Raw genomic sequence first — 72,089 nt, 5'->3', positions numbered from 1 at the left:
TAGTAGAAAATAAAATTGACACAATAAACTATATGTAACTATACTTGTTAAGTCTTGACAAGCATGTACATGTCTGAAACCATTGCCGCAATTAAGCTGGAGACCATCATGTCCTCTCAAGACTCACCAATCTGTTTTATGTCATGTAGATTAGTTTTTCTTTCTAGAATTTTGTACCAATAGAGTGGTACAGAGTTAACTCCTTTTGGACCACCTTTTTTTTTCAAAAAAAAAATAATAGTCTGTCTGTCTGTCTTTTCAAATTCCATATAACATATTTTGATCATATTCTCCCCTCTAACTCCTCCCAGACCCTACTGCTCTGCCATCCAACTAAATGTCCTTTTTTAAATTATTATTAAAAAACCCCACTATGTTCCATTTATGCTGCACAAATACTCTTGGGTGTGGGGTCATCCCTGCAGTGTGATCAACCCACTAGTTGAATCAGTTTTTTATACTCAACATGATTATTTAGAGAGTCATTAATGTGGCTGCATCTATTGGTGATTCATGTTTTTATTTTACTTTTACTACTAAATAGCATTTTATTGTATGGATCTATTTATTTGTCCATTTGTGATATGCGGTCTATTCATTTCTAGTTTTAGACTATTATAAAACTAGAATATCTATATACAAGTGTCTGTATAGATACATTTACTTGGGAGTGGACTTGTTTATCAGATGTTTGGTATATTTCACCTTTTTTTGTTTTGTTTTGTATTTTTTTGGTTTTCTGAGACAGGGTTTCTCTGTGTAGCTTTGGAGCCTGTCCTGGCCTCAAACTCACAGAGATCCATCTGCCTCTGCCTCCCGAGTGCTGGGATTAAAGGCGTTCGCCACCAACACCCGGCTTATATTTCACCTTTTTAAGAAACTTGAAATGGCTTTCAAAAGCAGCTTGTGGTCCTTATTTGGGGACAGTAAATGAGAGTTTCAGTTAACTGCACATTCTTGTCAAAGTTTGATTCTTCTTTCAACCTTGGCCATTATAGGATGTCTGTAGTGGTGTGTTGTGGGTTAGGTTGAATTAACTAAGCCTGATCAAGCCATCAAACCCTCTTGTTCTACTTGCCAACTATCTAGGTGAAGAGTGATTCAAAATTTAGCTCATCTTTTAGTAAGTCATAATGTTTTCTTTCTATTGAGTTTTTGGTTTTGTTGGTTTCTCTGTAAAACAGCTCCGAAACATTGAATTTAAGAGTCATTTATCAGCTATATGTGGCTGGAAGATCTCTTCTATCAATTTCTTCCTTCTTTTCATTTTGGAGTGGACTGTATTTGTTTTAAATTAGTTAATTACAAGGGAACATAATTTAAACCATGTTTGGGGTCATTCTAAGAGCACTCATAGAGGGATGTGTGAAACAGCAGGGATTTCAGACAACAACAACTGAAGCAGAGTGTGTTGAATGGAGAGAGCTGTTTGGTGGGAACCAGTTTCTGGAGTACTCTTCATCAAATCAATTAATGAGTTAATTAGCTTGATCCTATTAATTAGGAGTAAGCTGTATGGCACTTCTAGTCCAGCACGGGTGTTTGCTTAAAACTATTAATTCTAGGGGATTTAAGATAGTTAAGCCAATGTTTTAAAAACAACATGGAGAATGAAAGGATTCAGGAAAGAGTTTGTTTTGTGGGTCAATGAGCATTGTAACAGATTTAGGGAAAGTGTCTGATGGGCAACCGAGTAGCTCTGACCTACTCTGAACTGCTAGCCACCTCTGCATTTCTCACATCAGAGAGCAAAGACAGTAACCCCAAATGGTTAAGGCTTTGTCATCTGCCCCAGGCAAACCTCCCTTGCTTCACACAGAGATGCAGCTAAGATGAGAAAGGGAAGTGACCACAGCAGGCCCTCATGGTGGAGTTGGCTACTTCACATTCCTTTCTAGCCTGATCCATCCAAAGTCTCCAAGCATGTCTTCACCATCTCCATGTACTTATTTGGTTCTCATGTGTCTTATTTGATGGAGGCACCGTTTACATACATTATCCATTTTATTGGTCTGTTTTCTAACTATTGTATTTTCAGAGTATTTAATAATATACACGGATACAATATTCTTTCAGATAAGTTATTGGCAAATATTTTCTATCAGTCCATGGCACACTCCTCATTTTTCTTAAAGCTTTTTATGAGCAAATCCACAATCCGTTGTTATCTGGGTACCTGGAAGGGCTTAATGCCACTTAGATATCTAAATATCATAATTTTTTGTTAACTATAGGAAAGGCAATACAAATGTGTGCTTAGGCAACACTATATCTACATGCCTACACTGCCCATGTGTCTAGGCAACACTTCTATACTTATATGTAGCCTATTGCTTCTGAAGATCCCTATGACACTCAAGAGCTTGAGAAGGCTGCCCTGCTAATCCACATCTGTAGAAACAATGTCTTCATGCTGTACTTGGAGGCCTGAGGTAGCAGAAAGCAAAGGGAGGACCTGTGTTCTGTCATCGCTCAGTCTTGTCTGATCACCCCACAATGGTCTTTCCCCCATACTATTTAAGACATGGACCTGGGCACTTTCTGTGGTTCATACATTGAAATTCTGCACACACTGGGCTTTGAGAGTAGTTTTGTTTTGAGACAGGGTCTCACAATATCACTCTGGCTGGCCACCAGGCCCAGCTTGAAGACAGCAGAGAATGTCCTGACATCAGTATATACAACGTCAAGTTTCGAGTGAGACTGGCTGTTCTGAAGAGTCTGCTTTGTCTCCATCAGGAAGTTGTCTAACTTACTCCAGAGAGCATCACATGTCCAGGCAATTTGTGGGGTTGTTTCCTCTGTCTCTCTTCTCAGAACAAATCAACACTCCTAAACATGTTATCTCAAACCATCTTATGTTTCTGTCACTTAATCCCCAAGAGTGACTAATTTCTAAATAATAGAGGGTTCTTTTGGCTCCCAGCCCTGGAGGATGGGCAGCTTTTGATCAGGCAGCCATGTCTCAGACTTGAGTTTCATAATGGAAAGCAGAAGAGGGGAAGAAAAGAGAGGTGTGCACATGAGCAGACGGTTCTGAGCTTCCATCAGACCTGACCCATGCCTCAAAAAACACATTAATTCACACATGGGGCTCTGCACCTATGAGGCAAACAACACTTCCTACCTGTTAACACAGCTGCCCTGAGGAACTGCAGTCCCATTGCCATCGACACAAATGTGCTGAGGACACTTCAACAGCACCACACAGATGCTTTCCTGTCTTTTACCCCCTGTCTGTTTGTTACTATACTTAACACTTCCAGATCTACTCTTCTATAGGAAGTCTCTGGAGGTATTTCCCTAGGACATTATCCTTAGTAGTGTTCTGATGATATTACCTTAACACAGCTTCCATGCACACTTGCCTGCTTAGCATATGCAGAAGCCACCCTTTAGTTTAGGGTTCTTTTGGGGATTTTCACCGATTCTGTATGCAGTCAATATATTTTATTACCATTGGTTAATAAAGAAGCTGCTTTGGCCCATAGCAAGGCAGGATAGAGCCAGGTGGGAATCCAAGCAGAGACATAGATGGAAGAAGGGTGGAGTCAGGGGCAGCGAGCAGCTGGAGCAACAAGATGTTCTAGAGAACCAGGAATGCCACAAAGCCAAGAGGCAAAATATAGATTAATAGAAATGGGTTCATTAGCTGGGCGGTGGTGGTGCACACCTTTAATCCCAGTGCTTGGGAAGCAGAGGCAGGTGGATCTCAGTGAGTTCAAGGCCAGCCTGTTCTACAAAGCAAGTTCCAGGACAGCCAGGACTGTTACACAGAGAAACCCTATCTCAAAAAAAAAAAAAAAAAAAGAAAGAAAGAAAGGAAGAAAGAAAGGAAAAGAAAAGCCAAAGTGTGTGTGTGTGGGGGGGGGAGGGGGTTAATTTAAGTTGTAAGAGCTAGTTAGTAATAAGTCTGAGCAATAGGCCAAAATGTTTGTAATTAATATTAAACCTCTGAGTTATCATTTTGGGACTGGGCATCTGAGAAATGAAAGCCCCACCTCTGTTTACAGTGGTGGACATACTCTTGGCAGCTAGTAAGCTCAGCCAGAACTGTATTTTAAATTATGCAGAAATAGCTTTTTCCCAGTTTATCTGTATGCTGCAGAGAATACAGCAAATACACCCATTACTGAGCTGTTTGCATCATTTTCTCGGCTGCTCTAGACACTGATTGACTTATGCATTTCCATATACTGAGTTTGTACTTGACTCCCCGGTAGAAGGGAGCCTTGCTGAAGAACTAGAGCTTCTGGGAGGGCTGGGGTGGGACATTGCAGGAAGTAAGAACTGTGTTTTCAGGGCATTTCAGTGTTTGGGGCCCATGCGTGCAGGCTCATTGTGACTATCCTGCTTGGTTTCACACTTTGAGTCAGAAAGGGGAGCCCTGTGCTGTCAACACAGTAGTAGCTTGTTCCTGGACAGAGTTCTTCTATTGAAAGCTCACTCCTTCGGACGAAACTCTTAAGAGTTTTGTAATGCTCTCAGAGAAAATGCCTCAATCCAGTAATAACTTCCATGATGCTTTATATTGTACTGCCTATGGAAAAACCCTCCACTTATTCTCAATAGGAACTTGGAGCAGTTACCAGACCTTTTTGAGACTTAGTTTTCTGCCTGGCCTGGAACATAAAGTAACAGAATTATTTCTACCCAAGGGGCATATGTGAAAGGAATCAAATCGATTGTGTCCATAGGTACTCTACACAGTACCTATTTCATCAGGACCTCTCAAGACATAGCTGCTGCGTGTGGTACTAAGAGTCATAAAAACCCAAGTTCTCAAGGGCTGGGTACAGGCACAAAACCCTAGCCAGTTACATGTTGGAAAGGTATCACAGGAATTCCTTAAATGCTTGGTTTTTCTCAGGATAGTTGAGAAATTGGTGTCCCTCATCTCCCCTGAATGCCCCTTTCTTGCATACTTTCTCTTTTCCCACTTAGAGACCAGACTTGATTTGATCCATCCATCTTGGATTTGGCCCTGAGAGTATGCCACTTTAGATTGCTGAGAAAAGGAAAACCAGAAGGACAGATGCAGGATTCTTTGTGAGCAAAGCTGAGGGGCTAGGAGCATATAATTCTGAAAGGTAAATGAAGGACAAGACTTCTCAAGTTTTTAGGGCCAAGTAGGGTCTTCTCCATCTTTGGCATCTCTTCTTGTAAAGAGAGACTATTGCTTCCATGAGGAATTACGAGGAGCAAGGTAAATATCAGGGGGTGTTTGGGGCTTCTCAGTCATAGGCTTGGAGAAACACACATTTTATAATCTGCTAGAGTAGATCATCACTATGATAGCAAAAGGTTTTGGGTAAATACAATAGCTGATATGTTCCTCTGGCTACTCCAGGGTCCAGCCAGGTTCTAACTTTATAAGCATAGAGCCCCAAGAATAGAGTAGAAGCATAGGACATTCCGGGTTCTGACTCCAGAACCAACTGCTTGCCACTGCCTTTTTCAATCCCATAGCGGGTGATATCACAATCATTTCCCTAGAAGCTTTAGGTCCCCCCATTATCTCTTACCTTGTGTAATGCATGTGTATTCCTTTGATTTTAAATTCCTCAAAAGTAGGAGTCAGAAACTATACTTGTTTTTTAGCAGTGCTTTACAAAGAACACTTTGTAAAGGATGTCCAGCAATTATTGACATAGATGGCTATATAAATCAGAAGAAATTATATTCAATATTGACTTTTGTGTCATAAATATTTTTATTTTCCTAGGTTAAAATTTTAAATAAAGAGTAGAAAATAATTTAAATTATAAATTAATAAAATTTCCAAGGCTCCCTTTGACATTTCAAATACAGTCTGCTCACTGCCAGTCACAGAGCAAGCCTCTGATTCTTAAAGATCGCCTGCAACCATTGTCCAGTCTCAGAGGCGTCAGCTGACAGGTCTTCAGTTCTAGAAGATCCTAGTGAGCCTTTTGATGAACATAAAGTTCCTTAAGACTTCTGCTTGGGTCACCATCCAGGCGCAGCTGCTGTGCCCGTTGTCTTCAAGGTACCTTTGCATCCTCTCGTAATAGCTCTTCAAGCGTGGAATAGTTGAGTCCCTTGTAGTCAAACTTTCATTCTTTGGCATTTCCTTTAGGATTTTCTTCAGAAAGTCTATCTGCTTATAAAGCTTATCCAAGAAGCTTTCAACGATGGTCTTATTCCAACCAGTGCTTGAGTAATTGCTGTTGAAGACAATAAAGATATTCTGGAGCATCTCTTCGATGATCAAGGCAACGTTTCTCTTCTCCATCTGTCCTGGGTGCTTCACCTCCATAGGGATCTTGAAGTCCATTCTGTGGTTGAGGCAGAGCGGTCCATGCAGCTGTCTCAGGACCTCCAGACACTCTGAGTTGCACTTCCTTTGCTTGAGCTCAAGCTCCTTGTAGTTGATGGACAGGGCTATGGGGAGAAACCACAGCAGAAATGCAGCTTGGAGGATCCACCTGTTGATCATGATGGAAGCTGGGTTGGTGCTGACTGCTACCTGCCAGATGAGACAGAGGCTGCCAAAGGCTGCAAGTGAGAATGTTCTTCCTCCATGGTCTGAGCTATTTATAAGGGATGGTCCTCTCTGCTTCAGAGGAAATTCCCACTTTCAGTTCTCCCTTTCAGTTTTCCTATGTCATTTTTTTCTTGTTTTAACAGCTTCTAATATTCATTTTATTTAAGCCCCTGCTGATTTAATATACTATACATCGGGTTAAAATATATGCAAACTGTAAGCTTTTCTAAAACTTTGTAAAGTTTCACTAATTGATGAAGCAAAGGAAGAGAAATGCCCAGAAGAGAACCAAGGAGAGCAGACAGCCCTGAAGACAAAAGAACTCTCAAATAGTCAAGGTGTCAACAGAAAAGCCAGGCAGTGTAGCAGCTCACTCCGGATGGGATGACTTCTCCCCATTGACATAGTGGGCTCGTGGGAGAGGGCCTCAGTGAGCTCCAAGGGGGCTTACGGTAGTGTACCACAGGACACAGGTAGTGTACAACAAGCCATAGCTCCCCTTTTGGAAATGACCCCACATCCTGGAAAAAAGATGCTCAAAGTGGAATCCAATTTGAGCAGTGTAAAAACAAAAAAAAGACCAGGGAAAGGAAGTGTATTGGGTGGACAACTGAGAGAGGTGGCCACATTGCCCAGCGCTTCCCCAAAGCAACAGAAGAGGGAGCTCTGGGAATTGAGAAAAACCAGCCAGGACCTTTTCTAAAGGGGAGGGTGGAGGGTGAGCTGTCACAGCTGAGACAGTACCGAGATAAGATCAAATAGCACAGTGTCTCTAGAATAAGGAAAGTATTCCAGAATCGTATGCACAACACGGATCACAGCTGCGGTGCTCTCATCGAAGAGCTCGGTGTATGGAATGACATGAACCAGAATGAGAAGCTCTAGGAATGAAGTAAGTAGAAATAAAATAAAATAAAAAATAGGTTTGGTTGACTTAGATACAGTCCCAAAGATGAGTTTTTGGGAGAAACCTCCACTGGATAAAAACCTTGAATGTTTTGAATGTTTGGATATGTTATTATCCAACAATACATAAACAATATTATATATTGACTAGAGAGAACATGAAGTTTGTCTAATATTATAAGACACATAAAATATATGAAGTGGATTAGAAGGTCAATGACCAAATTCCAGGGGAGAAAAATAAGGAATATGAAAAATGACATTGGAACAAGGGTGATCTATTGCATCACTATGTCAATCCCAAGGCATGAAGGAAAATACTCATAATGTGACTGTAGGCACATTATACATTTCAGTGTACCAAAGCCACCCAGAAACTCAGAGGAAGAGTAGGGCCAGAACCATACTCACGATGTATAATGAAATGCATCATTTTTCTTCCCTCTCCAAAAGGTCCCCAACAGAAAAATTTATAAGTAGCCAGATACCAGGAAAAGAAACCTGAGGGATTAATAATGATGATATCTGTTCAATGTTACTGGGTTTTAAAACATGTAAATTAAACAAGAAATGAGGTAGTCATTTTTATTTTTTTAATTTTTAAATGTACACTTATTTGGTGGGGGCGGAAATGTGGGATGGTGAGAGTGCCACAGTAAGCAGATGGGAAATCAGAGGACAACTTGGAGAAGTCGGTTCTCTCCTTCTATCATGTAGGTTCCTGGAACCAAAATCAAGACTCCGGATTTAGTGCTAATTCCTTTACCTACTGAACCATCTCACTGGCCAAGGTAACTGTTTTCAGTAACTGTATTTTCAAGGGGCACAGAACAGTGAAGCTATCAACTCAAAAGTTATAAATTTATTCTAATATTTTAAATACAGATTTTGTTTTTCAAAACCGGCTGGAACAGGGTCTCTATTCTACATGACTTTAGGTTCCCCCATAGAAAGGTCTGTGTCTCCTCTTGGGTCTGGGCAGATTTTTTTGTTTAAGAACTAATGATGATTTTGGAGGGTAGTTCAGGAAGGTAAATATAAACTTCCACTTTGTTATCTGGTATTCTTGTTCTTGAGGTTTTCAGCCACTTAATATAAACTGTTAATAAAGCCTGAACAAGGCTGCCATAAAGGCACAGGTCTATATAGTCTCAGCACCTGAGAGGTCAAGACAGGAGGATTGCAAGATCAAGGACAGTCTGGGCTACACAGTGATTCTGAGGCCAGCTGTGCTGACTAATTTTATGTCAACTTGACACAAGCTAGAATTATGTGAGAGATGGGAACCTCAATTGAGAAAATGCCTCCATAAGATCCAGCTGTAAGGTATTTTCGTAGTTAAGGTTGATGTGGGGAGGGTCCAGCCCATTGTGGGTGGGGCTATCCCTGGAATGGAGGTCTAAAGTTCTATAAGAAAAAAGGGTGAGAAAGCCACGAGGAGCAAGACAGTAAGCAGCGCTCTCTCATGACCTCTGCATTAGCTTGTCACTCCAGGTTCCTACCTTTCTTGAGTTCCTGTCCTGACATCCTTTGATGATGAGCTGTGATGTGGAAGCATAAACTGAATAAACCCTTTCCTTCCCAACATGCCTTAGTCATGGTGTTTCATCATAACAATAGTAACTCTAACTAAGACCAGCCAACGCTACATGTGGAGACCTTGTTTCAAACAAACAAACAAACAAACAAATGCCAAAATAAGATCACTAGAGGAAACAGTGTAGAAATTGGGAACTTATTTTTAATTTAACAATTTTAAGAAATGGAATTGTTCCTTTAACATGCTATGCCATGGTTAGGAATTTACCTATGGCTATTTTTGCAGAAGTTTGTGTGTGTGTGTGTGTGTGTGTGTGTGTGTGTGTGTGTGTGTGTGGTGGGGAGAGGGTTATATGTTATACTTCAACAATGATGATAAATTCTTTTTACTAGTTAACTAGTATTTACTAGTTGTTAACTAGTATTTCTCTAGTTAACAAATAAATTTTAATCTTTGGAAACTATATTACAAATGAAATGGAATACTATATAGCCATCTGAATGGGCAATTAGCCATATGGGACAATGTCACAGACATATTTAGTGAAAAAGAACAATGCATATGCTAATGGATATAGTTTTACTTATTTTATAAATTAAGTGAAAGGTATATGTGTAAGTTGGTATATGAATATGATGCTTTTTTTCTGGCAAATACATCCAATCAAATATCAATAGGAGTTATAAAGGGATAATATAAAAAGGATAAAAGGAAACATCTTTCCCTCTTTCCTTTGTACCCATAGAACTATTTGAACATGGGACTTTCTCCATGATAAGAAGAGATCTTGAGGCAGGGTCATAGGCATCTTCATAATTTGATACAATTTGTTTGGGGTAATTTATATGTGCTATTAGGTTTTGAATTTTTCATATTCCCCTTTAAGCATTTTCTATCATGAACACACATGTATCTTTAGATAGCAGAGTTATACAAGAGTCTAGTGTCATATAGTTGCAGCAGAGAGCAATTTACTCTATATTTTATAAAGAGCTAGATGAAAGTCCCAACATGAAGGCATTATACATGTCTAAGAGGTGATATGATAGTTTTGATGTTAAATATTCTCCCAAAGATGCAGTCCATGGAGGGCCCATTGGTATAGTGTTTTGGAGACAAAGCCCAGTAAGAGGTCATTAGATTATTATGGGAAGGGGGTTTGGCTGCCCTTTCCTTGGTTTGCATTCTGGCCATGAGATGAGGTTTTCCAAGACACTCCCTCAGGCCTTGATTGGCTGCATCACAGCCTCAAAGCAACAGAACCAACCAGTAATGGGCCTGGGCAGTAGAAATAAAACTACCCTCTTTGCAAGTTCATTCTCTCAAGTGTGCAAAAGAATGCTAACACAAATGGAATTCTGATTATCTTGTTTTAATTATTACACATTGTGTATAATATGATTTTCACTGTCTACCCCATAAATATGTGCAGATATTGTACATATATCAGTAAGCACCAAACACCCAGTTATACTGAAAATCAAGGCATAAAAAAGTACCCACAATACAGCCATATAAAGATGCAGGGAGGAAAATGAACAAGAGGAGACACACCAGCAGTCCTTTAAAAAAAAATTAGAAACAAGCTTGTTTTACATGTCAATCCCAGTTCCCTCTCCCTCCCCTCCTCCCCTGCTCCTCCACCAACCCCCTTTCCCATCCATTTTCTGCTCCCTAGGGAGGGTGAGGCCTTCAAAATCTGTCATATCATTTGGGGCAGGGCCTAGACCCTCCCCCATGTGTCTAGGCTGAGAGAGTATCCCTCTAGGTAGAGTGGGCTTCCAAAGCCCATTTGTGTACTAGGTATATAAATACTGATCCACTACCAGAGGCCCCATAGATCAACCAGACCTCCGAACTGACATCCTCATTCAGGGGGTCTGGAACAGTCCTATGCTGGTTTCCCAGATATCAGTCTGGGGTCCATGAGCAACCCCTTGTTCAGGCCAGCTGTTTCTGTGGGTTTCTCTAGCCTGGTCTTGACCACTTTGCTCATCACTTCTCCCTCGCTGCAACTGGATTCCAGAGTTCAGCTCAGTGTTAAGCTGTGGGTGTCTGATTCTGCTTCCATCAGCTACTGGATGAAGGCTCTAGGATGGCATATAAGGCAGTCATCAATCTCATTATCAGAGAAGGGCATTTAAGGTAGCCTCTCCACTATTGCTTATATACTAACAGTCCTTTTAACAGTCTTTTTGTTTGGTTTATAAATGGATGAGCTTTTCCTATTTTTGTTCATTGTGCAGTTTCCTAGCTTTTCATTGTTGAATATGTATTCTTCTTAAATAGAATAACTTCCAGCAAAATGGAATCAATGAGCCTTTTTTAAGTTTATTCTGCCCCTCCTATGGGTTGCATTCTCTTTCAGCCTTTTGGCTTTTTCATGCTAGCTCCTAGTAGAACTGCAGCTACTTCATGATATTAGAAAAACTACTCTCTGAATGGGTTTCTAAAACAGTGATTTTTTTTTCAAAACCAAAGCCATCTCTCTACTCTAGTGACATCAGTGATTCCTTAAGCCTTAAGCTAGCTCTTTCCCTTTCTCTTTCTTCTTTTCTTCTCTTCTTCCTCCTTTTCTCTTGTTCCCTCCTCCCCCTCCCAAGCATTTTTCATTAGTCTGGAATATACATGACATAAAGACCAATGCAAGGAGTTTCTGAGGTCATTCAGTATGGTTGCCCTATTTCATTTAGCAAGGAAGAGACTTGAAAGCTCATAGAGAGTTGCCTTTCTCTTGCTACGTGAAGCAGCCTCTGATCTTCCTCACAAAGTGGCACTGGGAGAGCTCACAGTCAGCTGGCACCACAGAAGGAGAGGCAATGGTAGAGGTGGCATATTTGTTTCTATTTGGGGGGCATTCACTATGCAGTATTCTATGAGAAGTTCCATAGTAAATATTTTAGAGTATTTAATAGTCCATATTTTGTTACTATAAAATATCAGAGGCAGGTTAATTTTTTTGTTTGTTTGTTTTTTTTCAAGACAGGGTTTCTCTGTATTGTTTTGGAGCCTGTCCTGGAACTCGCTCTGTAGACCAGGCTGGCCTCGAACTCACTGACTCTGTCTCCCGAGTGCCGGGATTAAAGGCATGTGCCACCACCACTGGGCTGAGGCAGGTTAATTTTTACAAAGAAAAATGCTTGATTTAGTAGAGAGTCAAGGCTCAATGTCCAAAATTGAGTAGTTGTATTGATTTGGCCATAGCATGGATAGAGAGGATAAAACTCTCTAAATGATAGTATGTAGTCAAATTTAGGATACCCTAAGGGTAATGTGTATATCACTTATAGCTACTGTATAAAGAGTAAAATGAAAGTGTTCAAAATGAAACTACAGGTACAAAATCTGTTAATGAAAACATATATAAAAATAACACCGTGGGGCTGAGAGATGGCTCAGCAGTTAAGAGCACTGGCTGCTCTTCCAGAGGATCCAGGTTCAGTTCTCAGCACCAAAATGGTAGCTCCCAACTGTCTCCAACTGTAGTTCCAGGGCATCTGACACCTTCTTCTGGCCTCCACAGGTACTGTATGCACATGGGTCACAGGCAAACATGCAGGTAAAATGCTCATACACATAAATTAAAGATAAAAGCCTTTAAAAAATAAATCAAATAACATAAAATGCAGTGTGCAACTAAATGTGGCAAGTTTTTGCATATGGCTGAACTAAGCTATTCCAAGGTTAAAGTAAATTGTTGTAATTATATTTTATACTGGCTGTGGTGGCACATGCCTCCAATTCCAGCATTTGCAAAGTAAACGTAGGAGGATCAATTGAACCTTAAGATTAAGAGTTCAAGTTATCCTGGGCAAATGTCTAAACAAAACCAAAATCAAATAACCAGAGCAGAGAGATGACTCAGTGGGTTAAGGGGCCTGCCATAAAGCCTGATGACTTGAGCTTCAAAGCCAGGACTTATGTGATAGGGTAGAGAACTGACTTTTGCAAGTTCTCCTCTGACCTTCATGTGTAGCCTGTGATGTAGGTATGGCCCCAAATCATACATACATACATACATACATACATACATACATACATATGCACGCACGCATGCACACACGCACACATACATACATACACACACACATACATACATACATGCATGCATACATACATGCATACACACACATACATACATACATACATACATGCATACATGCATACATACATGCATACACACACATACATACATACATACATAATGCATGCATACATGCATACATACATACACACATACATACATACATGCATGCATACATACATGCATACACACATACATACATACATGCATGCATACATGCATACATACATGCATACACAAACATACATACATACATACATGCATGCATACATACATGCATACACACACATACATACATACATACATGCATACATACATGCATACACACACATACATACATACATACATGCATGCATACATACATACATGCATACACACATACATACATACATACATGCATACACACATACATACATGCATGCATACATACATGCATGCATGCGTGCATGCATACATACATACATACATGCATGCATACATACACATACATACATACATGCATACACACATACATACATGCATGCATACATACACACATACATACATACATGCATGCATACATACATGCATACACACACATACATACATACATACATACATGCATACATGCATACATACATGCATACACACACATACATACATACATACATACATAATGCATGCATACATGCATAATACATACACACATACATGCATGCATACATACATGCATACACACATACATACATACATGCATGCATACATGCATACATACATGCATACACAAACATACATACATACATACATGCATGCATACATACATGCATACACACACATACATACATACATACATGCATACATACATGCATACACACACACATACATACATACATACATGCATGCATACATACATACATGCATACACACATACATACATACATGCATACACACATACATACATGCATGCATACATACATGCATGCATGCGTGCATGCATACATACATACATGCATGCATACATACACATACATACATACATGCATACACACATACATACATGCATGCATACATACATACATGCATACATACATACATGCATACACACATACATACATGCATGCATACATACATACATACATACACACACATACATACATACATACACATACATACATACATACATGCATGCACACACATACATACATGCATGCACACATGCATGCATGCATACATACATACATATATGCATACACACATACATACATACATGCATGCATGCACACATACATACATGCATACATACATACATACACACATACATACATACATGCATGCATGCATACATACATACATACATGCATGCATACATGCATGCATGCATACATACATACATATATGCATACACACATACATACATGCATGCATGCATGCACACATACATACATGCATACATACATACATACATACATACATACATACATACACACATACATACATACATGCATGCAGGCATACATACATACATGCATGCATGCATACATAATACATACATACATACACACACATACATACATACACACACACACACATACATGCATGCATGCATACATACATACATACATACACACATACACACACACACATACATACATACATACACACACACACACACACACACATACATACATACATACATACATTTTAAAAGGAAATAAAGCAAGAAATCATAGCAAAGGTATTGCTTTATGTAATTCCCATGATTACTACAGAGAAAAATCTGTATTATCTAGATAAAATATAAAGATAAAGGAATGAAATACAGCATTGCGGTAAATCATTGAAAAATAGTGATAAGAGGAAGAAAAGAACAAAGAAAAAGTCCTCATCTACCAATATTAATTTTAAAAGGAAATGAACTAAATTCTCCATTAACAAACAAAACAACATGGCTGAAAAGGTTTTCAAAACGTGTCTAAAATGCACATTCACTGAGAGCATCTCAAATGATAAACCTAACTTTAAACTCCAAGGACATAGCAAAGGAAGAACCAGTTAATCCCATGGTTCTAGAGGAATAAAAGATGGCAAAGACTGGAGCATAATACATGTAATAGAAACTCCCAAAACAAGAGGAAAAAGCCAATCCAACTATCGTGTTATTTTGAAAAGATAAACAAGATGGACAACCTATGGGTTGAGAGTCTAAGAAGAAAAAACAAAGCCTCAAAAAAAAAAAGTGAACTTAGAAATAAAAGAGGAGATGTTTCAACTGATAACAGAAGTACAAAGGATCATGAAAGATTGCCATGATGAATGGAATCTGGCAAATAGCCCAAAATGAAGTGGATTACATTTTCCATCAATTTTGTGACTCCAATCACAATCCAAAATCTCCCAGGATGTGGGTGGGGTGGGGGTTCCACAGAGAGTTAGAGTGAACTCGGGACTTGTCAAGCCTTTCCAAATACTGAAGAGAATAGAACACTTTCAATGTATTATGTGAGGCTGAAAGCCATGTCCTGGTTTGCCTCTCCATTGGTGTGGTAAACACCTTAATTAAAAGTAGCTTTGGGGAAGGAAAGCATTTATCTGGTTTATGGTTTGTAGTCCAAGGCAGGAAGTCAAGGCGGGAGCCTGGAGGACTCTAACCACCCACCCCAGTGGACTCTAACCACCCACCCCAGTGGACACTGACCACTCATCTCCAGTGGACTCTGACCACCCATCCACATGGACTCTGACCATTCCATTCCATCTAATAGGGTGGGGTGGAGCTGTTCGTGTAGGTTCAGTCTTGTAGCACAGCTTCTGTATTAGTTAGGGTTCTCTAGAGTCACAGAACTTAAGGAATGAACTCTCTCTCTCTCTCTCTCTCTCTCTCTATATATATATATATATATATATATTATATTGATATATGTATATATTAATTTTTTTCTTTTTGACTGCCTTTTCAAAAACACAGAGAAGCAAATGTGATGTTTTAAGATAAGCAGTTGGGAGATGAGGCAAGAAGGACAAGAAAGTGGGAAAAGCATGAAAGTCAATGCCCTGCATGCTAACAGTGATAGCTTTCCCCAAATCCTGCTCACACTAGAAAATCTGGCTCAGCAACCCAGAGAGCCTGTAAAACAATGGTGCCTTCCCTCTTGTTCTACCTTCTCCCTGAGGGGAGCCTGAAAGTGCTTCTGCCCAGGCTTGGTGGTTTTCTGTAGCCACAAGAGGCTACAGCTGGTAGGGGAGACAATGAAGCTTTCCCTAGCTCCCCCCCTGGCAGGGACTACAGCCAGGGGCCACATGCTGAGGGCTTCAGGTGCTTTTTGTTCTTTTTCCCCACAGTAGGGATGTCTTGTCATAAGCTAGTCTTTGGTTTCCCTCCTGGTCACCACTGAATCCAGCTGTTCATAGGCCGCTTTGTTGTGGGTTCTATCCAACTCTTCTACTGTTGGGGTTCACCATGTGTTACCCCAAAACTATCACAACTTGGCAAAAACACAGAAGAAGGTTCTTTTCTTTTCTGTGTGTGATGACCATCAAAGATATTTCCACTGTCTTCCCTTTAAGGAGTACAGAAGACACTCATGGGAGAGGAGTCCCATGGAGGGAGACATGCAGACCCCGAGAGGAATCTCAACAATGCTTTGCTGAGCCCCTCCTCTCCCAACTGTTTATCATTAGGCCACACTGCCTCCCTTGCCTAATCATAGTGCTACCAAGAACATCAAAACAGTTTCCTGAGTCTTTGAACCTTCTTTTTTGTTTGTTTTGTTTTTGTCAAGGCAAGGTTTCTCTGTAGCCCTGACTGCCAAGTGACTGGCTCTGTAGACCAGGCTAGCCTCACACTTAGAGATCAGCCTGCCTTTAGAGTGTTGGGATCAAAGGTGTGTGCCATCATGTCCAGCTTGAACTTTCTTTTCTAAAGGTTCCCAAGTCACAGGACCTTGCTTAAACTTTGCTTGATCTTTCCTTGTTAGTCCTTGTTAGGGTGTTGGTCACAAACCTTGCAAGGTAAACAAACAAACGTTTTTTCTCTCTTAAATACAAAAAATGACCAGGTGGTCCCCAAGCTTGCACTCCTTCCCACAATTGGAATGTTTCAATCAGTGGGTTAAGGGACCTGAGACACATAGGACTGCTTAGACAGTGTCTTCCCCAAGTGCTTTCAGGACACTTGCTGGCTGCTGGGCCCTTCAGCCTGGTCCTGTCAGATTCCAGTTTGCCTTGAGCCTTGGTTTTCTTTTCCTCTGGAACAGCAGACAGCTCTTTGTACATCACTTGTTTTTCACATTCACTGGTTAGTGATGGCTATAGGCACTTGCAAGTGTCAACTGGACGGGATGACTAAATGGCAAGGTGTAAATTCTAGGTATTCTGTGAAGTGTTTTCAGAGGATGAGTTAGTGAACTGAGTGGGAAGGATCAGAAGAGGCAGCAATCAATTTGGTTCAGGTAGAACAGAAAGGACAAGAGCTGGCCCCTTTCTCTACCCCTGCATTTGGACACGTGTCTTCTTGTGCCTATGAACAACTGCAGCATGTGACTCCAATGGCCTCTGGAGTTCTTAGTCTTTGTCATCTGATAGAATTATATTCCATTTTGTCTAGTTCTGAGGCTTCCAAACTTGGAGGGCTTCCAAACTTGGACTGAGCTATGCTCCTGGCATCCGGGGGTCTTTAGCTTGCAGATGGCTTTCATGTGATCTCTCAGCTGCCACAATCACGTGTAATGATTCCCATAATGAAGCTATCCTCCTCCGCCTTTCTCTTTCCCTCCTGCCCTCCCCGAGTGAACAAGATGCAGTTGAGCAATAGCCAAACAAGAAGCAGCCCCCTTCTCTCTGCTAGCATGCACGCACACTCCATTGTTCTTTTTCTCGGTGGGCTTCCTGTCTCAGTTTCTGGCCTCACACAGAGAAACAGCCCCCGAAGCAATACTCTTTGCATTGTTAAACTTAGAAGTCAGAACTCAATTTACCGATTTCATCACCAAGGGTTGCATAGTGACTAAGTAGCACAAAAATAAGAGGATGACGCAATAGGTGAAAAGGAAACCAAATAAGCGACTTGTCAAATGGGACTTGAAGAATGGGACAAAGATTCCCCTCCAGCCTGACTGAAAGGGGTCTGGCAATCTTCTCAGAGCTGGGGAATTTTTTTTTTCTTGCTGTTGTTTGCTACTCTGGTGGAAACTTTTAACTGACTGAACACAGGAAAATGCTGAATAAGGTGTGGCCCTGTAACCACGAAGAGGGTTGCCAAGATGGATGGCACTATCTGAACTCAGAAATTTTGGCAAAAAAACTTGGTGTAGGCATCTGACAAATGGCTCTCTCTTCCTATTTCTTGTGAGAAATGAAGTCAGCCTTACAAAGTTCCTGACCAGTTCTCTTGGCATGGCTTTGCTTCTGCTCATAAAACTAGAATGTTTTAATTGTTATTGTTAGTTCCAACGGAAGAACCGAGGTACAAGGAACACTTGCTAGCAGCTGTTCTGAGCAAATCATCCAAATAAAACAATTGATTCTCACCACAGTGTATGACATAGCACCATGTAGTCATTTAAAACTTACAGCTAATGAGACTGGCCACACGTAACTCTACCTCCTTCTCCTGTGTTAAGACATTAAATGCAGACCTCCAGTTTTGGTTTCTAACAGGAATATTCAGTACCTAGTGGGCTTCCCATCTTCCACTCATAACCAAAGAAAGAAAATTCTGATTTCATTCTAACCTTTATGTTGTACTCATCTCTCATTTTTATAAAACACCACTTGCCAACTCTCTGACTTATCTCTTGCTTGCATACCCTCAACCCCTCTTTCAGAGGTTAATCTTCCATCAGTTATAACATGATAGTTGCTTGTGGATGTCTCCTCATTTGACTCCCTGTTCCGAGCCTATGGGTCTTTGCAAATGTAATGATTCTGATAGAAAACCCATTGTACTGATCTCTACGTTTCATTGTCTTTTTTCTCCCAGAAGGCCAGACTTTGAGTCTGGACTCCCTGTCATTAGCACAGCAGTCCACCAGAAATGTATGAGGGTTCCTGTTTCTCCACATTTTCATTGACGTGCGTGTTGTGCCCAGATTTTGGACCCCCCAAAGAACCCGCCAACAAGGAGATGACCCACCGAATGCAAGGATAAAGGTTTCTTTATTGATACGAGCTGCAGCAAGGACCCCATGGAGTCCCTCGGAAAATTGTAGGGCTGGAAGCCCCAAGATTACAAAACTTCCGTGGTTACACAGCACAGGACAAACATTGTGTGCTTCAGGCAAGGTGCAATTAAGCAGGATGCTACAGAGGAAATGAGTTTGTTAATTGTCTCCTGGGCTGGGGACTTCTACAATTGATAACTATCTGATCCTTTTTGGACCAGAGGAATGTGGACACCATTCTAGGGTGTGATAACTGGTCTAAGGGCTTGAGTCCTGTGGATCTTTGTTTAATCTTGTCTGCTGGGTTGCCTTTTGGGAACTCAGAGTTTTCTTTTTGGGCTTTGGAGTCTGGGTTTTAGACTTTTATTAATTTTCCCTTTCAGTGTGTTACCTCCTTATTTGGTTCTAGTTTTCTTAGTGGCTCTGAAATGATATCTCACTCTAATTTTGATGACATCTCCCTAGCGATGTTAGTCACATCCAATCCCACCCTATTTAAACTCTCCTATGTGCACCTTTTATGTGTGTCATTCGTCAGGTGCCATTACCCCTTCCCGCCCTCTCCTTCCTTCCCTCTTTCTCTCTTTAGATAAAGTCTCTCACTGACCTGGAACTTCCCAAGCAGGCCAGGCTGTCTGGACTCCAGCCCAGGGGTCTGCCTGTCTCTGTCTTCCTAGAGCTGGGATTAGAAGTGAAGAAGACCACACCAGGCTTTTTAAAATGTGGGATCTTGAGATCAAATAACTCAGATCCTCAAGCTTGTGAGAAATGCTACAGTATAGACTGAGCTATGCCCCCAGTCCGCCATTTGTCTGCTTTTAAACTTGGGCTTCCCCTTATTACTGGTTTCTAGTAGCACCTTCTGTCAAGTTCTAGATTACCTTGTGAGATTTATGATTTACACAAATTTCTTTTCTATAACTTGACCTTTCATTTTCTTCATTATGACCTTTGAGCACAAGAAGTGTTTAATTATAATGCAGTCCCATTTATCTATCACTCTTCTTTGTGTTATTCTTTAGAATTAGAATGTCATGGATAAAGTTCTAAATCCAAGAACAAGACGTTTCCATGTAAGACATTTATAAATTTAGCTCTTCCCTTTAGGTATTTGCCCATTTTGATTATTTTTAAAAGCTGTGAGGGTGGGTGTCCACCTTTGTTATTTTACATGCAAATAGCTAGCTGTTCTGTATAATTTGTTGAGAGATAGTTCTTTTCCATTCAAGCAGTCTATGCTTAAACTCAGATGGCTGGCAGTAACGGCAGGCTTGTTATACCAGCACTGGCAGGCTGAGTCAGGATTGTGTGTGTGAGGCAGGCTGGGCTGCTTAGCAAGCTCCAGGCTAACCTGGGCTTCACAGCATGACCCTGCCTCAGAACAAACAAATAAAAGCAAGTAAAAAGACTCAGTGACTTGGAGTGTATGAATTTCTTTCTGGAGTTTGAATTCCATTTCATGGGTTTATATGCCACAGCAACTTGGCTCTCATTTTTTCTATTTTGCTTCTACAGAGACCTTACATTGTCACATGAACTTCAATTTGAATTGAGATTATAAGGACTCTGAAGATCATTTTAGAGAGATGCCAATGAGTGTCTAAGCAATATTTTGTTTTCCAGTGAAAATGGCATCTTTTTCTTTTTCTTTGAATCTTCTTTAATATTCTCTAGCAATATTTTACAATTTTAATGCACAAATCTCATACCTCTTTCTTGGACTAAACATATTATCAAGTAACTTACCCCTTTCTGTGTTATTGCATATGGAACTTTCCTTAATTTCTCTTTTGGAAAAAGAGAAACTCTTAGCACATCCCTGGCTTTGTTTGCTGACCCTGTGTCCTGCAATGTTTCTGACCTCACTGAATAGGTCCCAGGTTGTGTGCATACATCCATGTGTGTGTACATGTGAGTGTATTGTGTGGGTGTATGTGTGCATGTCCGTATGTATGTGTGTGTACCTGTGTGTATTGTTTTAAGATAATGTCAAGTGCAAATAGAGCTAGTTTTATCCCTTCTTTCTCAATTTGGATGAATTGTGTCCTCAACATTTTTACAAGATAGTCAACTTGAAAAATCCAAATTACCATTGCCATCCTTGGATTCTCTGCAGTCCCCTCTTGGTGAATGACACTGTGCCTCCTGCTGTCTTTTCCCATCTAATGGATTGACTGCAAAGTTTTGCCATGTGTGTACTACTGATCACAGTTCTTTTCTGATTGCCTCCTATGAAAAGTACTAATTGTCTTGATTTTTAAAGGATATAATCTCTTGCTAAATTCACATTTCATCTTCATAGGTCAGATGTCTGTAAGATTGTGTGCAACCCAAACCAATGTAAATTTTAGTCCTAGCACATACAGCCAGATATAATAGGCAGCAGGAGCTCAAATGGTATCAGTTACATGAGAGTTGCTATGATACAATACTTCACTGATTGTCAAGGGTCATTTTGAGAGTCAAAACAATGAATATGGATGCTGATGAGCTGGGTAAGGTACTTGTTGCCTAGCCTGATGACCTGAGTTCAATTCCTGAAAACCACATGGTAGGATAGAATCAACTTCAGTAAGTTGTCCTCAGACTCCAATATACATACATACATACATACATACATACATACACACACATACCCATGCACATGGAATAAAATATTTTTTATTATGAAGATCTCTCAGAACTAAGAATGGATTCAAGTGTAATCACAGTTACTTTGATTGCAGAGGTCCTTTCTTCAGCTCGTACTTGAAATATCATGGAAGAAATGGGATATGGGACCAGATCAGGGACAAAGCCTTGCTTCACCTTCTTACTTCAGCTCTTCTCAGAATTCTCTAGAGGAACAAGACCAATAGACTGTATATGTGATGATACATCATCAGATTGACTTACATGGTGCGGCCTGGGTATGCCTGTCTCACATTGGAGAGGCCAAAAACTTGGTAGGTTCCCAGTCCATGGTGTTGGATGCCCCAGCAGTCCCGATCTGACATATGGCGAAGAAGTCCTGGAGAGCTGCTGTCTTTGGGTCAAATTGGAAGCTGGTTTTTAATACCAATGACAGGATATATCAGTGCCAGCAGTGAGGTAGAAGAACTTGTCAACAAGTGAAGGGCAAGCAGACTAAACCAAAGCTTCTTTCTTCAGTCTTTTATCAGGGCTGTCAACAGAATCTAAGAAAATCTCTCATAGTGGTTTGACTTTTAATTGTTTCTATATCCTGACAATCAAGATAAAACATCACAGCTTTCTTCAAAGAATTTGAAAACAACACTAAAATCCTATGTGCACACAGAAGATCAAGTAGCTAAAGCAGTTGTAAGTAGAGAATGTAAGATATCACAATACCTGATTTCACGTTATATCCCAGACACAAACACCGTGTGGCAACAGCATAAAAACAGACATACAGACAATTGGAACAGAGTAGGCATCCCAGAAATAAGCCCACACAGGCAGAATCACCTAATTAAAGGTTTTTTGTATTTGTTTTATGTGTATTAGTGTTTTGCCTGTATTTATGTATGTGTGACACGTGTGTGTGTTGCTCATAGATACCAGAGAGTGTTGCACCCCTGGAACTAGAATTCCAGATGTTTGTGAGCAGCCATGTGGGTACTGAGATCATCTTATTTTTTCATAGTCTTTTCCTGAACTTTGAGCTACCAGCTGAGCAGCCAGCCTGGGGAGTTGGGGGATTTCCTGCTTTGTGGTCCTGTTGCTGGGACTGTAGACATGCACCAGAGTACCCAGTTTTTCATGTGGGTGCTGGGGTACAAACTCATGTTTTCATGCTTTGTGGCAAGCCCTTTACTAACTAAGGCATCTCCCCAGTCCCTACTGTTTTATATGATCTAAATTATAGTTCTACGAATTTCATAATTTAATTATGGATTTCATTTGTTTATTTATCTGGTTCACATTCTAAGTTTAAAAGCATTTCACCAGATTGTCATCAGTATTAGTACTGTTAATTATTATTGGTGTCTCATTGATATTGCTTTACGTTTTGTACCCTCTTCCTCTGTCTTTGCCTGTTTGTTTTATCCTTCCTTAAATTTAGGCTTCCCTTTAAGCAAAATAATTATGAGATATGTGATTTAAGCCAGCCAAGAATTGTTCGTGTGTGTTTGTGTGTGTGTGTGTGTGTGTGTGTGTGTGTGTGTGTGTGTGTGTGTGTGTCAGGGGTGTAAATATTTGTCTGAGTTATTTTTACCATTTGAATTTGGCTCTGAGTGATGCAGACCTGTGCTTTACCTTCACAATTTTCAGACTGAATACTGCCTTACTCTATGATTATTATTAGCTTACAGACTTTTGAGTGAAAAACACCTTTAATATCTTAATATCTTTAAAGAGCTTTGACTGCTTTCACTATTCACCGACAGTTCTCACCAGGACAGTTTGCTCTGTTAGACAGCTCAGTGTGTGAGAGACAGAAGGTGTGGCCATGCATGTGAGTTCATGTTCATGTAACCAGAGATGAGAAGGTCCGAGAAATCACTGACTACAAATTGATTTCAGTTTCAATTAGCTGCTCTTGAGAACAATTTAGATGCAGTCTTGTGGATCAGTGCCTCTAGTCCAAATGCAAGTCAATGGGATGCCAATCAAGTTTAAGCCATCTTCATTTTAAGACCCAACATATAGCTAAAGGTCTGTGAGCCTGACATTCATGGCCTGCTTGTAAACTCCCCCTGAAGACAGTCTCACCCTGCACTTAAAGCACTGAAAAGTAGTAACTCTACTTCTGTGGTAAGTCATGCTAACTCTGACGTCTTCAAGACAGACTTAAAATGTAGCAAGATGCATTTACAATGAGGAAAGTTACTAAAAGTTGTATTTTAGCATCACATTTGCTATTCTTTTAAGCTGTCTCAAGTTTACCCAAGAGGGCCATGAGGCCTATTGGGTGTGAGTGCAGAGTTTAAACATCAGGGATTATATCATTTTACAACACAACACTTTCCAGGCATCTGTTGAGCTGTTTTTGGTAATGGAAGTCCAGTGTTGAACTGGATCCACAGGACAGTGGGACAATAATGATTTCATGTGACATTCTCTGTCCTCCAGATTCTTGGTTTTATAATCTCCCTTTGACTGTTAATCAAATATGAAAGCCTGATGTCATACTACCATCTAGTGGACAGAGGGGGAAGTACTGGCTTTGAAAAACTAATCCCCTATGACTTCCAGTAGCAAGGAATATGAGAAGTTAGCAATAAATGAAAGGGTATTTTGGGCGTCCTGACCATCTAAGAACAAAGAACAAAATGAATAAATGGTAAGCAACTTTTATAGCTTCAAATGTACACAAGCATAATATAAACATAAACATGAAATTTATGTTTTCAGTATCCATCTTTTTACTCGAGGGGCAACTGTTATTTTTCGTTTTTGTTAAATGTCCCCCCCCACACACAATAATCACATAGAAAACTGATGAGAATAACACCAAGGATGTATTTGAGGACTTTTATGATGCTGTTAAGCCTTGATGCCATGCCCCGGTAGATGGTCCTGGAGGGCCCAAACATGGGCCTGGCAGTCAGTTTCTTGCCACACTTGTCATTAAAATGTGTGTGGGGATGTGACAACAGAAAATGTGGAGGAGACTTTGAAAAATGTATCCTACACAAAAGTGAAGGAGTACAAACATTTCTAGAATATGTTCAGAAAATTATCCAAGCTTTGCTTTGCTGGAAGGTTCTCATTTTCTTTATCAGTTCTTTTTTTTTTTTGAGACATTCTCTCTCTGAACCTGCACTAATTTGGCCCAGAGCCCTATGGATCTGTCCATCTCTGCTACAGGGCTGTGAATGCAGGCATCCTCTGTGGTGTCTGGCTTTCATATGGGTACCAAGAAACTAAACTCAGCTCCTTACACTTGTACATTCATGTCTCTACTCACAGAGTCATCTTCCTAGTGCTTGCCTTAACTAGCTACTACATCTAACAACAACAACAACCCCCTCAAAAATTTATATTTATCTATAATAAATCATTAGCCATACTCTTTTAGTAAATAGTAACATCTATTGATATCATTTGTATAAATTGAGTTAGTGGGGTGTTTATGTTATAGTCTTCAAGAATTAAAAGTGGATAGGCAAAGATTTTCTGAAGTCTTGATGCTGTAGGTCTGGAGACCGAAAAAGTAGCGCCAACACTTCACTTTTCAACTATGACATAAAGGGAAGGAGAGGAAAATGATGTTCTCATAGTAGGTGCTTTATGAACATGGTCAATTAAAAAGTAGATCTAGATTTCCTTTCTAAGGTGCCTTAGGGGTATTTACTTTCTCATTATGTACGTGTGTGTGTGTGGGGGGGCATGGTGTGTGTGACTAGAAAATAAATTGTGGAGGATAGTTCTTTCCTTCCACTTTGTTGGTCCCAGGGATCAAACTCATGTGGTCAATTTTGACAGCAAGTGTTTTTACCCACAGATCCATCTTGCCAGCCCCTTGACTGCTTATTTTATTGACACAAACTTTCTATATATGCAATCTGAACTCAGGTCCTCATGATTGCATCAGGCAGTTTACTTACTGAAAGGCATCTATCCTGTCCCATTCTTAATTTGTACGTTAATAAGTAAATAAAAGATTCCCTTCTCCCATTTAAAGTATTAGCTCCTAACTTATTCTCACTTCTTATGGGAGAAAGATGTGTAGAAGGGGAGGCCAAGGAGCTTTGGGTTCCAATAGTAGCCATATTCAACATCATGTCCATGAGCATATTGGTCTACCTCTGACATTATTTAGGGCAGGACCTAGGCCCTCTCCAATGTATCTAGTCTGAGAGAATATCCCTTCATAGGTAATGGTTCCCAAATTCCATTCATGCACTTGGGATAAATACTGGTTCCACTGCCAGAGGCCCCATAGACTGCCTTGGCCTTGCAACTGACACCCACCTTCAGGGGGCCTGGTTTGGTCCTATGCTAGTTCCCCAGCTGTCAGACTGGGGTTCGTGAGCTCCTGCTTGTTCAGGTCAGCTGTTTCTGTGGGTTTCTCCAGCCTGGTCTTGACCCCTTTGCTCATCACTCCTCCCTCTCTACAACTAGATTCCAGGAGTTTAACTCAATGCTTGGCTGTGAATTTCTGCTTCTGCTTCCATCAGCTACTGGATGAAGGCTCTAGGATGGCATTTAAGGTAGTTATCAATTTCATTATAGGAGAAGGGCATTTAAGGCAGCCTCCACTATTGCTTAGATTCTTAGTTGGGGTCATCCGTGTGGATCCCTGTATGTACTGGAAGGAAAACTCCAACCCAAGGAAGCCACTTTATTTTTAAAGCAATAAAATATTAAAAACAAATTTAGTATAGATTATATCTCTAATGTTATGAAGTTTTCAGGAGCACACAGCTGTATTCTAGATCTTGGCATCCACTCAGCTTCACTGTCTCAGAGCACCTTGTGTTACTGAATGTCTCATTCATGGGAAACATGGGTAATTTTATACTTGAAGTATGTTTAAGTGCATTGACCTAAGTACCCACCATTATATTACAATTTCCTACAGTCTTCAGTGTGACATTCTGTCCCAGTTTGTAGCCAGGAGTGAGAGGCCACTTCATATATCCTCAGTGTTGTGGGTTATAACATCTAGGTTTCTGTAAATATACCCTGTGATGTTTAGAGCAATGACAAAGTCACCAAAGAAATATTCATCCTTTGGGTTATTCCTATGCTTAGGTAAAACATGACTCTGGGACTCATACTTAAACTGCCAACAAGACAAATACAGAAAGAGAATCTTGAAGCAGCTGTTCTCTTTAAACGCCTATCTCCCACAAGGCAATGCCACAAGCTACCAGTGCACTTCTCAACAAAACTTCAATTCCGGCAAAGAATGGGAGGGCACACTTGAAGTTTCAAAAGAAAGTACAAGCAAGATAGAATTCAATGCCTGGCTAAGTTGTCCTTCAGAAGTAACAGAGATAATGAATGGTACTCCAAGCAAGCAAAAACTGGTGAAATTCTTTACTAAGGGAACAGCCTAAGAGGAAATACTAACCAGCGCTTTTCAAGTTGAAATGGAAGGGTGCTGAGTAACAATGTAAGAACATATAAAAATTTGAAACTTACGAATCAGTACAACAGTAAATACATATCTAAAGTCAAGATACTGTGATACCACAAGTTGAACTCTATTTAAAATGTTAAAAGAGAAGTCTAGGAAAAAAAAACTGGCTATGATCATTAGTCACTTGACACACAGTATAAATAAAAATAAATATGACATCAAGAGAATATCATGGGGCTAAATACAAAAGCAGGGAATCTTTATAGATGTTTTACATAAGCCTCATGGTAACCAGAAAGAGGAAACAGTGGGAGAGATGCAAAGGAGGAGGACAAATACCACACAGCCTCACTTAGGAGAGTTCCATCAACCACACCAGTGCAGCTGGAAGAAAGCAATTACTAGGACCATTAAATAAAGGACAATAGGAAGCCATGTCTCTAAGAAAATAGGTTAAAAACTTCAGCCTACTGATAGCAGCATTGAATTGGGCTTTAAAAAGTACAAAACAAGATATGTCAGCTTTGTGATACACTTATACCATGGAATATTACTTAGCCATTAAAAAATAAAATTATAAAATTTGCATGTATATCAGTGGAACTAGAAAAGAAAATCATTCTGAGTGAGGTAACCCAGACCACAAAGACAAATATCTCCTTATATATGGACATTAGCTGTTAAGCAATGGTAAATAAGTTATTATAGTCTGTAGACCCACAGAAGACAGGTATAAAGTAAGGAACTTGAGGAACACATAGAATTCCCTAGGAAAGGGAATTAGAATAGATAGTTATGGATGGATGGATGGATGGATGGGGGGTGAGCTGGAATGGGAGGGTCAAGTAGGCAAGGAGAAAGAAAGGGGGAATAAGGTAGGAGATACAGGGAGAAGACAGCTAAAATTAAGGCCATTTGATGGATAATATGGAAACTTAACATAGTAGAAGCTTCCTAAAATATACGCATGCATGAAGGTAATTTAAATGAAATCTCCAAATAATGGGGGATACAGAGTCCCAAGTGTCCATCTCTTGTCACCAAATGAAGCTTCCAATACTGGGAATGGGTTATGTCTAATTGAGTTGTTGGCCAAAGAGGTCCCATGGGAACCCCTAGACAACCCGGGCTGTTAACATGACTATAGGTTGCTCTCCTTAAACTTATGGCAAGGCCCATTGCTGAAAATAACACCTACACAACTCACTGAACAAGGAGAAGTCAAGCTTGTGTCTACAGAGAGTCTTCACCCACACATGTTAGCATCTTTGGTACAGGAAAGTATTATGTATGATAGCAAAAGAAAAATGTAAAACACCAACCCAGCTACAACCCCTTGCATCTAAAATGGTGCCCTGCCTGCAAGATATGATAGTACAGCGGGATGGTACCGAGCTTGTGGGAGTAACCAGCCAGGACCTGATTTGACTGACGGTCCTCTTCACGAGATGGAACCCATATCCGACGGTGCTTCGGTGACAACCTAAGGCTAGATAGCTCAGGGACTGAGAGTAAAATCAAATAGGGACCTTGGAGAGACCTTGGGACACTCAACTCTAAATGGAATTTCAGCATCAAATCCTTCCCATTAGGGCTCAGGGAACCTCTTGGAAGAAGAGACAGAAAGAATATAAGAGCCAGAGAGGATAGAGGGCACCAAAGAAACCAGGCCCTCCAAATCGACAGGATGCACAGAGACTGAGGCAGCATGCATAGAGCCGGCACAGGTCTGCACCAGATGACATCCTAGAACCGTGAGAGCTGTATTTTCACACTCATGGGGAAGTCAGGCGTGATGCGACATTTGGAATGAACTGTGAAGCTGCATTTGCTCTCTTAAATTTAACATTCCATCCGATACTAGACTTCCACATAGTTACCACTGCAGCCCTGCTTTAAGTTCCACAGAGGTCTGTCCCACAGCATGGATAGGGGTGGTATCCGGAGGTAACCTCACAGCATGCAGAAGGCACAAACTCCCATTCTTTCATTTCTCCCTATAGCTTCTCACTGCCCAAAGAAGACATATGCTGCCTGAAGCTGGAGACTCGATTTTTTCTGTAACAATATAATCTCAGACAACAGTGATATTCTAGCCCTGGGTCAGTTTTGGAGTGTTCCTAGGATGTGGGCTCCGTGCGTGGTGCATGGCCAGCAGGGGGCGCTCCCACACACCGCTTGGAGAACCCTGCAAACCCCAGGGTTTCCTTTCACTTACAGATCCTTCACGTCACGTCACCCTGGGTATTCCCTCCACCCCCAAAACATTCCTCGAGACACAAATTCAAACTTTCTTAGAGCAGTTTTGTCAAACTTTTGTTTTTCATTCTTCATAGAGACAGAAAGTTAAAACCACAAAGGGAAGCCAAAAAAACACCTGCAGGAAGCAGCAGAGTGGAGGCGGGGAAGTTACTGTGGCCGGGGAATGGATTCTATGCCGCTGGAGGGGTGAGTGGAGGAACTGCGGCCCTGCCATGCTGGGACAGCTGCTTCTGTGACAGAGGAACCCTGTTCCATCTTTCCTGGGACTTGTCCCAGAGGTTTATGGAATTTCTCTTTTGGACAAGCAGAACAGACTGCTATGCTCCATCAATAAGCACTGTTCTGAGGTAACTCTAAGAGCTCAGTAGAAGGGACATTGACTGTTACGGTTCTAAGAATACGTGTGTTGGTTTAATATAACAGTCCAATGAATATTCCAGCCCAGTTTACATTTGAGACACTTAGCTCCACAGGAGTGAGGTGAATTACTCCAGAGCACACTTATGAATCCCACAGATTGGATGTTTGGTGCAAAATCTGAAGGTGCGAATTGAATTATTCCTAAACTTCGTAACTGTGGATTTCTGAATTGATTTGTTTGGATTTGGGTTTTTGAAGCAAGGTCATCCTATGTGTCCTGGCCGGCCTTGCCTGCTTCAGCCTCTGGAACAATGGAATTAATTACTTCTGTTAGTAGTTGCTTTAGGTCTGAATTTATATGGTTATTAAGTTATTTCTCTTGATAATTTTATTCATCAATGGTTGCTATTATATAGCATGTGCTTTCATTCATTTTGACTATATATCTCATTCCTTGATATATCTTACAATTAGCCAGGTGGAATAGGAGATGATATACTAAAGCTCCCCCACTGCACACCACTTCTAAAGTTACAGTGTAAAAAAAGATGGTGTCTTAGTTCAGGTTACCTTTGCTATGATGAAATACCATGACCAAAAGGAAATAGGGCAGGAAAGGATGTATCTGTTTACATATCCTGAGTCCACTGAGTTAAGGTAAGACAGGAACTCAAAGAAACAGGAACCTGGAGATAGGGGTGGATGCAGTTCATGGAGGAATGCTGCTTACTGGTTTGATCCTCACTGCTTGATCAGCCTGACTTCTCAGAAACCCAGGTCCACCAGCTCAGGGGTATCCCCACCCACAATGGGCTGAACCCTCCCCCATCCATCAATAATTAAGAAAATGCCTTACAGACTTGCCAGTCTACAGCCAAATCTTATGGAGACATTTTTATTTTTTAATTGAGGTTCCCTCTTCTAAGAGGACTCTAGCTTCTGTCAAGTTTACATAAAACTAGCCAGGATAAATGGTATTAAAAGAGTAGAAAAATAATTTTTGACATTAGCTGGCTTAAATTATTAGACATTCCAATGATGACAGTAAGTTAGCAGAGAGAATGTTTCCTAACCACCCTGAGAAATAAGATAATGTGGAAAAAGCTATACTATCAACAGGAAAGATGTGCCAGAGGTTACTAAGAAATGGAAAGAAAAATATACAAAAGGTTCCAAGAATTTCCCCAAACTAACAAAAGCAATTTAGGTTATCCTAGCCTAGACAGAAAGTCCTGGTGGAATCCAGAATTAAATGTTGAAACACTTACAAGGGAAGATATTGAATGCACTTCAAGTCAGAAAGAAATAAGATTAGGGAGAGGCTGTCCTCTGATCTAGACATTCCATCATCAAAAGAAGAAGCAAATGGGAACCATGCAGTTCTTAGTACATAGGTGAAGTTAAAAACAACAACAACAACAACAACAACAACAACAACAACAACAACAACAATAGACGTTATTCAAAACACTGATAGTTGAGCAAAAGGTTACCAGCCTACAATCCTCATCACCAAAGGAACTAGGAAACAAGAAGGACTCTAAGATAAAAATTCATGAACCCCAGAGAATGGAAAGGGGCAGGATCTCCTGAGTTGAGAATGGAATGGGACAGGGTCTCCTGAGCTAATTGGGAGCATGAGGGTAGGGGAGAGGGAGCTGGCAGAATAAGAGAAGGAGAAGAGGAGGGGAGAGGAGGAAATGGAGGAGCAGAAAGGTTGAGTCGAGCAAAGAATAGAGGAGAGCAGGATGAGAGATACCATAACAGAGGGAACCATTATAGTCCGAGGAGAGATCTGGCATTAGGGAGATTTCCAGATAGCTACAAGGATGACCCCAACTGACAATCTAGGCAATGGTGCAGAGGCTACCCTAAATGCCTTTCCCCTATAATGAGACTGATGACTACTTTATATGCCATCCTAGAGCCCTCATCCAGTGGCTGATGGAAGCAGAGGCAGACACCCACAGCTATACACTGAACTGAATTCTGGACCCAGTTGCAGAGAGGGAGGAATAAAGATCAAAAGGGTTGGGACCAGGCTGGTGAAACCCACAGAAACAGCTGGCCTGAACAAGGGGGAGCACGACACCAGACTGCTGTCTGGGAAGCCAGCATGGGACTGATCAAGACCCCTGAATGTGGATGTCAATGAAGAGGCCTCGACACTCTATGGGGCCCCTGGTAGTATCAGTATTTTTCCCTGGTGTAAGAAGGAACTTTGAGAGCCCATCCCACGTGAAGGGATGCACTCTTGGCCTGGGCACATGGGGGAGGGCGTAGGCCTGGCCCAGGATGATGTGGTGGACTTTGGGGAGCTCCCATGGAGGGCCCTACCCTTCCTGGGGAGGGTATGGAGTGGGGGACTGGTGAGGGGTTAGGGGGGAGGGGAGGGAGAGGGAGAAGGGATTGACATGTGAAGCAAGCGTGTTCCTAATTTGAACTAATAAAAAAAGAAAAAAAACACTGCTAGTTTTCAGGAAATTATATAGGAATGATTAAAAATTCATGAGCTGGGCATTGGTGGCTCACGCCTTTAGTCCCAGTACTTGGGAGGCAGAGGCAGGCAGATCTCTGTGAGTTCAAGGCCAGCCTGGTCTCTAGAGCAAGTGCCAGGATAGGCTCCAAAGCTACACAGAGAAACCCTGTCTCAAAAAACCAAAAAAAAAATTGAAGGCATGAATAAATACTGTGAATAACCAACACAAAGTCTAGATTAATTAATAGAAGAATCTGGCTGTAATATTTAAATTGAGAACTGAAATTGAGAAGCAAATATTTATTGAGGCTTATCATAAAATATTTTTAATTAGAATATCAACAAATTAGCTATACTTGTAACAGGCTTTCTTTTGGGCCACCAACCAGCTCCCAAATCATGACAGGGAGACTTATTCGTTATGAATACTCAGCCTTATCTTATGCTTATCCCATTAGTTCTTATTACTTTATTTAATCTGTTTCTCTTCATCTACATTTTGCCTTGAGTTTTTTTTTAACCTTTCCTTTATTCTGCATATCCTACTCCATGGTTGGATGGTGGCTGCCTGACCCTGGGAGTCTTCCTCCCTTTCTCCCTTGTTCTCACTCTTCCATCATTCTCTGTCTCAAACCCTTCCTCCACAATTTTCATTGTGGATCATCTCTGGTCTCAAATCCTTGAAAGGATTTAGACAATATTCTCAATAACACTATTGTGGATGACACTTACTTTGCCACTTTTGGGGCAAAAGTACAAGGTGGAAGGATAGATTAAGCATCTGAAATCAATGTCTTAGGGTGGGCTGGGATAAGGCTTTTCTGGAAGGACCTTTCAGAAGAGATGGAAAATAGAAATGGATATAAAATGCTTGAGCCAAACAGGCTGCAACATGGAATCAGAGCACAGAAGGGGGCTTCAATAACAAATGGCTTCAACTCAACTTCACTATTGTTTATTCTTCTGTTTAGATTCAGGATTGTGACTCAAGTGAACTGAACTGCCTATGTTCTAAGAGGAAGTATACCGTCTATTTATAAATAGGATATTCTTTTTTCTTTGAGAATTTCATGCATGCATATAATGTATTTTGATCATACTCATTTCCTATTTCCCACCTTCAAATCCTCCCAGATCCTTCCTTCCATGTACCCTTTACAACTTAATCTCTTCTGTTGATTTGGTAACACACTGTTGCCCATATATGCATGGGTGTGGGGCCACACACATAAAAGGGACCACATGTCTAAAGAGAATAGACCTTTCTCTAGAAGCCATCTAGAAGTAAATCTAGAAGTAAATAGCTCTTTAGCCAAACCTGGCATACACACATGCTGCTCACACATCCCAATTGTTTTGTTTGATCTTGTGCAGCTTCTGGGCAGACATCCAGCTGCCATGAGTTCATGCATTCAACATTCCTGCCATATCCAGAAAACACTGTTCTGCCTCAATCTTCTTTGATTTCTGGCTTTTACACTCTTTCTGCCCCCTCTTCAGAGATGTCCCCTGTGACTCTCAGGGAAGGTATGATATGCAGATGTACCATTAATGGCTTAACATTCTACGGAACATTTAGTCTCTGCACTTTGACCAGTTGTGAGTTTATGCATTAACTGCCACCTACCACACAAAGATGCTTCTCTGATGCAAGCTGACGCCCTGCACTATTCCATTGGCAGAGGTACAAATTCAGAAGTGCCTCAGCTACTTTATACTGCTGTGATAGAAGACCAGAACCAAAAAAAGCAACTTATAAAACAAAGACCTTATTTGGCTATGTGTCCCAAGGATGTGAATCCATCATGATGGGAAGCGTGTTAGCAAGTGGCAGACATGGTGACAGGAGCAGGAAACTAAGAGCTTATGCCCATTACCTTACTGTGAGGCAGACAGAGCAAACTGAAAGTGATCAAGAGGAAGTATCCCATACCAAGCATTGGGCTAATTAAAAAACAAATAAACAGGGACTTACTATGTAGACATAGCTGGCTTGGAACTCACTATATAGAAAAGGTTGTGCTTGAACTCACAGAGATCTGCCTGCCACTGCTAAGAATTAAGGTAATGCTGGGATTAAGGGCATGTACTATCATGTCTAGCTAGACTGTGCTTTTTATTTGGCTACCTATGGCTTCTGTGAAAGCAATTAGTTCTTATGTAGGATATTTCTATTGAAACTTTTTATATACACTCATGCACATGCACTCACACTTGTATACATCAATAATAAATAAGAAAATTTTAAAGATGTAATTTTGGCTCTACAAATACAGCTATTTGAAATGAAAACATGGTCATTGCTAAGACGCTGGCTTGCCTGTCTGTAGCCGCACACACATACAGAGTTGCTCAGTGCTTTTTCTTCTAGTCTCACACTGCATATTCATCTCCCATGTATGTCAAAGACCACACTGCTTGGGCAACATGGCACTAACCAGGCTCCATGACTGTCTGGTGTGTTGAAATTGCTCTCTAGAACTGTTATGCCTGATATGCTCAGTTTATATGAATCACAGAATGGAGAGATTGTGGTGAGCACCTTGGGCTCCACTAGGGTTCTCTTTATGAAACAAGAAATGAGTCTCTCTCTCTCTCTCTCTCTCTCTCTCTCTCTCTCTCTCTCTCTCTCTCTCTCTCTCTCTCTCTCTCTCTCTCTCTCTCTCTCTCTCTCGTGTGTGTGTGTGTGTGTGTGTGTGTGTGTGTGTGTGTGTGTATTTGTGTGTGATACACACACACACAGAGTATGATGTCCCTTGCTTCCATATGCACATATGGAACCCTCCTCTATAACTCTCTGCCTAATTCCTTCTTGACAGTGACTAATACCTTGAAGCTAACTGATTTAGCTAGGCTACTGGCCAGATCATTGGGATGAACTGTCTTCCTTAGTTACTATGGTTTTGTGTCCCGCTCTACATCACTGGGTGCTAGCCACTGCAACTCAGAGTCAGCACAGAGGACTGCTGTGGTCTTGTTCACACTCTCAGTCCTGAAGCCTGACAGACTTGGCTGACTCCAGTCTGCATGGGGTTACCACACATAACTGTCACTTCATAGACAGCTGTGAGCTGCTCCCTGATTTCAAGAGACATTCTCACATGGACCAGATAGATGTACCTGTGTACTTGGGGTGTGTTGAATAAATCCTGGCCTTGTGTGGAGAATAGATGGATCAGCACTTACTGTCCTCATCCCAGGCTCCTGTCTCAGTCCTTCCATTCCTTTCGATTGGTTCAACACTTTTGTTGAATAAAGGCAAGTTATTAAATCTAAAAGTTGTGAAACAAATATGGCCATCCATATTTTTCTGGGCAAGGTGATGGTATGGATCTGCTTGACATCATTTTCCCATTATATAAACATAGAAATGACAAAAATTACCTTAAAAAGAAATACCAAGTAAAGAATGTGCAGAGTCATACAGGAAGGATATTACACTAACCACAGAGACACTGGGTCATCAATAATCAATACTTCCTGCCAGAGTCTTCTTCAGTTTCAAACTCTGAAGATATTGATATTGATCTATTTTTCCCCACATACACACTCTAGAGTGTCTGTCCCTGTAATGTATAAAAGTCCTTTATTTCTGTGATCCCCCTAAGGACTCCAACAGGGCAATACTCATGTGAGCATGTTCCTCATCCAAAGTGACAGTGACAACTTCCTCCTGACCCTGGAGTCAAGTGGCAGGACCCAAGAGCAGGGAGTTGTCAACAGCAGTTGACAAGTTACTCTTAAGAAGGAGTTGATGAAGCTCTAGAGATTCCTTGGCAGCTATACCTACAGATGGACATTGTCTTTCTCCCTCCACATGTCCTGCAGAACTCAAAGGGGCTGGTGGCTCAAGATGCTTTGGGCTGTTGAGCTGTGTGTGCCCCTGCTAAACACAGATCTTGCTCCAGGAGGAATAAGAACTGGATTACTCTGCACCAATTAAGAGTGACCATGTTCTGTAACATGAAGTCAGGTTGCCGCAAGAGTCACATTCTGTTGTGGAGGAAGTTACCTGTACTTTTGAAGTCATGCATGAAAAGACAGTCAGAAATCAGTGCATTTCCAACATTTATTGTTGCTGGTCTCAGGAGACAGAGCAGCAGGTGGAGAATCTCTTCTGTGGGTTCAGACACTATGTTACAGCACTCCTAGCTCAAGCATGGTTTTCTCAGTTTCAGGATGCATTCCAAATGCTTTGCCTACTGCTCCAAATGATGTGAGGTCAGACACAGAGCTTTGTAAATAGCTATTAAGGAGACTACACTCCCTCTCTAGAGAACCTCCTCTACAGAAGGCTAGAGGGGAAAAAATCTCTTTGAAACTGTTTGTGCATGTTGAGCTATCCATTGTCAAGAAGACGTGACATGCGTGGACCTGGGAGGAAGCTCCCTTTCTCAGATGAGAAGTGAAGGGAATTGAGTTTTCCAAGCTGAAATTGGTTCTTCTGGGCAAATTCTGGTTTAGCTGTGGAGAAAATTCTGCTAGGAAACAGAATTCTGCAGAAAACAGGGCAGTTACACTCTGATTTTTCCTTGCAGGCCCTGGCCAACAGGTGAGTGTCTTTCTTCCTCTGTAAATTCTTGCCAGCATTGCAGATTCTGCTCTCTCCCTCCTTCTCTCTCTTGTTCTTCCTTTTTTTTCTTTACAAAAGTCAGCATTAGGTCATTAGAAAAAAACATTCTCTTAGTTCCAAAATTGTGAGGAAATTCTCTCACATGGGAGCTTCTCACAATCCATGAATTGCTTCATTTTTGCTTTCAACAAACAGGTGGTTATGCATTTTCAGGAAAAATTAGCAGTCAGAAACCAAGATGTTAGAGAAATCAGTTGTACAGTGAACAGAGGAGAGAATGAGGAGCACACAATAGGACTTTTCCACATCATGGAGGAAGAAACCAGGGCGATGAGACTGTGAGATGGGGTCTGGGAAAGCAGGGAGGTACTGGGAGTGTATCAGAAAGAAAGCTGTGTGCACACAGATGTTCATTATTATATATAGCATGTGCTACTGGTACACAGTACATCATGCATAATATGTATGTTTATATATACTCCCACTTTCAATTTCAGTCTAGGACACTGATCTCTATCTAAAGTATTCCTTATTGAATATTGATTTCAGTGATTAATCTTCAGTTCCAATATGTCTATTTGAAGAAATATTCAGCCTATTCTGACAGAAAGAAAAGGCTTTCAGTGTTCAATGGTCTATACTTTTCCACTTACTATTTCTATCTTTCCTTGAGATGTTGGTTTGATGGTAGAAGCATCCTCATCTCTTTTATTTCTCTTTCCTACTTTCTTCAAAAGAAAACCCTGATGTTACTTAGTGGCAATGAATCAAAAACTGTGATGTCATTGGAAATGAAAGCTAAAAAATGGAACTGGAGAGTCATCCAAATGAGACAGCAACAACATTAGCTACTATGATTCAGTGGAAAAGATTTTTGTTGATTAAATAAAATGATGTTATGAAAGTGACTATATTTCCAAAGGATCTTCAGGTTCAATGCAATCCAAATCAAACTTTCAATAATGTTTCTTCTAGAACTATCACTTTTAAAATAAATATGGGTTCGTGAAGATACCAAAGAATAAAAGCAGAGTTTAATTGGCAGTGTCACAAATTACAGCTATGTCTAAGAGAGAGTTACTATGCCTTACCACGGAAGCTTCTTGAAGTTGATGGCAATAAACACAGAGACACACAACTGATCAATGAACCGAAAATAAAGGGCTAACTTCTTGGTTCCAGGACCATTGGAGAAGAGGGAGTAGAAAAATTGTAAGAGCCAGAGGCAGTGGATGACTGCCGCAAAGCACTGGTCTTGGACACAGCAGGGTAGCTGCACAAATGAACTGAGAGTGGCTGTGACTGAATGAACAAGACCAAGCCACACAAAATCCCCATTGGGAAAAGGAGGCAAATACACCTCTAGCTGAGGAACTATGAGAACTGTGGCTGCTGAGAAAGAGATTCACTTGTCTTCAGGGTTGGGCCCCATAAATGGAGCTACCCAAGCTCCAGCAGATGGTCCTTTGTCCATTCACAACTAGAAGCTCCAAGAAATGAAGGATGAAAATGAGGAGGAAGATGAGGAGAACAAGGAGGAGAAAACCCATTGAAATTGAGAGGGCATAGAGGTGTTTCCAAGGATTAATTTTAGAGGATTTCACTTCCCTAGTGGGATTTATTCCAAGAGATGTTTCATGAGGCCATTATGAATAAGGTTGATTTCCTGGTTTCTCCCTGTTGTGTTTGTCCATGTTATATAGGAAGGCTAATGATTTTCTGTGATCTGTTTTATATCACTGTACATGATCTCACTCATATTCAGAACCCAAAACTGTTAAACTTGTAGGAGTTGAGAGTAGATGATAGGTACCAGAGGTCAATGAAGCCTGAGGGAGGATTAATTGGGGAATTAATATTAGAATATTAGGTCAAAGAGGACTAAGTCACAATGTGACAGGAGCAACATTCTCTGGCTTTCCACTGCACAGCATGCTGGCTGCACATCCAGAAGAGTACTATATACTGGAGAGATGTAGAGAAACAGATTTAGGGTTTGTCTAAACACTATGCAGTATGCACATGTAACCTGTATGATTTTTGGACACTGTTCACTTGTGTGATGTTTATGGTGTAGAGTATAAACTGAAAAACATTGGAAAATGGAAAAAAATAAAGAATTAATAAATCAGAAGTGTTTTATATAGCAAATTTATTGAATATAAAATAATTTAATTACATATGATGGTTTGTTACAGAAAAGACAACATATAACTGTTAGATATAGTGTAAATAAGTTAAATGATATAAATAGTAAAATAAATAATAACCTATATACATAGAAATGCCTGAATCAATGCAGGAACAAATGCTTTTATGTACAAACATTAAATTGTTTTGAAAACATGTAAATAGTAAAATAGGCAAAGCAGATCCATTTTGCAATCATTATAGAACACAGAAAATAAAGTGTTTTCATATGTACTTGCTACCTTGAAGAAAATATAAAATTGTATCTAAGTATAATAGAGTAAGTTAAGTCACATAAATAAATAAATAAATAAATAAATAAATAAATAAGAATGGATAGAGAACTAATGACTTACAGGTAGACACAGTATTGCTCATTACTGCTGAAGCACCTAGGCAGGTTCTTTGAGTTTGTGCTAAAATAATTAAGAATCTTGAGAATGGACAACCTGACCAGTGAAGTGCAGTGTCCTAGTCCAGGAGAGTCCTCTCCACTTTGCTCAGGACTTATTTCTTCTCCTCACTCAAATCTTGCCAGCAAGTTGGCTGAGGAAGACAGGGCTCTCCAGACTTCTGCTCTGACCACCTCCCAGGCACAGGGGCTGTGGTTCTTCTCTCTCAGGTAGACAGTGATCCTGTGGAAGTATTTCCTCACAGCCACCAGGGAGTCTTCCTGGCTCAGGGGAGGTTCTTGCTCCCCCACCTGCTGCATCAAACAGGCTTGCAGGTCACTGAGCTGCTGGTGAAGGCCAGTGCAGAATGTGTCTAGGAGGGTTGTCTCCCAAGCAGCAGATGAGTCCTTTGAACTGAAGAGGATCAGGACCTGCTGGGTCAGCTCCTGCAGGACAGGGATGGCTTGAGCCTTCTGGATCTGCTGGGCATCCACGTTCTCCAGAGGGAATGCAAAGTCCTTTCTGTCCTTCAGGCAGGAGAGAGGGGAGAGTCTCCTCATTTGTGCCAAGAGTGTCAAGGCTCTCTTGTTCCTGAGGTTATGAATCTGAGGCAGGTCACATCCCAGAGAGCAGGTTGACCAGTAGCTCATCACCACCAGGGCCATCAGGAAAGCACAGAGCCTGGGCATTGTGGATATTGCAGATGCTGCTGGTTCTCTGGGCTGTGTGGTCCTGAACCTTCCCCTCTAGATTCTCTGAAGACCATGCTGTGAGCAGCTATCTTTAATAGGGAAACACTAGCTTCCATTTTCTGAATGCCCTCCCCTTCTCCACAATTCTGTTTTCACTTTTTTTTTTCATTCATTCTCTGCTTGTGTCTGGGCATTTTCTCACCCATTTTTGTTTTCATCATTGCTTCCTCTTTCACTGCTCTCCTAAACCAATCTGCATCAGAGGTTTTCTATCTCTAAATGCAATTGTCATTAACTTATAACCACACATATACATTCAACTTTTGAAATTTACACACATATTGTAAAAACAAAGTTCTTCTAAAAATTATAACCAAAGATATTGAAATTCAGCTCATAATTTAATTTCTGTTGTTATATCAAGTACATAATTTTAAATTATAATCTAAGGTATGATGCATATTAATTGTTTCAAAATTTAAAAATGTCAATCTAATGGGCCAAGCACTGGGTTGAAATCCTGGAGTTCAGCTGAAGAGAGGGAGGAGAGATATTATGAACAGGGGGGTCAAGACCATGATGGGGAAAACCATAGAGACAGCTGACCCGAGCTAGTGGGAGCTCATGGACTATGGACTGACAGCTCGAGAACCTGCATGGGACTGAACTAGGCCCTCTGAATGTGGGTAACAGCTATGTGACTTGATCTGTTGGGGGGTGCTGGAGTGGCACCACAGAATGCTGGCTTTTGGAGCCCATTCCCTTTAGTGGGAAACATTCTCAACCTTGAAAATGGGGGAGGGGTTTGGTTCTATCTCAACTTGGTATGCCAGACTTTTGTGGACTTCCCAAGGAAAGCTTTATATCTTCTAAGGAGTGAATGGGGGTGGGAAGGGAGGAGGCAGAGGGGCAGTAGAAGGGGAGGTAGGGAGAAATGGGGTTGGTATGTAAAATGAAAAATAAGTTTTTGAATAAAAAATGTCAATGTAATGGTATACTTTAAATTTTTCCAGTGTTTAAAGGGTTAAAATTATTACCTTCACTAACCTTAATATTAACTTGTATGTATACTTAATTTAATAATCATTGTATATTAGCCACTTAATCAATGATTCATGTCATCATGAGGTCTCAAAATATAAAGGCTTGCTGTCCAAGCTGGAGGAGCTGAGTCCTGTAGTTTGTCCTTTGACCACCACATTCATGTTGTGGCAATCTCGAGGCTGCATACACACTCACTCTCACACACACAAACACATATACATATACATCCCCACCTACATACACACCCCATACCTACACGCACACTCCAGCATATACACACACATCATCATCATCATACACAGACATACACATTCACAGAAATCACATAAATACACACACATAACACACACACTCCCACACACATAAGTACACATTTCCCCCCACAAAGGCTCTTGCATACACTGTTACACTTTCATACATGTACACAACCCAGACACTCAAACACACACATATATTCACACACTTATGCACACACACCTATATACACCCATAATACACTGCTGTATACACACATACACACAGGCCTATTCACAATGATCGCACAAACACATACGCACACTCCTAGTAATACACCAGAGTATTAGAGTAATAACATCTCAAAACAAAAAATTTCATTTGTCACAAAACTTTAGAACCTTATCTTTATGGACTTATTCACCCAATGAGGCTGCATGTCTAACCTGGTCTTCCTAAGACACTGGAGTCCAAAAGAAGTAGGCTCTAACGCCAATTAAGGAATGGACTTGCTATTGAGGTGAGAGTAAGCAGGCAAAGATCAAAAGCTTCCTTCCTTCTTTCATGTCTTCTATGGGATTCCAGGAGAAGGTGTGCCTCAGCACAGAGGTGGATCTTTATACCTTAAAGATCTGGGTTAAAAGTGAGTGGTCCCACCTCAAAGATCCAGATAAAAGGTGTGCCTTCCCCTCTTAAAGATCCTGATTAGAAGTGGATCTTCTCACTTCAACAAGAAAAAACAAACAAACAAACAAACAAACAAAAACACCCTCACAGGAATTTTAGTTTGAGATGTTTACTTCCTATTACTCTTGTGTATGATTGGGACTGTGTGTGTGAGCATTGTTTATAAGTGTGTGTGTGTGACAAAGAGAGACAGAGCATTATGTGAGCATGTATGTGTTTGTGCACCAGTGTATGAGGGTGTGTATGTGTGTGTGCATATGTGTGTGTTTGTGTGGGTGTGTGTACGTGTATGAAAGTGTAAATGTGTATGTGAGTGCATTTGTGTGTGGGAATGTGTACTCAGGTGTATGGGAATGTGAGTGTTTTGTGTGTGTGTTTATGTGAATGTCTATGAATGTGTATTTCTGTGTGTGATGCTGTGTGTGTGTGTCTGTATGTTTATATGCTGGAGTATGTGTGTAGGTGTGTGTGTGTGTATGTATGTGTGTGTAGGTGTGGGAATGTATTGTGTGTGTGTGTGTGTGTGTGTGTTTGTGTGTGTGTGTGTATGAGAGAGAGAGAGAGAGTGAGAGAGAGAGAGAGGGCAGCCTCAAGATTGCCACAACATGAATGTGGTGGTTAGAGGACAAACTACAGGACTCAGCACTCTACTCTTCACCATGTGTTTCAGGAATCAAGCTCAGCTCCTTCAGCTTGGACAGCAAGCCTTTACACATGGAGACCTCATGACGACATGAATCATTGAATAAGTAGCTATTATACAATGATTATTAAATTAAACATACATATAAGTTAACATTAAAGTTAATGAAGGAATTTGAAGAAAATAATTTGAACCATTTAAACATTGGAAAAATTTAAAGTAAACCATTTAACCATTTAACCATTGACCTTTTAAATTTAGAAACAATTAATATGAATCATACCTTAGATTATAATTTAAAATTTTGTACTTGATATAAATAACAGAAATTAAATTATAATTTAACTATAATTCAAACTGAATTTAAATATATTTGGTTACAATTTTAGAAGAACTTTACAATATGTGTGTAAATTTCAAAAGTTGAATGTATATGTGTGGTTATAAGTTAATGACAATTGCATTTAGAGATAGAAAACCTCTGATGCAGATTGGTTTAGGAGAGCAGTGAAAGAGGAAGCAATGATGAAAACAAAAATGGGTGAGAAAATGCCCAGACACAAGCAGAGAATGAATGAAAAAAAAAAAGTGAAAACAGAATTGTGGAGAAGGGGAGGGCATTCAGAAAATGGAAGCTAGTGTTTCCCTATTAAAGATAGCTGCTCACAGCATGGTCTTCAGAGAATCTAGAGGGGAAGGTTCAGGACCACACAGCCCAGAGAACCAGCAGCATCTGCAATATCCACAATGCCCAGGCTCTGTGCTTTCCTGATGGCCCTGGTGGTGATGAGCTACTGGTCAACCTGCTCTCTGGGATGTGACCTGCCTCAGACTCACAACCTCAGGAACAAGAGAGCCTTGACACTCCTGGCACAAATGAGGAGACTCTCCCCTCTCTCCTGCCTGAAGGACAGAAAGGTCTTTGCATTCCCTCTGGAGAACGTGGATGCCCAGCAGATCCAGAAGGCTCAAGCTATTCCTGTCCTGCAGGAGCTGACCCAGCAGGTCCTGATCCTCTTCAGTTCAAAGGACTCATCTGCTGCTTGGGAGACAACCCTCCTAGACACATTCTGCACTGGCCTTCACCAGCAGCTCAGTGACCTGCAAGCCTGTTTGATGCAGCAGGTGGGGGAGCAAGAACCTCCCCTGAGCCAGGAAGACTCCCTGGTGGCTGTGAGGAAATACTTCCACAGGATCACTGTCTACCTGAGAGAGAAGAACCACAGCCCCTGTGCCTGGGAGGTGGTCAGAGCAGAAGTCTGGAGAGCCCTGTCTTCCTCAGCCAACTTGCTTGCAAGATTGGGTGAGGAGAAGAAATAAGTCCTGAGCAAAGTGGAGAGGACTCTCCTGGACTAGGACACTGCACCTCACTGCTGAGATTCTGCAGTCTCAAAATTCTCACTTATCTTGTCCTGAACTCAATGAACCTGCCTAAATATTTCAGCAGCGATTAGCAATACTGTGTTTATCTGTAAGACATTTGTTCTCCATCCATTCCAACTTGTTTATTTATTTATCTATCTATTTATTTTGTGATTTAACACTTTATTATAATTTGATACAACTTTATATTTTCTTTGAGGTAGCAAGTACATATGTAAGCACTTTATTTTCTATGTTTATAAATGATTGTGAAATAAATCGGCTTTGACTTTTTCATTCTTTGTATGTTTTCAAAAAGTTAATGTTGGGAAAAGATTTTCCAAACAGATGCACCCAAGAAACAAGCTGGTGTAGCAATCCTAATATCTAACAAATTAGACTTCAACTAAAATCAATCAAAAGAGATGAGGAAGGTCATTTCATATTCATCATAGAAAAAAATCCGTATAAATTAAGTCTAAATTCTGAACATCTATTCCCCCAATACAAAGGTACCCACATTCATAAAAGAAACATTACTAAAACTCAAATCACACATAAAACCCACACACTTATAGTGGGAGACTTCAACATCCCACTCTCACCATTAGACAGGGCAACCACACAGAAGCTTAACAAAGAAACAAAGGAATTAACAGAAGTTATGACCCAATTGGATTTGACAGACATCTATAGAACATTCCATCCAAGCACAAAAGAATATGTCTTCTTCTCAGCGTCACATGGAACCTTCTCTAAATCTGACCACGTACTCAGCAACATAGCAAACCTCAACAGATCCAAAACATTGGAATAACTCCCTGTGTCTTATCAGATCAGATCACCATGGTTTAAAGTTAGAAGTCAACAACAACACAAACTTCAGAAACCCTACAAACTCCTGGGTCAAGGAAGAAATGAAGAATTTTTTTTTTTTTTTTTTTTTTTTTTTTTTTTGGTTTTCAGAGACAGGGTTTCTCTGTGGCTTTGGAGGCTGTCCTGGAACTAGCTCTTGTAGACCAGGTTGGTCTTGAACTCACAGAGATCTGCCTGCCTCTGCCTCCTGAGTGCTGGGATTAAAGGCGTGACAAGAAATTCTTAAAAAAGAAATTAAATCTTCCTATAATTCAACGAGAATGAAGACATAACATACACAAAATTATGGGACACTTTGAAAGCAGTGCTAAGAGGAAAGTTCATAGTACTAAGTGCCAACATGAAGAAACTAGAGAATACTCACACTAGAGAATTAACAGCACAACTGAAAGCTCTAAAACAAAAAGAAGCAAACTCACCCTGGAGGAGTAGATGCCAGGAAATAATCAAAATGAGGGCTGAAATCAATAAAGTAAAAACAAAGAAAAACTATTAAGAATCAATGAAACAAAGAGGTGGTTCTTAGGGAAAATCAATAAGATAGACAAACCTTTATCCAAACTAACCAAAAGGCAGAGAGAGGACATGCAAATTAACAAAATCAGAAACGAAAAGGGGGACATAACAACGGGCACTAAGGAAATCTAGAGAATCATCAAGTCATACTTTGAAAAACTGTACTCCACAAAATTTGAAAATTTGAAGGAAATGGACAATTTTCTGGATAGATTTCACTTACCAAACTTAATTCAAGAACACATAAGCAATTTAAATAGACCTATAACCCCTAATAGAAGTAGTCATCAAAAGTATCCCAACCAAAAAGATTTTCACTCAGGCCCAGACAGTTTCAGTACAGAATTCTACCACAAAATTCAAAGAAGAGCTAATACCAATACTCCTCAATGTATTCCACACAATAGAAGCAGAAGGGTCATTGCCAAACTCTTTCTATGAGGCTACAGTTGCCTTGGTACCTAACCCACACAAAGACACAACTAAGAAAGAGAATTACAGACCAATCTCTCTCATGAACATTGATGCAAAAATACTTGCTAAAATATTAGCAAATCGAATCAAAGAACACATCAGAAAAATCAACCACCATGATCAAGTAGGATTCACCCCAGAGATGCAGGGATGGTTCAATATATGAAAATCCATCAATGTAATCCAACATATAAACAAACTGAAAAAGAAAAACCACATGATCATCTCTCTTGAAGCTGAAAAAGCCTTTGGCAAAATCCAACACCCCTTCATGATAAAGGTCTTGGAGAGATCAAGGATAACAGGAACATACCTAAACATAATAAAAGCAATATACAGCCAACATCAAACTAAATGGAGAGAAACTCAAAGCGATTTCTCTAAAATCAGGAACAAGACAAGGCTGTCGACTCTCTCCATACCTCTTCAATATTGTACTTGAGGTACTAGCTAGAGCAATAAGACAACAAAAGGAGATCAAGGGGATACAAATTGGAAAGGAAGAAGTCAGACTTTCACTATTTGCAGATGATATGATAGTTTACATAAGTGACCCAAAGAATTCTACCAGGGAGCCCCTACAGCTGATAAACATTTTCAGCAAAGTGGCAGGACACAAGATTAACACAAAAAATCAGTATCCATACTGTATACAGACAATAAAGGGGCTGAGAAAGAAATCAGATAAACATCACCCTTTATAGCCACAAACAACATAAAATACCTTGGGTTAACGCTAACCAAACAAGTGAAAGACCTGTATAACAAGAACTTTGAGTCTTTAAAGAAAGAAATTAAAGGAGATACCAGAAAATGGAAAGGTCTCCCATGCTGTTGGATAGGTAGGATCAACATAGTAAAAATGGCAATCTTGCCAAAAGCAACCTACAGAGTCAATGCAGTCCTCATCATAATACCAGCACAATTCTTCATAGACCTTGATAGAATAATCCTCAAGTTTATATGGAAAAAAAACCCCAGGATAACCAAAACAACCCTCTACAATAAAAGAACTTCCTGAGGCATCACCATCTCTGTCTTCAAGCTCTATTATAGAGCTATAGTCCTGAAAACAGCTTGGTTGGTATTCGTGCAAAAATAGGCAGGCAGACCATTGGAATCACATTGAAAATCCTGATATTAACCCACACAACTACGAACACCTGATTTTTGACAAAGAAGCTAAAATTAAAATAAAAAAGAAAACATCTTCAACAAATAGTGCTAACATAACTGGATACTGGCATGTAGAAGATTGCAGATAGATCCATATCTATCACCAAGCACAAAACTTATGTCTAAATGGATGAAAGACCTCAACATAAATCCAGCCACACTGAACCTCTTAGAAGAGAAACTGGGAGGTACCCTTGAATGAATTGGTACAGGAGACCACTTCCTGAACATTACACCAGTAGCACAGCCACTGAGATCAACAATTAATAAATGGGACCTCTTGAAAATGAGAAGGTTCTGTAAGGCATAGAACACAGTACCCTGAGTGTCTGTTTGAGTATATGTATGTATATTTATGTTTAAATGATGGTGTGTGAATATATTTGTAAGTGTGGGAATGTGTACATTTGTATGCACTCATGTGTTTGGGTATGAATCTTTGTGTGTTTGTGTGTTGAAAATTGTGTTTTATATGTGTGAGAGAGATTGCGTGTATGTGTGTGTGTGTGTGTGTGTGTGTGTGTGTGTGTGTGTGTGTGTGTGTATATATGTGTATGCATGTGTGGTAGAGTGTGTTGATATGTGTGTGTGTTGTGAGATCATGTGTATTATATGTGCATGTGCCTGTATATGTGTGAGTGGGTACACATGTGTATTTACTTGTGTGTGTCTGTGTGAGTATATATGTACATATTTGTGTGAGAGTGTGTGTCTATATTTCTCTGTGTCTGTGAGTGTGTATTTATGTGTGTGTGTTTTGTATGAGAATGTTTATCTGTGTATGTGTGTGATTGTGTATGATGGTATGTGTGTATGTATGTTTATATTTGTGGCATTGTGTATGTGGAAATATGCATGTGCACTCATGAATGAACCAGTATGTATCTGTGTTAGTGTTTATGTAAATGATGGTGTGAGGGTCTTTGTGTGTGTGCATGCATTGTGTGTGTGTGTGTGTGTGTGTAGTGTGAATGTGGTCATCGAAGTCCAACTTACAAGAGTCAGTTTCTCTATTTCAAGCATGGATTTCAAGAATCAAATTCATTTCACCAAGCTTGAGCAGCAAGCCTTTACACATCAAGTCCTCATGATGACATGACATTCATTGGATGAATAAAGAAGATACACTGATGATTCAATTAGCATGTTATATAAATTAACATTAGAGTTAATGAAGGCAAGCTGATGTATATCATTACATCAATACTTTCAATTTAGAAACAAGTGGCATCATACCTTACATTATGATTTAAGTATTTATTTAAATGATATAATAAAACACAAATTAATGTAAAATGAATGTCAATAACTTTTTAAATACAATTTTAGAGGAAATTTTACCTTTAAATTTCAAACATGGAATGTGTATCTGTGGAGTAATAGTTAATGACAATTCTATTTATAAAAAGAAAGGCTGCAAAACAGCTTTCTGAGGGCAGCAATGAAAGGGGAAGCAAAGATGAAAACAAAATGGTTTAGAAAAAATCCCAGAAACAAGCAGAGAATGAGTTCAAGAAAGTGAAAAGACAACTGGGAAGTGAGGGAGGCATTCAGAAAAGGGAAACTATTATTTTTCCCTATTTAAGATAGATGCTCAACATATGGTTTTCAGAGAACCAGAGGGGAACATTCAGGACTTCAGAGCCCAGAGGATCAGCAGCATCTACAGTATCCACAATGGCTAGACCCTGTGCTTTCCTGATTATCTTGGTGTTGATGGACTACTGGTCAACCTGCTCTCTGGGATGTGACCTGCTTCAGACTCATAACATCAGAAACAAGAGAGCCTTGACACTCCTGGCACAAATGAGGAGACTCTCCCCTCTCTCCTGCCTGAAGGACAGAAAGGACTTTGCATTCTCTCTGGAAAAGATGGATGCCCAGCAGATCCAGAAGGCTCAAGCCATGTCTGTCCTGCAGGAGCTGACCCAGCAGGTCCTGATCCTCTTCAGCTCAAAGGACTCATTTGTTGCTTGGGAGACAACCCTCCTAGACACATTCTGTGATGAGCTCCATCAGCTGCTCAGTGACCAACAAGCCTGTCTGAAGCAGCAGGTGGTGATGCAGGACTCCCTAATGGCTGTGAGGAAATACTTCCACAGGATCACTGTCTACCTGAGAGAGAAGAACCACAGCCCCTGTGCCTGGGAGGTGGTCAGAGCAGAAGTCTGGAGAGCCCTGTCTTCCTCAGTCAACTTACTGGCAAGATTGAGTGAGGAGAAGGAGTAAGTCCTGAGCAAAGTGGAGAGGACTCTCCTGGACTAGGACACCGCAACTCATTGCATAAATTCTCCTTTAAAAACTCTTACTCATTTTAGCCTAGATGTTTCAGCAAAACAGTGCCAATTTTTGTCTGTATGTAAAAATTATTTGTTCTTGCATCCATTTAAGTACATCTGTGTATGTGTGTATCTATTTATTTATTTGACTATTTATATAATTTAAGTTATCTAAGTTAAATCTTCAAGTTTTGTATTTCCTTTAATGTAGCAATCATCATATGCAATTAAATTATTTTCTTTTTTATTAAATTTTGTTGTATAAAACACTTTTGATTTGCTAATTCTGTAGTTTTTCAATTATTCCAGTCTTTTAAAGTTGATACTGTACACCATACAAATTATACAAATGTACACAGTGTTGAAAACTTGCACTGGATAAATGTATACAATGTATAGTGTTTAGACAAATCCTAAATTCATCCCTCTACTTCTCTACAGTATATAGTATGCTGTAACACTAATTAATAAATGATCATAGACAGATGCTGGGGTTCAAACCTCAAGTTGAATATCAAAAAATCAAAGCTGGACACTAGCTTCTTACCTCTACCTCAGGCTGAATGGGCTGATCCTGTCTCCATGATCTCTCACCAAGCCTCAGACTGTAACCTCTCCTTAGCATGGCTGGAAAATGAATACCTCATACTGACTACTGAAGGCCCTTCTTCTATCTTTTATAACCCTCTAGTGCCAGGATTAAAGGCATGTGGTCTGTCACTCTTTTAGACTGACTCAATCTCATGTATCCCTGGATAGCCTTGAAGTCAGAGAGATCCCGCTACCTTTCAATCGTGAGTCCTAGGATTAAAGTTGTGTACCACTACCTCTTAGTTTCTGGTTGCTGGGATTACAGGTCTGTGCCTGGCTTCTGTGGCTTGTGGTTGATTTTGCTTTCTGAGTCCTCAGGCAAGTTTTAATAAATCATAAACAATATCTCACCACAGTATTCTTTGTATGCGCATTAGCATGCTGTCCAGTAAGAAGTCAGAGAATCGAGCTCCTGTGAGGTTGTGACTTCATCTTTGACATATATTTCCCAGTTAACCCTCTCTCAGACCTCCCTGACCTCTGTTACCTTTCCTCTAACTCAACTCCTATGAGTTTAACAGTTTTTGTGTTCTAAATATGAATGAGACCACATACAGCTATAAAAATAGATCACAGAAAACTGACTATCCTGCATTTACCACAGATGAATATGCCAGTAAGAAATCAGGAAATCAACCCCTTCATAATGGCCTCATGAAATATCTCGGAATAAATCCCACAAGGGAAGTGAAATCCTCTAAAATCAATCATTTGAAACACCACTCTTCCTTCTCAATTTCATGGCTTTTTCTCCTCTTCCTTCTCCTCCTCCTTTTATCCTTCTCTGTCTTAGTCCTTCTAGTTGTGTATGGACACAGGGCCATCTCCTGCCTCTTGGGTAGCCCCTCTCAAGGGTCCCAACCATGATGATAACTGAATCTCTCTCTCAGCAGCCACCAGTTCCCATAGTTCTTCATCAAGAGGAGGAATTTCCTTCGTTTTCCAGCCTGGAATTTTATGTGGCTTGATCTTGTTCATTCAGTCACAGCAACTTTCAATTCATTTGTGCAGCTACCATGTTGGGTCCAAGTCCAGTGCTTTGCTGTAGTCATCCACGGCCTCTGGCTATTACAATTCTTCTGCTCCCTCTTCTGCAGTGGTCCTGGGGCCAGGAAGTCAGCCCTTTATTTTCTGTTCATTGATCAGTTGTGGGTCTCTGTGTTTATTGCCATCAACTGCAAGAGACTTCTGTGGTAAGGAGTGGTCTTACCACAGTAACATTATCCTGCAGTAGCACTATCTTAGATATATAGCTGTCATTTGAATTCAGGTATTGTGACACTACAGATACAATTTCACTTTATTCTTGCTATCTTCATGGTTCCATGTGTTCTAAAAGTGATAATTCTGGGAGAAATATAATTTAAATTTTGATTTGCATTGTGTGCTGATTTAAATAACGGCCCCCATGGACTCATGTGTTTGGATGGGGCCCAATGGCACTATTATGAGGTACAGCCTTGTTGGAGTAGGTGTGGTCTTTTTGTAGGAAGTGTGTCATTGTGGAGGTGGGCTTTGAGGTCTTGCATGTTCAAGCTAGGCTTAGTGTGCCAGTCTCCTCCTGCTGCCTGTAGATCGAGGTGTAGAATTCTGTCTCCTTCAATACCATGTTTGCCCACCTGCTGCTATGTTTCTCACCATGACGGTAATGGACTACACCTCTGTGACTGTAAGTCAGCCCCAATTAAAGGTTTTCCTTTATAAGAGTTACTGTGGTTATGGTGTCTCTTTTCAGCAATAGAAACCCTAACTAAGACAGATTGCATTGAACTTGAAGATCCCTGGGAAATACAGTCACTTTCATAACATCATTGTATTTAATCAATGTAGATCTTCCCCACTGAATCTTAATAGCTAACGTTGTTGCTACTGCTGTTTCATTTGGATGACACTTTCTTCAGCTTTCATTTCCAATGACATCCTATTTTTGGTTCATTGAGATAAACCAACATCAGGGTTTTCTTTCCAGGAAAAGTTGAAAATAAAAATAAAACAGATGTGGAGACTTCTACTATCACACCAACACCTCAAGGAAAAATAGAAAGAGTCAATGAGAAAGTACAGACGGTTGAAGTATTGGACACTTTCACTGTCTGTTAAAATAGCCTGAACACGTCTACAACAAGACACATGGAACTGAAGATTAATCAATGAAATCAATATTCAATAAGGATTGATGGCTTACAAATGCTTCATATAGGGATCAGTGTCCTAGTTCAAAACTAAAAGTGGAAGTATATATAAACATACATATTATGCATGATGTACTGTGTACCAGTAGCACATGCTATATATAATAATGAACATCTGTGTGCACACAGCTTTCTTTCTGATACACTCCCAGTAGCTCCCTGCTTTCCCAGACCCCATCTCACAGTCTCATAGTCCTGGTTTCCTCCTCTGTGATGTGGAAAAGTCCCATTGTGTGCTCCTCATTCTCTCCTCATTAACCAGCTCTGTTCACTGTAAAATTGCTTTCTCTTACATCTTGATTTGTTAATTTTTTCTGGAAATGCATAACCACCAGTTGAAATAAAATATGAAGCAATTCAAGGTTTGTGAGAAACTCTCATGTGAGAGAATTTCCTCATGGTTTGGAACTGAGAGAATGTTTTTCTAATGAGCTAATGTAGACTGTGCCTGAGGGGGGTGGGACTGAATCTGCAATGGTGGCAAACATTTAGAGAGGACCAGCGCCCTCTATTGGCAATTGCCATCAAGGAAGAAATAGTTTGGCATGTTTTCTCCATAGTTAAAAGGGCATTTGCCCAGAAGAACAAACTTCAGTATGGAAGACTCAATTCCCATCACTTCTCATCTGAGAGAGGGAGCATCCTTCCAGGTCCACACAGGTCATGTCTTCTCAACAATGCACAAACAGTTTCAAAGAGGTTTTTCACTCTAACCTTCTGCAGAGGGAAGCTCTCTGGAGAAGGAGGGGTCTGTGTGCAGTCCCCTTAGTAGCTATTTACAAAGCTCTGTGTCTACCTCACATAGTTTTGAGCAGTAGGTAAAGCATTTGGAATGCATCGTGAAACTGAGAAAACCATGCTTGAGCTAGGAGTGCTGTAACATAGTGTCTGAACTCACAGAAGAGATTCTCCACCTACTGCTCTGCCTACTGAAATCAGCAACAATGACCTTGGTGAAGGCACTGATTTCTGACTGTCTTTTCATGCATGACTTCAAAATCACAGGTAACTTCTTCCACAATAGAACATGACTCTTGGGACAACCTGAATCCATGTTACAGACCATGGTCACTCTAGATTGGTGCAGAATAAACCAATTCTTACTCCTACTGGAGCAAGATCTGTATTTAGCAGGGGCACACACAGCTCAACAACCCAAAACATCTTGACCCACCAGCCCCTTTGAGTTCTGCAGAACATGTGGATAGAGAAAGACAATGTCCATCTGTAGGTATAGCTGCCAAGGAATCTCTAGAGCTTCATCAACTCCTTCTTAAGAATAACTTGTCAACTGCTGTTGACAACTCCCTGCTCTTGGGTCCTGCCTCTTGACTCCATGGTCAGGAGGAAGTTGTCACTGTCACTTTGGATGAAGAACATGCTCACATGAATATTGCCCTGTTGGAGTCCTCAGTGGGAGCACAGGAATAGATAAAGGGCTTTTATATATTACAGGGACAGACACTGTGTAGTGTGTATTTGGGAGAAAATAGATCAATACCAAGGTGATCTGCAGAGTTTGAAATTGAAGAAGTATATGGTGGGTATTGTGATTATTGGATGAACTGGTCTCTCTGTGTGATAGTTCAACATGTTCCAGATATGACATTTTGCATTCTTTACTTGGTGTTTCTTTTTGAGGTAATATTCATCATCTTTATGTTTATATAATAGAATAAATGCTATGATGCACCTCCATGGTATTACCTTACCAAGAATATATGTATAGCCATTTAATTTTTTATATCTTAGTTGTAACCTTGTTTTTTTTTTGTTCAACAGAATTGGGGAACCAAGATACAGGATAGAAAGACTGAGACAGAAGCATGTTGTAAGCCGAATAAGTGCTGAGCTACCTCTCCTGCATACATGCCTGAACTTTAGTCAATCAAGTCCACACAGCAACATCTTTTCCATGTGAGAATGGTCCTAGGAGTCAGGGAGCATCACACAGCTATTCATAAAAAGACAGCCATGATGGTAACACCATGCAAACTGTGTGATTATGTGACACAGCAACCCACTGTGCCTGCTGATTCCTGAGTTGCAGTATCCAGCATCCAGTGATGTACAGAAGGGCATGGAAACAGTGACATAGGGAGACAATCCATCCCAAAGATCTGGCGGGTAGCCTAGCCAAATTGGTGAGCTTCAAGGTCACAGTCAGGCACTGTCATGAAGGAATCAGTCAAAGAGCAATAGAGGAGGGTACAAGACATCATCCTCTGGCTTCCACATGCCACATGCACAGGCAAGTAGATCCAAACACCCCTCCCCCCACACACACATGAGGATACAGAGACTGAGAAAGACAGAGACAGGAGAGAAGCAGAGAGAGAAATTGAGACAGACAGATGTGGCAGGATGACCTGTTTCACAATGAGAACCCTAGTGGAGCCCAAGGTGATCACCATAATCTCTCCATGCTGTGATTCTGTGTAAATCTAGCATATTGAAGCTCTGGAGAACTGCTTCAATATCCCAGTCATGGAGCCTGGTTAGTGCCATGTTGACTAAGCAGTGTGTAGTCTTTGACACCCATGGGAGGTGAGCATGAAGTTGGAGACCAGAAAAAAAGCACCAGGCATGTGTGCGTGCGTGCGTGCGTGCGTGCGTGCGTGTGTGTGTGTGTGTGTGTGTAGACAGGCAAGCCAGTATCTTATCAATGACCATGCATTAATTTCAGATAATTGTGTTGTAAAATTACATCTTTTAACAATTAGCCTGAGTAATGGCATCCTTTGTCACACAGAAGCTTTTTAGCTTCATGAGGTCTTGTTTTGTAACTGCCGGTCTTAGTGCTTCTGATTTTGGTGTCCTGTGCAGAAAGTCCTTTCATGTGCCAATCAGTTAAAGCCTATTCCCAACTTTCTCTTAAATCACAGTCAGTTTGCCAAGTCATATATTGAGGTCCTTGATCCTATGGAGTTGAGTTTACAGGATGATGAATATGCATCTATTTTCATTCTTCTACATGAAACAATCCCACTGGACTGCACAACTTGTGAAAGATGGTCTCTTATTTCTAGTGTGTATTTTGTATTCTTCATAAAAAAAAAACAGGTCCCCAAAGTTTCAAGGACTTCTGTCTCAATCTTCATTTCTATTCCATTGATCAACCTGTCTGCTTTTATTCCAATCTTGGGTTATGTTATTGCTGTAGTTTTGTAACAAGTTGTGAGATTGTGGATGGTGATACCTCCACCAGTTCTTTTATTATTCAGTATTGGTATAGTCATTGCACTCATTTTGTAAATATAAATAAATTTAATTTTAGTTAACTGCAACATATACCTATGATATTGTTTTGATTATATAAGCCCTACTGCATTCAAATGTTTGTGGATTTGTATTTATATGTGCATACAGAGGGGGCCAGATGTCATGTCAGTCAATGTCCAGTTTTTATCTCAGTCACTCTCTACCTCATTTTCTGTGACAGGTTCCCTCACTTAAGGGAGGGCTCACCATTGCAGTTAGATTGACTGTCCTGTCCTTGGAATTTGTGATGGCTATTCTTGGCTGTCAACTTGACTACATCTGGAATTAACTGAACCTCTCCTTGCAAAAAAATCAACAAAAAACCAAAAAACCAAAAAACAAAAACAAAAGCCTGAAAGCACAGGTATAGCAGCACACTTGTGATCAATTTTTGCTTGATTTGGAGTGGAAATATACACTTATAATCAGAATCTTTAGGATGGAAGAAACACCTTTAATCTGGATCTTTGTGGTGGAAATATGCACCTTTAATTGATATCTTTTGAGGTGTGAAGACCCACCTACAGTCTGGGCCATGCTTTCTGTTGGAAGTCATTATAATGACATGAAAGATTTAAGGTTCTGCTTTTGCCTGCATTCTCTCACCTTGATGGCAGTTCATTCCTTCATGGGCATTATAGCCTACTTCTGTAATGATAAATCTTTCCACTGCCACCCAGGTTCTTCCTGCTGCATAGGGCCCCAAATAACACAGAGACTAATATTAGGTACAATGCTGCTGGCCAATTGACTAGGGTTTCTTATATACTAGCTCAGTCTTAATTATCATAAATCAATATATTTTATAAGACTTAGCTTATCAAGGACACCTTCTGCTGGCGTCCTCTTCCTAGGATCACATGGCAGCTCCGTAGAGAAGAGAGCAGGAGGAACAGGAAGAGCAAGAGAACAACTTCCTCCTTGTCCCTGCTTATATTCTGAGTCTGCCTGCTATGTCGCTTCCTGCCTGGATCACAACACTTCTTTACTACATTTCCTAGAATCCTCCTTGACTCCTAGTCCTGCCTAGCTTGCTTCTTCATTAGCCAACATTACTTTATTCAACAGCCAATAAGATAAACATACACAGAAGGACATTCCCCATCATCTCTCATCTCCTCTTTTCTGTCTAAATAAAAAGAAGGGTAACTTATCTTTTATATTAATTGAAGAAAACTATAAACATAACTATCTGTCTTCAACTCCATCAAAGACCACAGAAGGATAATATATAAACTCTAGAATTGACAGAGACATCTCACTACTTGGACAGTCACCCAAAGTTCCTCTGTAATGTTGGGGCATCCATCTTCAGCCCATAGACCACAGTGTGTCTGTCACACTTCTATATTTCAGCAGGAACCCTTCAGGACTGTTTATCTTGTTTTGTATGTTCAGCAGTCACTTTCTTGTGGGTGTTGCATATCCAGTTTATATAGCAACAAACAGTCCAGGCAAGAGCAGTTTCTTGCCCAAATGGCTAGTCTTGCCATGTTGAAAGCAAACACCATAATGAGTTTCTTCGATGTCCATCCTCCTTTCTGAAGTAATTGGTGTGCCAGGAGCAGTTGTGTCTCACTGTCACGAAAAACCCTAAACCACTTAAATGGCATATATTCTGTAGCTCTTTGAAAGGTTTGAAGAATACCTATCTATCTCAAATACATCTCTGTATATCTAGAAAACCTAACTAACCTAACTGGAGGTTGTGACTATTATAGGTGACTATATAATCTGTATTTAATTATGCATATCACAAAATTTACCTTAAGTTTGTATCAATAAATGAAAACCCATGCCCCATCATACTTCTTTCAAATTTCTGCGTATACCGAAGACCATCTAAGACATCCAGCATGTAGAGTGAACAATTACTTAATTCTTGGACCTTCTGACATTGGCAGTCATTTTTGGATTAGCTGGACCACAGTCTGTAAGTAGTTCTGATGATGCACAAACACAGATATATATATATATATATATATATATATATATATATAGAGAGAGAGAGAGAGAGAGAGAGAGAGATTCTGTAACATGAAAAAAACAAAAGACCCAGAGACTGATATTGGGGTTCAGGCTTCAAGATGAAAGTAATAAAAGCAAAGTAGCCAACCTATAGACCTAGCATCTCTGGCTGACTTTTCTACAAAGCAGGATTTTCTGAAGGGATGTCCTGCCTTGTCTTGGCAAGGTTTTACAGTCACTCTCTTTTGTGTCCTCCTTGTCAAAATTGGACAGCATACTATCAGAAGTCAAGATAATTGCACTTTCTTGCCATAAAGAAAGTAAATTCCATGTGAGTTTCATCAATGTCCATCATCTTCTCTGAAGAAGATTGGTACTGCTGGGATCAGACTCATCCCATTGTCATAAAAATACCTATCTTATAAAAACATTTTAAATGCCATATTCTGTAGATTTCTGAATTGCTTAAAGATAACCTATCTAAAATATATCTCTGTTTGACTTTGCAAACATACCTAATGTGTTTACAAGTTTGATTTTTTTTGTTGTTTTTTTGTTTTTCGAGACAGGGTTTCTCTATGTAGCTTTGGAGCCTATCCTGGCACTTGTTTTGGAGACCAGGCTGGCCTCAAACTCCCAGAGATCCACCTGCCTGTGCCTCCCAAGTGCTGGGAACAAGTTCGATTTTAATAGGTGACTAATTACTAACCTACATTTCTTTATTATTTTATATAGTTGGTAATAATAACTTTCAAGTATTAGAAATCTGCACCACATTGTTAAATGATCTGTTTGGTACAATTCTTTGAACAACATTAGACTATTACAATATGTATTAACAAATTATTCTCAAATTTGTATCAACATACAATATTTGTATTAGATGTACAGAAGTCCAATCCAATGTAAAATATTTAAGACTAGTAGTTGTTTTTTGAAACCATCCACCTTTTTTCATTTTCAAGAGTAGATTCAATAATGTACCCTTTTATCCTATTGTATCTGTATCTTTTTTTTCAAAACAAAAATCTTGAATCTAATCCTCTTTCTTCCTGACCATAACCAACAACATTTTGTAACCAATTCCCCTAAACAATTTCAAATATCCATAACCCATCGAATGACCCAAAGCCACCCACCCCACCTCTTGGGAATATGGGTGTCATGTTCTTAAAGTTACTTTCTACTGTCTTGGGGCAATGGCATCTTTAGGAGATCTTGAAAATTTGGGGTTAATTGTCTAGCTGTATCATTTGTTGTTCCATCTCTGCATATGGGAAAGTGCAGGGCTTGTTTCAAGTCCTGGCTAGAGTAATTTGTGAGGCTGGATCATTTTAGCTGTCCACCTTGAAATTGTTCTGGGTAGTGTCTGTGAGGCTGCATAATAGCTGACCTCCTTGAAATCATTCTGAGTAGTGTCTGTGAGATTGGATCATCTTAGTTTGTTTTCTCGAAATCGTTCTGAGCAGTTTGTAGTCCAAAGTCGAGTTGGAGTTATTCAGCTTAATGGTATTGTCATAGTCCTGGTGAAATTGTCATCTCTGGATTCCATCTTCTTTGTGGTTGTTGTTTTTCAAGACATGGTTTCTCTGTGTTAACAGTCCTGGCTGTCCTGAAACTCACTTTGTAGACTTTGTAGACAAGGCTGGCCTCAAAATCACTGAGATTTGCCTGTGTCTGGCTCCCAAGTGGTGGTATTAAAGGTATGCATGACCTCTGCCCCACTTGGATTCAATCTTTATTTTGGAGACTTCAGAGATCACAATAGGTTTGATTATTTCTTTTCTTAATATTTTTTCTGTGTTGTTCTCCATTCTTCGTTGGATGCTTATTTGTCCAAAGGTCTGAAATTCTTCAGATGGATGTTTTTATTTTCCTGAAAAGACCAAACAAAATCCTTCCCCAACCTTAACATTGGGAGGTTCCTATTCTAATCCTTATCAAATTTCATCTATAGCTTCCCCTGAATTTTTTGTTTTAGTTTCTAAAGCTCTTCTATCATCCAGAACAATTTGTTTTCTTTCAATAAGCATTATTTAATTGTTCTAGGAAGGAGTTTCAAAATGGTGGCAGGAAACAAATGAACCAGTTTTGGTATAGGGGCTTTTGAATGGCTCTCTCAAGACATGTCCTGAAGGCAAAGTATTACCTTGTTAATCTCTTGTTGACTTGTGTTTCTTTGTCCAATGCCTGGCTTTCCCATACCTTTTGTATAATCCAGAAGGGAGTGATATTTTGTTTGGTTTATATTTATAAAAAGAATTGCTTCTAGAAATGCCCTATTTACAATACCTTTTCAGGTGACCTTGTCTGCCACAATTAAAACATTTGACATTTTGAATTTTCTTTAAACCTTTTGAAATCACTTCTATCCATGTATCATCATCATAGCCATGAGCTTCAATATTAATTGTATCTTGGATCTAGTCCTCTAAGGGTGCTTATTGCTGTTTAAGGCTTAATTATCTTTTTGTATTGGGCATTGGCATTTTCAAACATCATAGTTTTAGTTATTATTTTTCTAGCATCTGAGTCTGATATCTTTCTATTGACTGCTGATGACATTCTTTGTAAGAAGTCTGTGAATAATTCCTTTGGGCCCTGTATGACTTTTTGTAAACAATTCAGTTTTCTTTCCTGCTTCTCCAATTCTGTCCCAAGCATTCAAAGATGCTACATGGCATAAACCCATGAGATGATGATCATATTGACATTTTCCCACTAAAGTAGCATAATCTCCTTCTCCAAAAATTTGATTTTGGGAGATATTGATACCTCTAACTTTAGCCTTTTGTTCAATATCCTTAGCCTCTTCTCTGAACCAGAAAATCCATTGTAATTGTGGTCCAGCCTCTAGGACAGCTTTAATCAAATCTAACCAATCTACAGAGATAATCTTATTACAAACAGGGCACGTATTTATCATCTGCTTCACAAATGGTGAATGCATGCCTTATGGGACTACAGCTTCCTTGAATTTCTCTAAATCTAACATTGTCACAGGCTTCCAAGTAGCTCTTATAGAATCTCCTTCATTTGGCACTTCCTATAAGGTTATTGTATATATTAAAGTTAATTCTGTTAAGACCTTAGAGTGTTCATTTTTAACCTTAAAATGCAATGCTGAATTTGCTTTTCCATGTAATTCCTCTGTCTGTGTTTGAATATCTCTATAATCTACTTAGTAAGTTTTTCTAAGGCCTTCATCTCAGCATTCATATCAACCAACTTTTTTAGAGATAAACCAAGAATTATCAAAACAACAACAAAGATTATCAAATTGATAACTAACAGTCTGTCAATCCCGGTTAAGTTGATTATCCTTTTTTTCATTTACTTTCTTCATTTTTATTTATATATTTTTATGTATGATTGCTCTGCATGTATACCTACATGCTAGAAGAGGGCACCAGATCCTCTTATAGGTGGCTATGAGCAACCATGTGGTTGCTGGGAATTGAACTCAGGACCTCTGGAAGATCTAGTGCTCTTAATTGCTGAGTCAACGATCCAGCCCCAACTTTTTCCGTTTTTTAATCCATCCATTATGTAATCATATGCAGACCTAATTTTCTCCATTTTAATAATGTTTCCATTTTTAATGTGGGGAAAAACTCTCTTTTTTAAAACTAATTCCTCCCTTTAAGAATTTCCAGTTGATTTACCAAATTTGCTGACAATGTCAGTGAACTGTGAGGCGTAGCTCTTCTGATTCAAGAACTAGCTTGTGTCTTTGAGCTTAGAGTGTCAGTCTGAGGGGAGAGGCTCTAGGAAAAGTCTGAATGTCTCTCAAGTTTGGACGGCAGCTTAAGGCTGTTTAGAAAAGCTATAACTGAAAAATCTCAAACTTGCTTCAAGGTTTGAGGTGAAGAAAAAAAAAAGAAAACCTAGCTGGTTGGACAAGAATTCAGGCAGGAGGGACTCAGGTAGGAGTCCTGCCTACAGCTCAGGCTTGGGCTTAAAGTGAACATTGGGTGACAATTATAGCATGAAAAATAAAAGACCCAGAGACTGATATTGGGGTTCAAGCTTCAAGTTGAAGATCAGAAAAGCAAAGTAGACAGCCACTAGCTCTTACTTCTGCCTCTGGCTGAAAGGGTTGTTCTCTCCTCAATATGAATAAATATCCACATGAGGCCCCCTTGCTTTTTCCTTTTATATCTCTCTTCAAAATCAATCTCTTCTAATTTGCACCTTTTAGGGTCTAATTTTTGTAGACCTATTTTATATCCTAAATAATTAATAGAGTCTTCTCTTTGTATTTTTAGGAGCAATTTGTAATCCCCAACAAGGCAAAATTTTATTTATTTCTTCATACCTTCTTTCTAAAGTATCAGCATTTGAACCAGCTATTAAAATGTCATCCATATAATGGCAAACTATAGATTGAGAAAATTGCTTATGTATCATTTCTATAGGATTCTGTACAAAATATTGGCACAAGGTAGGGAAATTTAACATTCCCTGTGGGAGAATTTTCTATTTATATCTCTTAAGAGGTTAACACTTATTATAAGAAGGCCCCACAAACGCAATTTTTTCTCTTTTTCTTGTAAAGGTATAGAGAAGAAATAATCTTTTAAATCAATAATTATGAGAGGTCATCCTTTAGTTAATAGACAAAGCAAAGACATTCTAAACTGTGGAGAGCCAATTGGCTGTATCATCTTATTAACAGCTCTTAGATCTGTTACCATTCTCCATTTCCAGGTTTCTTTTAAATAACAAATGCAGGAGAATGTCAAGGGTTGGCTGATTCTTCTATATTCTGAGCATTTAGCTGTTCCTGTAACAGCTGTTCTATGTCCTGCAGTTTCTCTGTTGTTGAAGGCCATTGAACAACCCTTACCAGTTTGCCAATCAACTATTTTAAAGGTATTGGCGCCTTTGAAAGATCAGCAGCTGTTGTGCCTTGTTCTTCTACAACCTGAATGGCTGGTGACCGTTCTTTACAATACCTTCTAATATTTTCCCCAGAAACATACATTAATTTATGATTTGTTTCTAAGATTGGGCAAATGCTAACCTGAGCATTCCATTGCTGTAACAAATCGTGCCCCCATATATTCATTGCTATAATAGCCACATATGCCTTTAGTTTTCCTCTCTGTCCTTCTGGCCCTATACATTTGACCCATCTCACTCTGTTTTACCTGAGATAACATAACTCTCTCTCTCTTCTAATTAATTCCCCTGTTTAAGAATTCCTAATTGTCTCATCAATCTACCAATGATGACGGTGGAGCATAAAGCTGTGTAGCACATCCGATTGGATATCAAAGGTGATGGGCAGTACGGCTGAGGACAGCTGCAGTTTCTAGCATGTGGAAGCTTGAGGAGAGGTGGTCTAGGGGACGCCTGCAACCCACAGGGACAGGGATCCAGTGGTCTGAAAAATGCGCATGGGATTGTGTGGAAGAAGCACATGGGGCGGGAGCTGCCTGAATGCGGAACCAGACAGTCTATGGTGCATAAGTCCTGTGGTGCTTGGAGCCCAGGTCCCTCTGAAGTTTGGGTCCTGTGGAGTTTGTTGCAGAGATGCTGCGACAAAAAAAATCCATACTCTCTTAGAAGCTTACAGAAAAAAAGAGAGAAGAACCTAACCAGTGGAGCAGTGATTCCAGTGGGAGCTCCACATGCAGCTCTTGCCTATGCCGATGGCTGCAAAGCCACAAGGCAAGTGGCTGTTTTGTGAATTCATGCCTTAAAGTTGGGCAGCAAATGTAGCATGAGTTCTAATTGATCTTAATAAATAAAAATCTGGAGCTAGGTATCAGGGTAAATGTTGAAAAATCAGAGCAGCAAAGGAACAAGCCACAGCCACGTCTTACCTCACCAACTTCTCAGATGAAAAGGACCAAGCTCCTGTCTCCTCCCCGGATTATCACTTCCTCTCTCTGCACAGCCATATCATTTCCTGTTTCCTCCTCCCAGGTGTTGGGATTAAAGGTGTACGCCACCATTGCCTGGCCTTTATGGTTAACTAGTGGCTAGCTACACACTCTGATGTCTAGACAAGCTTTATTTGTTAGAGCACAAACAAAATATCAGCATAGGGAGGAAGGATTGTAGGAGTCATAGGGGTCAAGGACACTACTAGAACTCAGCCCATAAATTCACCTTAGCAGGATTCATAGGGGCTCACAGACACTGAAGTGACAATAAGGGTCAGTACTATGTCCTCTATATATATTCTATGGTTGTATACCTTGTTTTTTTTTTTTTTTTTTTTTTTTTTTTTTTTTTTTTTTTTTTTTTGTGTGTGTGTGTGTGTGTGTGTGGGACTCCTAACAGAGTGGTGGTATCTGACTTTTTTACCTGCCATTGGGACCCTTTTCCTACTACTGGGGGGCCTGGTCCAGGTTTCATATGATTTGTTTGTAGTCCTATTGTAATTTGTTATGTCATATTTGGTTGATATCCCTGGGAAACCTGCTCTTTTACTTGAAGAGACTTTGCATTCCTTCTGGAGAAGGTGGATGTCCAGCACATCCAGAAGGCTCAAGCCATCCCTGTCCTGCAGGAGCTGACCCAGCAGGTCCTCATCCTCTTCAGCTCAAAGGACTCATCTGCTGCTTGGGAGACAACCCTTCTAGACACATTCTGCACTGGCCTCCACCAGCATCTCAGTGACCTGCAAGCCTGTCTGATGCAGCAGGTGGGGGAGCAGGAACCTCCCATGAGCCAGGAAGACTCCCTGGTGGCTGTGAGGAAATACTTCCACAGGATCACTGTCTACCTGAGAGAGAAGAACCACAGCCCCTGTGCCTGGGAGGTGGTCAGAGCAGAAGTCTGGAGAGCCCTGTCTGCCTCAGGCAACATGCTGCTTGGGAGACAACCCTCCTAGACACATTTTGCAGTAGCCTTCACCAGCAGCTCAGTGACCTGCAAGCCTGTCTGATGCAGCAGGTGGGGGAGCAGGAACCTTCCCTGCTTGTTAGATATTTATATTTTGGTTCATATCAGTAGAAAAATTACAGTTATGAAATAGCAACAAAAGTTTTTTATGGTTGAGTGTCACTACAATGTGTTGAACTTTATTAAAGGGTTACAACATTAGGAAGCTTGAAAACTATTGGTCTATGAAATGAGGTCCAGAACAGCCCATGCTACAGATTTATTGTTTCAAAAACTTGAAAAAAATAGAGTAAATTGAGAATTTAAAGATTGATACATTTATCGAAATGTAAATACACAGTATATCTTAGTATTTAAATCTCTCAGACAAGGCACACTAAAAATGAATGAAATATATAAATAAAGTATAAGTTCTGTACTCCATGAACGACTGTTGTTTTTATTTTCAATAGTTTAAAAATGCACAGGCATAATATGGTTAAATTGTGTGCTCTGTGTATTCAAAATATGGTTAAAAAAGTATGATTCAGAATATTTTTAAATTAACTAAAGAATCATGGAAACACTCAATCATGTGGATATGCATGCAAACACACACACACAAACACACACACACACACACACACACACACACACACACACACACACACGAAGAAACATATATACACTTGCACCTAAGCACTTAGGACTGCATGCAAACACACACACACACACACACACACACACACACACACACACACACACACACACACACACGAGAGATATTTAATTCATTTAACATATATTAATATTTATCTTCAATGGACAAGATTTAGGCCTTAGGTTTCTTTCTTACTTTAAATGGAAAATGATCCTCCATGGCCACTTGGTCTTCTAAAACTGGGCAGGTTTTGGGAAGAGCCTTCATAGCATGATCTCATCATAATGGAGAAACAGATGGTGCTCTTCCTCTTTGTTCCCTTAGGTGAATCATTACAGGCAAAGGAGTTCTCTGACATTTCTCCCTCCGGAATGAATTCTTGCAGGCCACATGACTGTGCTTCCCTGCTCCCTCAAAGTCAAGATCAGTATAGACAACATCTTTCTGTCCTCCACTTTTGTAGTGAGGTCTACACTGTTCTTCAACCTGTGATAGTCACCCAGACCCCCAGTGCTAGTCTCTCTTTGGTGTGTGTGTGTGTGTGTGTGTGTGTGTGTGTGTGTGTGTGTGTGTGTGTGTGCAGAGTCTGATCCCAGGATGGTAGCACTTCTCCAATACCTTGGCATTTACTCAGTAACTCTCAAATTCATTAACACTTTCTGATGCACAGTGAAATATCATCCTCAGTCCTCCTCCCCTTTTATATTACTCCATGAGAGTGGGACCATGATGACATCAGAATTTGAACTGGCCTGAGGGATGCTTATCAATGCAGAAACCTGGGTGGGGGAGACAAATGAAGGACAGGAGGCACAAGGAATGAGAGCAAGTTAGAAATGCTGATCATGCTCTATGTTTATTAAATGAAAGGTGGGGGGTTTTATAGTGCTGGGGGGAGGTGCTTTCCAGGGTGGGCATGGTGGTAAAGGAATGCTCAGCCAGGCAAGGAGATGTGCTATCCTGGCCTGCAGGCCAAACCACAGGTGGCCATTTGAGAAACAGCTCTAAGAAGAGGAAACAGATTTAAGCCTGGGGGTTATCGTAATGGTGTTGTTCAAACTCATTACCTATTAATTAGGTTGGCTCCCAGCAAAAATTCATACTGGATGTCATGTCCTCTAGGTTTAAATTTAATAAATCCTATGTTATTGCTTTTATCTATACTTGTTGATATAAGGCGATTTTGTTTGCAGATGTGATTCACATGGTCAAGTATCAGAGTGTCAAGGATTCCCAGATATTAATAACAGAAAAACTGCATTGTCTATATTAATGGGGAAATTTTGTAGTTTGTGTTAATATCAATTTCTTTGATAAGTACTTGCTCTTTATTCAAATACCATTTATGATCAAAATTCAATAAACGACTGGTTGATATGCACGAATTATTAGGTGAACATACAGGACACATTCATGTGTATCCTTACTTGGTTATCAGTTTGCAGTACCCTTGCTTGGTAATTAGTGATCTGATAAACTTGGCTGACAAATGTCAATCCACTTGTACTTTAGTAATGTTTCCCATCCCTTCTTCCTTCTTCTAAATGTAAAATTGAGAAGCAGACATGTTTACAATACTCTGTCAGAAAGAAGAGCTTTCCATTCTTTAACTGTGTATAATTTTTCTTTAACTTTACTATTGAGGAGATAGTATAATGGTGGATGCCTGACACTTAATCCTTTCATCACATTTACTTCACAGTGAAGTAAGAGAGAGGGGGTGAAACAAACAAACACATGAAGATAACATTATTCCCATCTAAAGTTTCTTTGTTTTCAAAGTCTTGTTTCTCGTGTTACTTTCCTAGAAAGCAAATCCTAATACTGGTGTGTGGCAGTGAGTCACACCCCCCAAAAAATTTGACTCTGCTTTAAATGAATCCAAATAAAATGATTTGTCATTTAAATAGGGAAACAATAGCAATTATGATAGTAATGCTTGAATTTGAAGTCCTCCAGTCATAGAAACTTAATTAATAAGATATGAAACTGACTGTGTTTTTGAAAGTTATCTTGAGAGTCAATGTGATCACAATCAATATTTCAGTAATGCTACACCGACAATGTCAATATTAAAACAGTTATGGAACAGGAAGGTGTAAATAGCAGAAGCACTATGGAGGAAGAGCCATAGCGAAGGTGTCTAGCACATGACTTCAAATCACAGGTGTATAACTGATGGATTTTTGCATCTCCCAAACTTGTCAGAGAATCTTCTTTTTGTATTAGCTGACCATAAACTAGGAGACACCAAAAACTGGCCACCATTCAGAGAATAAACACTGGAGGAGTTCTCAATCCTAAATAAGCCATGTCTATTACATCAACTCCTCCCAAGGCTCAGGAATCAGAAGATGTAGTGGAAAGAGTTTAAGAGCCAGAGGCAGGGGATGAGTACAGCAATAGTGTTTTCAGGATACAACAGGACACTTGCACATATGAAATGACCATGGCTATGACTGCTGACCACAAGGCTTGAACACATGAGCACAGACAAAATCCCTACTTGGAGCTGAGAGGAAAGCAGGGGGTTCCACTCCAAGCTGAGTACTTATTGGCAACTGATGTCTCTTGTCAGAGGGAGTGATTCATTATCAGACTTTGTGTCCTTGAGAGGCTACGCATGCTCCAGTAAATGGTTTTGTACTCATATAGATACATACATACACACACACACACACACACACACACACACACACACACACACACACAATACTTGGATACTGAGCGCTCATTTGCTTTCTCTGTCTTTAACTCTTTATTTCATGCAGTTTCTATGGATTAAATGGTATCTCATGTTGGTGAAAAGCAGTGTGTGGGTCAATCTTTGCATACATAAAGATTATTTTCATAGTTATTTTTGACTGGCAGGTTTATACACTCACACTGAGTGGTTGTAAGCATATGCAAATCCTTTTTCTGGATCAGACATAATGTGCATTCTGTAGGTAAAGGGGGTAGGAGACTCTGACTGCTATTTTACTAACAGAATCTTCCCTAGGAAGCAAACATTGAGCTGTACTGTGAAAGCGAGGGTGAATACAACTGAATGAGGATGTTTACTTCATCAATTTCACGAGAGACAGATGGTAATCTTGGGCCTCTGCTGCTGGGTGTTTCTGACTATTTCAGGTACACCTGTGACACTAAGTGAAGGATGCTCTCAATCATAGTCTCAGAATAAAATATCCAAGTCTAACACTTAAGGTAGATTTCTGCAGTGCATCCTCAGATTAACATGATGATATCTGTCTCACTGAAATAGAGAATATTTGTTAAATTCAGTACTGCCCACCTGAGCCTGAGTTTAAATACATTTGGTGTGACAGTTTCACCTTAAATCCACACACAAGACTTGATGTGAAGGTATTGTACTATATGGAGACCTTTAAAGTGAATAGAAAAGTATATAATTTTCTTAAGACCATGGTAACCTTACATTGGAAAGTCATATGTGTAAACCCAACCTCTCACTTAAGGTAGAAGTGTTGAGAGGGATGATGGATGAGTATGCGTATGACAAAATCAAACCATCTAGGATTCTCTCCTCAAGTTTACAATTGATGACTGAAAGAATGTTATGAAGTGGAGAAAAGAATTGCCCACTGTAATTTTAAGTTCATTTTTGAATTTTTCTATGTATTTCACAGTACAAAAATTGTGTTTTTAACAACCACAAAAAAATAAATTGTACAAACAAGATAATACATGAAATTGGTAGACAATATGGGGGAGTCAAAGGATTAATTTTATACATATTTCAAATCCCTGCCTAGATTTGTTCCATGGGATATTTTCTTTATGGTTTTCTGAATGAGTTGATTGCCAGATATATTCTGAGGGCATTTGTCAGTAGTATATAGGATGGATTGTTATTATAATGTACTATTATTATACTGTGGTATATGGCTTCACTATTTTAGTTTCCTTAAGTGCTTAAAATCCTAGATGTTGGGAATAGAATATTAGGTCCCAGAGTCAGAGAAGTCAGAGGCTGGCAAATTCTGGGGAACTATTGATCAAGGAGGACTAGGTCACAATTCTATAGGAAGAAGATGTTCTGGCTTTCTGCTGCACAGGGTGATGATTGAACATACAGAAGAATGAAATAAACAGGGGAAATGGAAAGATAGGATTTTACCAACCATGAGTAAGAAGCTTGAGATGAGTTTATTTACTTATCTAAACACTACCATGTCACATGCACCCACAATTCTTTGTACCCTGATCATGTATATAATATTTACTGCAGAATACCAGTTTAAACATTAAAATTTTTGAATAGAAATTGTAGTGATATATTATTTATGATTTATTAAATAATAATTAAATTAAATAAATAAAAATTAAATAATCCTTGCTGCAGGATTCAGAAAGCAAAGTCATCCACAAACCATAGAAGCCAGGTACACACCTTTAACCCCAGCAGCAGCCAGAACCTAGAAGGTGGTGGTACACATCTTTAATCCTAGGACTCAGGACTAAGAGATAGACAGAGCTCTGTGAGTCAAAGGCCACCCAGATCTACATAAGAGTGAATCCATCCAAAAGAAAATTATAGCTCACACCTTTAATCCCAAAATTAGGAAAGCATATAAGACACAAGCAAGGTCTCAATGAGGCATTCCTTCTTCAGCCACACTGAGAAGAGACAGCAGTTTGAGACTTGGTGAAGAACTCCTGCATGGATTAGCACTTTCAGCCTGAGCTAGAGATGAGAGCTAGTGGCCAGCTGATTTGCTTTTCTGATATTCAGCTTGAAGTTTGAACCAAAATATCAGTCTCTGGGTCATTTATTTTTTTTGTGTTACAAGAAATAAAGAATGAAGGAACAAAATATGATTGACTTAGGAAGAATTTATAGAAAAAACAAATCTATAACATATTATAACACAAAATATGTCTCATTACATAGTAAATAAATAAATAGATAGATACATAGATCTGATCGGTTGGAGAACAAGTGACTTAACATATGGACAGGAGCATTGTTCCTTGCTGCTGAAATCATCTAGGCAGGCTGATTGAGTTCATAACAAATGAGAATTTTGAGACTGCAGAATCTTCCCAGTGAGGTGCAGTGTCCTAGTCCAGGAGAGTCCTCTCCACTTTGCTCAGGACTTACTCCTTCTCCTTACTCAAATCTTGCCAGCAAGTTGGCTGAGGCAGACAGGGCTCTCCAGACTTCTGCTCTGACCACCTCCCAGGCACAGGGGCTGTGGTTCTTCTCTCTCAGGTAGGCAGTGATCCTGTGGAAGTATTTCCTCACAGCCACCAGGGAGTCTTCCTGGCTCAGGGAAGTTTTCTGCACCCCCTCCTGCTGCATCAGACAGGCTCGCAGGTCACTGAGTTGCTGGTGGAGGCCAGTGCAGAATGTGTCTAGAAGGGTTGTCTCCCAAGCAGCAGATGAGTCCTTTGAGCTGAAGAGGATGAGGACCTGCTGGGTCAGCTGCTGCAGGACAGGGATGGCTTGAGTCTTCTGGATGTGCTGGACATCCACCTTCTCCAGAGGGAATGCAAAGTCCTTTCTGTCCTTCAGGCAGGAGAGAGGGGAGAGTCTCCTCATTTGTGCCAGGAGTGTCAAGGCTCTCTTGTTCCTGAGGTTATGAGTCTGAGGCAGGTGACATCCCAGACAGCATGCTGACCAGTAGCTCATCACCACCAGAGACATCAGAAAAGCACAGGATCTAGTCATTGTGGGTGGTGGAGATGCTGCTTGTCCTATGGGCTGTTGGTCCTGAACCTTCCCCTTGAGGGTCTCTGAAGACCATCCTGTGTGCATATGTCTTAAATAAGAGAAAGCACCAGTTTCCATTTTCTAATTTTCCTCCCATTACTTTCCCATGTCCCTTTCACTTTCTTTTAGTCATTCTCTGTGAGTGTCTGTCTTTTTTCCAGTCATTTTTGTTTTCTTTATTTCTCTAATTTCACTGCTCCCTTCAGGAAAGCTTCTTTAGATTTTATTTTATTTAATTCATTAATTATCACTGACTTTTATATCACAGATATACATTACATTGTGAAATTACTCACATGTAAAGAATGAAAACTTTCATCTAATAGTTGTCTTGAAAAGTTCTTGAATTTAGTGGTGCAATGGGATTTTTGTGGGTTGTATTTATTTCTTCATATAGCTATTCAAATTGTAATATAAATTTTGTTACAAATTATTTCTTCTAAATGTACACTAATGATATTTCATGTAGTGGTACAAATCAGAATCTTATATATACTGATTTAAATATTAAAAAATTAATCACATCCCATGGTTTGTTTATATGCATTGGAGACCTGCCCTTTCATGAATAGAAAAGAGAAGAGGAGTGGACTTGGGGGTGGGTCCAAAGGAGTTGTGGGGGGGCTTGGTAGGAGAAGAGTGAGGGGAAACTGTAATCTGGATGCAAAATAAATAAATAAATAAATAAATAAATAAATAAATAAATAGATGTAAAAGTTTAGTTAGTTTTTCTAGTTGTCATAAGTTGAATTAATATTAAATTATATGAAAGATCAAGTTTTGTTTGTAGTGTATATTAGGTATCTATCTAATGCTTGTCCAAGGGTCATTATGGCACAATCAGTAAAGAGATTCCTGATGAAGGCTGACAAATTGATGTTGATCCACTGTGTTATGGTGTGTGTGTGTGTGTGTGAAACTGATTCCTGTGAGGTGTCTTTTCATACCACATGCTTGCTGTGAAAAGAACTTGCTGGCACACTCACACAAACACACATTCATGTCATCTCTTTCACATATGTAAACACACACATATGTATACAAATTGTCATAAACTTGAGGTATTCTATCAGATAGAATAGTTTTCGTTCTGCCAATGTGTATAATTTTACTGATATGATGTTGGCTTCATCGTGGTTGTACTTTCCTTTGAATTTTCATTGAATAGAAATTTTATTTCTTTTTTCTAATTTCCTAGAGAGAAGAATCTGACATTTCTTTGTGGTATTGAGCTGAGATTGTGATGTCACTTGAAATGAAAGCAAAAGGAAGGAAGTGATATCTTCAAATTGGGAAGCAATAGCAACAGTGTTAGTAATGTTCAAATTAAGAGTTCAATGTCCTTGAAATAAAATGATATTACTTAAAACTGTGGGCAATTTTGAAAGTAATCTAG

At 39.9% G+C, this 72,089-nt stretch overlaps 6 protein-coding genes across 6 annotated transcripts; 3 read left to right on the top strand and 3 right to left on the bottom strand.

The window, feature by feature from the left end:
- Nucleotides 1-5,734: 5,734 nt before the first annotated feature.
- Nucleotides 5,735-6,510, bottom strand: Ifnb1 (interferon beta 1). The gene has a single exon (XM_027400513.2). The coding sequence runs from the start codon at nt 6,455-6,457 to the stop codon at nt 5,909-5,911; it is 549 nt and encodes a 182-aa protein (XP_027256314.1). The 5' UTR covers nt 6,458-6,510; the 3' UTR covers nt 5,735-5,908.
- A 33,081-nt stretch (nt 6,511-39,591) lies between these two features.
- On the bottom strand, nt 39,592-40,152 carry LOC100750635 (interferon alpha-12). Its single transcript, XM_027400514.1, has one exon. The coding sequence runs from the start codon at nt 40,150-40,152 to the stop codon at nt 39,592-39,594; it is 561 nt and encodes a 186-aa protein (XP_027256315.1).
- A 3,358-nt stretch (nt 40,153-43,510) lies between these two features.
- LOC100769352 (interferon alpha-12) lies at nt 43,511-44,083 on the top strand. Its single transcript, XM_027400343.1, has one exon. It carries the CDS (start codon nt 43,511-43,513, stop codon nt 44,081-44,083), a length of 573 nt encoding a protein of 190 aa, XP_027256144.1.
- Nucleotides 44,084-48,844: 4,761 nt separating this feature from the next.
- LOC100769640 (interferon alpha-9) lies at nt 48,845-49,396 on the top strand. The gene has a single exon (XM_027400344.1). The coding sequence runs from the start codon at nt 48,845-48,847 to the stop codon at nt 49,394-49,396; it is 552 nt and encodes a 183-aa protein (XP_027256145.1).
- A 13,487-nt stretch (nt 49,397-62,883) lies between these two features.
- Nucleotides 62,884-64,305, top strand: LOC100750928 (interferon alpha-2-like). The gene is made up of 2 exons (XM_027400515.1): nt 62,884-63,134; nt 63,909-64,305. Exons 1-2 carry the CDS (start codon nt 62,884-62,886, stop codon nt 64,303-64,305), a joined length of 648 nt encoding a protein of 215 aa, XP_027256316.1.
- A 5,785-nt stretch (nt 64,306-70,090) lies between these two features.
- LOC100751221 (interferon alpha-12) lies at nt 70,091-70,651 on the bottom strand. The gene has a single exon (XM_027400516.1). The coding sequence runs from the start codon at nt 70,649-70,651 to the stop codon at nt 70,091-70,093; it is 561 nt and encodes a 186-aa protein (XP_027256317.1).
- Nucleotides 70,652-72,089: the final 1,438 nt, after the last annotated feature.

Source organism: Cricetulus griseus, chromosome 2 (genome assembly GCF_003668045.3).
Source record: "Cricetulus griseus strain 17A/GY chromosome 2, alternate assembly CriGri-PICRH-1.0, whole genome shotgun sequence".
NCBI classification, from domain to species: domain Eukaryota; kingdom Metazoa; phylum Chordata; class Mammalia; order Rodentia; family Cricetidae; genus Cricetulus; species Cricetulus griseus.
The sequence above is the reverse complement of the archived record's forward strand: the minus strand, read 5'-3'. Positions and strand labels throughout refer to the sequence as shown.

Bases quoted from the DNA above. Each gene is read 5' to 3' on its own strand.
- Ifnb1 (XM_027400513.2), bottom strand. From the start codon at position 6,457: ATGATCAACAGGTGGATCCTCCAAGCTGCATTTCTGCTGTGGTTTCTC.
- LOC100769640 (XM_027400344.1), top strand. From the start codon at position 48,845: ATGGCTAGACCCTGTGCTTTCCTGATTATCTTGGTGTTGATGGACTAC.
- LOC100769352 (XM_027400343.1), top strand. From the start codon at position 43,511: ATGCCCAGGCTCTGTGCTTTCCTGATGGCCCTGGTGGTGATGAGCTAC.
- LOC100750928 (XM_027400515.1), top strand. From the start codon at position 62,884: ATGGGGCGGGAGCTGCCTGAATGCGGAACCAGACAGTCTATGGTGCAT. The intron at 63,135-63,908 runs GCAAGTGGCTGT...TTTTACTTGAAG, and splicing joins GATGGCTGCAAAGCCACAAG to AGACTTTGCATTCCTTCTGG.
- LOC100751221 (XM_027400516.1), bottom strand. From the start codon at position 70,651: ATGACTAGATCCTGTGCTTTTCTGATGTCTCTGGTGGTGATGAGCTAC.
- LOC100750635 (XM_027400514.1), bottom strand. From the start codon at position 40,152: ATGCCCAGGCTCTGTGCTTTCCTGATGGCCCTGGTGGTGATGAGCTAC.